Here is a 70,140-nt window from a genome sequence, read left to right on the forward strand (position 1 = left end):
CTCAACTGCGTTGTCGACTTGTACACAACAACGTAAGCCCAGCCACCACGATTATATGCAAATAGACCGAGAAGTCAAAAGCACCGTTTCATACACATACAGGTGGGTCCTATCACATATCCCATGGCCCGATCAAACACGAGGCCTCCTTTCAAGGGATCTTAGAGTTTTAAGAGATACATTATTATTAGTCATAGTTGACATTCACTACGAAGTTACAATTACCATTAAACTAGTTTGACCGTTGTAGCTTCTAGCCATGTCGCTGCTATATAAGGTAAGGCTAGGCAATCTCGCCAATGGTTGATATCCTTGTAATCTTTATATGTGACAAAAAAACTGGCAACACGAGTTGAGTGTTATCTCTCATATAGTGTGTTTTTTTGGATAAATACAATGTATCTAACATGGTGTTAACCAAATCTGTTAGAGTGTCTTTATTTTGTTCGATAACCCTGTTTGACTGAGTTGAATTGGGATGCGTTTCTCACAAATAATGTCATGTTACATACAGAAGAAACTGAAATCATTCAAAAGTACTCTCCCACCACGATAAGACTAGACTGGTTTTATTTTCTTTTCAAGTTAATTTCCAACTTGTAGATTTTAAAGTAGTATAGAGCCCCATCAGTTTAACAAATGCACATAGCAAGATAATGCGATCATATATCGACACCTTGAATTATTTATTTTCATCTTTAGTCACCACAGCATTCATCTCACATAGATCAAAATGTATGAGCTTTTACGGTGCCAAGTGTCTCTTGTCTGCAACCTAGTGAGGCTTCCGAGTTTGTTTTGTTTGCACACACACATGACACTTAGAGTCTTTGGCTAAGGTGACACTCTGGAATGAAATTACTCGTGGATAGCTGCTTGATATAATCGAAATTAATGTGATAAAGACGTGAATGTAAAACATCAAATATGTTAACACAAATAATGCGTATGGTTCATAACTTTATTAAAAAAATAGCCACAGAAAGGCAGAATAGACCTCCACACTCATAACCTTTTACAATGAAAAGTGCATAGTCTTATATGACCATTTCATTAGGCTTGGAGATGAACTTAAACCCTTCCTTTTATAGAGAAGGGAGCCATTAACGGGATTCTTTTTTATATAGGAACATGTGGCACGTTCTTTAGTTGCACGATCTTTTTGAACTGAACTTCAGAACTACCATGCCAATACGAGGAACAAAAGCATATACGTCGTTTCCCATCAAGTGGAACAATCTTTTGTGGCATGTGAAGAAGAAAAAAAAGGAAACATCAACACACACATGAATATTTTCACATGTATCAATCTACCAATCGATAGACGGACAATTTTTTTATAGTAAGTAAATTACCATACCTAGATGCCCTATTATCATTATTGTTTCTCATCGTCACGTTGAAAGATTTGGAGTTCTGTCGTTTCTTCATTCCCTTGTGATGGTGCACGAATTTGTCAGTACCCTCGGTAGGGTAACGAACATGGCCAGAAGTACAAAATCTGAGGTCGCACTGAGAGTTTACCCAGGTTCGGGTCTTCGGGTTGGAGTAATACCCTACATCCTGTTTCGTGATTGTATTCATGGTGGGATACCTCGTGCGAGAGAGTACAACAGGGATGATGTGTTGGCTACCGAGAGTCTAGTTATACGGAAGTAGATGAGAATTAGAGCTCCTTAGGCCCCACCTTGTATAGGTGATGGGGGCTAGGGTTTTACATGGTGGTAGATCTGATCTGGTCACCGTCATGTAGACATGGGGACAAAGATGGCCTCTATATGTTTATCTGATCCTCTGGGCTCCTTCCTGTCACCAGCTCCTTGGCGGGCCTTCTGGGCCCCTTGTTGGCAGGCTTGCTGCTAGGTTCCCTTCGATAAGCCACCCCCAGTGTATCACACCTTCACCTTGCGTCGTGGAAACTTGGATGCCCAATGTCCAATATCAGCACAAGTGAGACAACCATATTTGTCATTATCTTGGCTCTTGTTATTCTTACCCTCTTCTTGAAGATGGTATTCTAGACCACATTCTTTTCTTGAACTTTTGTAAGTTCTTCTGCACCACATTGGCACTAGAAGTTCCCCCGGCACCTTTGGAGTGTGAGTACTTTGCTCTCAAATTCTCTTCAACACTCAGATGTTTGATGACAACCCCAACTGAGTATTCACGTCTCTGGTGCTTTACAAAAGTAGCAAAGCTCCTCCAAGAAAGGGAGTTTCGCAATTATGCATCATGCGACAAACTTTTTCGGTAACTCACACTTAAAAAGTTCAAGCTCCTTAGTGATGCATTGTTTTCATGAGTCTGATCTAGAACAAAATGGTTATCAATCATTTTGTAGTCATAGAACTGACCCATGGAATACAACTCGCTTCCGGCATCGGTTGAGCCAAATTTAGCCTAGAGCGCATCCCACAAGTCCTTGTCAAGCCGGACACGTAGGTATGTGTCAACTAGCTTGTCTCTAATCATGCTTACAACGGCTCCCACAAAGATGGTGGTGGTCTCCCTGACCGCCTTATCTTGATCGGGAGCAATCATTCTGTTGGGAGTGCCACCAGCGACCCAGACACATTCCTCGTAGCCACAAGACAGTTTTAGTCGACCAACACTTAAAGTGAACATCCATAAACGGGTTCGGTTTCATTGTAGTAGCAAAGCCTTGAATTGAAATTTCCTATAAACATAATATTTTTGGATTGTTGGGTATATATATAAATTAGCAATTTTGGTCTCAACTCTCCATATGGAATATAGCGACTGCGAATACGACAACTCTCCTAGAGTTGCTCTTATATTTTGGTCTCAACTCTTCTTCAAAATCAGGTTGGTACTAAATTTCTTACCATGTTATAAAACCCCACAGAGACCTTTAAGATTTACCAGGAATTATTCCTTGTATGGGCATAGAGCCCTCTGCAATCCACACACATTTTACATCAATTTTACCGTGCTTTGCAAATTTGCACCGGGAATCGTGACCGAAAACCTTCCAAAACTAGAAAATAAGCTATATGATGGGAAATACATTTCAAGAGCAAGGAGAAAATCCAACAGAAACAAGAAGACTCGATCCACAGTCGGCAGATTGATTGGTGGACTAGTCGCGGCTCTTGAAGGGGATCGCCCGGATCACCACCACGTGGTAGATGGCCGCCAGCGCCGCGCCGATGAACGGGCCAACCCAGAAGATCCACTGCTCAATGCCAAAAACATCACTGATTAGTCTCTAGCTAGCTCCAAAACATGCATGATCATCATCAAGCTCTTTGATTCTTCCTAAGCATGCACGGTCGAGTAATTAACTGATGAATGATTGATATTAAATTGATTCTTACATGGTCGTCCCACGCCTGCTTCTTGTTGTAGATGATGGCGGCGCCCAGCGACCTCGCCGGGTTGATGCCGGTGCCCGTGATGGGGATCGTCGCCAGGTGCACCAGAAACACCGCGAATCCGATCGGAAGCGGGGCCAGGATCTGCAATTTCAATTCGTCAGTCGTTGACAAAACCAAACACGGTGGCCGCTGCCGGCCACCGGTGCACTGTATGCACGTATGTACTTACGGGGACGTGGGAGTCTCTGGCGCTGCGCTTGGCGTCGGTGGCGGAGAAGACGGTGTACACCAGCACGAACGTGCCGACGATCTCGGCCCCGAGGCCGTCCCCCTTGGTGTACCCGGGCGCGACGGAGTTGGCGCCGCCGCCGTTGCCCTGGTACAGCGTGGTCTGGAACCCCTTGACAACCCCAGCCCCGCATATCGCGCCCAGGCACTGCATCACCATGTAGAACACGGCCCTGGTGAGCGACAGCTTCCTTGCCAAAAACAGCCCGAAGGTGACCGCGGGGTTGATGTGGCCGCCGGAGATGCCGGCGGTGCAGTAGACGAGCACGAAGATCATGCCGCCGAAGCTCCAGGCGATGCCCTGGATGCCGACCGTGCCGCACTTGGACCCCGAAGGGTTGCCCACCACGCCCATCACGGTGAGCACCGAGATGTAGAGGAAGAGGAAGGTGGCCAGGAACTCGGCGATCCCGGCCCGGTAGAAGGACCAGGAGGTGAGCTCCTCCGCCTCGAAGAGCGGGGCCGGGGGCGGCTCCTTGTAGTCCTTCTCGTCCGCGCCGCCGCCCTGCGCCGCCGTGCCGATGGGCTGGCGCTCCGAGTAGCGGTTCGCGCCCAGGCGCACGTCCTCCTCCTTGCCCTCCATGGCCGGTGGTGCTTCACTGAGCTCTTGGCTTGGTTGAGAGGCGGAGGAGATGATGTGTGTGTGTGTGTGTGAGAGAGAGAGAGAGATGAGGAGAGGGAGTGTCTTTGGAGAGCTTCTTATAGAGGGTCAATCATGGCTGCTCTACTATGCATGGTGTGTGTGTGATGATAATGTTTTGTTTTCTTGGTTTAATTTTTGCTGCCACTTCTTGATTAGTGGATGATTAGTGCTAACTAGCTCTATTAGTGAACCAATCCATTTTTGTGTGAAAAATGTTTGTGGCTTGTTTACATGTGTTGTGTCACCTCACCTGTCATGTCAATGTTATGGTATTGAATGGTTTAGTCGGCGGTTGTTAATTAGCACATAGTAGTAGTTTAGATACATGATAAGATATGGCTAATAATGTGTGGGCTTAATTTATCTGAATTGGATTGTTGTATGATGAGGGCCGAAAGAGAGCAGTGCCCTTTTTGTTCCTGTTGTTGTTAGTTGGTAGACACGGACAGAGTGGTCAGTTCCGGAGCTCGTCCTGCTAGCTGTCTCCAGCATCTTCTACTCTATCCCTTCATCGGCCAATGAATCATAGCCCAGCTCTATAATAATACAGTGATGAGTCACTCCCTCGCAAGGCAGATAATTTGGTTCAAAGAATTCGATCTCCCTCTTCCATTTATACTAGTAACATCATGTAAAGAGGATTTGTGTGTGATGAACCTGCTTCTGATTTTGTCTAGAAAAGTATGGATAGAGGTGACATTTTAACGGGGTAACAGCACAGCACAGCACAGCACGGGCTGATTGTGAATGATGATGGAATCCATGAGCACTAGCTAGCAGACAAGTAGGACCAAACACACACGCCCTTCACGAGCGCCACTCAGCAAAATCGCAATATGTTTATGGCTTTGACAGCGAGAGGCGATGCGGGGAATGCGCGGGAGCAAACACAAGAACACGAGCTCCCGACGAAAATAGAAGAAGAAAAGAGGGCGAGAGCGAGGGCGAACGGGCGTCGGGGGACGGCGGCCGCAGCTTCATCGCTGGCCACACAGACAGCCGCCCCCAGCGCCACCCCCAACCTCCGCTCCAACTCCGGCCTCACCCGCACAAAAAGAACAATATTTCAATTTCATCTAGAAAGGTGCACCGCTCCAAGCCTCCAAGCGTGCATGGCCGGTGCCAGGTGGAAAAGGAGGAAAAAAGAGTCAGTTCCAGTATATTCCAGAGAAATCCAGAGACACTGTAGCGACTACACCTCAAACGGTCAAGTCTCTGTGCATCAGTGTCATCTCTGGATCAGTAATGCTGACACGCACAGTACTCGAATGATTTATAACAGAGTAGCAATCACACACTTATTACATCGAATGTCTCAAAAGAGAACTTAATACAATAAATATGGCTTAAGGCCATCTAAAAACGATAACAGCGGAAGACTTGGAAGATAGGCGAGTCCATCAACTCCAACGGCATCACTGAGTATACAACCACGACCTAAGGCACCTTACTCGTCGTCTGAAAAGTCTGCAATATGAAACGTTGCAGCCCGAAAACGGGTCAGCACATGGAATATGCTGGCAATGTAACACATAGAGAGTAATGAACAGAATAATGCTATACTACATGCATATTTGGCTGGTGGAAAGCTCTATGGTTACAGTTTTGCGAAAAGCCAATTTTTCCCTACTGCAAAGAAATAAATTTTATTCAACTATCATGGTGGTTGTTAAACATTGAAATGGGTGACACCATCTCAATCCCAATTAAGTTTCAACATTAATCCCAACAAAATTAATTAAAGTAACATGATGAGATTCACATGATAATCCAAGTACTAGATACTCAAGTTGTCCATAATCGGGGACACGGCTAACCATGATTAGTTTATACACTCTGCAGAGGTTTGCGCACTTTTTCCCACAAGACTCGATCTCCTCCGTTGGGATTCTCGCACTACATGATGTTTGAGAAACGGATGACCGAGACATAGTCTTTCAGAAGCGTTTGCACCTTACGATCGGGTAGACAGTGTTGGAAATATGCCCTATAGGCAATAATAAATGGTTATTATTATATTTCTTTGTTCATGGTAATTGTCTATTGTTCATGCTATAATTGTGTTATCCGGAAATCGTAATGCATGTGTGAATACATAGACCACAACGTGTCCCTAGTAAGCCTCTAGTTGACTAGCTCGTTGATCAACAGATAGTCATGGTTTCCTGACTATGGACATTGGATGTCATTGATAACGGGATCACATCATTAGGAGAATGATGTGATGGACAAGACCCAATCCTAAGCATAGCATAAAAGATCGTGTAGTTTCGTTTGCTAGAGCTTTTCCAATGTCAAGTATCTTTTCCTTAGACCATGAGATCGTGCAACTCCCGGATACCGTAGGAGTGCTTTGGGTGTGCCAAACGTCACAACGTAACTGGGTGACTATAAAGGTGCATTACGGGTATCTCCGAAAGTATCTGTTGGGTTGGCACGGATCGAGACTGGGATTTGTCACTCCGTGTGACGGAGAGGTATCTCTGGGCCCACTCGGTAATGCATCATCATAATGAGCTCAATGTGACTAAGGCGTTAGTCACGGGATCATGCATTGCGGTACGAGTAAAGAGACTTGCCGGTAACGAGATTGAACAAGGTATTGGGATACCGACGATCGAATCTCGGGCAAGTAACATACCGATTGACAAAGGGAATTGTATACGGGATTGAATGAATCCTCGATATCGTGGTTCATCCGATGAAATCATCGTGGAACATGTGGGAGCCAACATGGGTATCCAGATCCCGCTGTTGGTTATTGACCGGAGAGGCGTCTCGGTCATGTCTGCATGTCTCCCGAACCCGTAGGGTCTACACACTTAAGGTTCGGTGACGCTAGGGTTGTAGAGATATGTGTATGCGGAAACCCGAAAGTTGTTCGGAGTCCCGGATGAGATCCCGGACGTCACGAGGAGTTCCGGAATGGTCCGGAGGTGAAGAATTATATATTGGAAGTCAAGTTTCGGCCACCGGAAAAGTTTCGGGGGTTACCGGTATTGTACCGGGATCAGCGGAAGGGTCCCGGGGGTCCACCGGGTGGGGCCACCTATCCCGGAGGGCCCCGTGGGCTGAAGTGGGAAGGGAACCAGCCCCTAGTGGGCTGGGCGCCCCCCCATGGGCCTCCCCCCTGCGCCTAGGGTTTCCTTGGGGGGCAAGGCACCCCCTTGGCCGCCGCCCCCCCTCTAGATGGGGTTTTGTAACGCCCACGATGCGGCTATATCTCCCACGTGTCGAGGCACGACTTAGAGGCATAACCGCATAGTGGTTTTGTCGCAAGAAGGGTCATCTTCACACAATCCCATGTAATGAACAAGAATGGGATAAAGAGTTGGCTTACAATCGCCACTTCACACAATACATAAATATCATTCATACATCATCCAAAGTACAATCATATAGACCGACTACGGTCAAAAACCAGATGAAAATAAGACAACCCCAAATGCTAGATCCCCGATCGTCCCAACTGGGCTCCACTACTGATCATCAGGAAAAGACACATAGTAACGACCACGTTCCTCGTCGAACTCCCACTTGAGATCGACGCCATCGTCTGCACTGGCATCGTCGGCACCTGCAACTGTTTTGGAAGTATCTGTGAGTCACGGGGACTCAGCAATCTCACACCCGCGAGATCAAGACTATTTAAGCTTATAGGACGAAGAGGTGCAAAGAGGTGGAGCTGCAGCGGCAAAAGCATATATGGTGGCTAACTTGCGCAAATGAGAGCGAGAAGAGAAGCAAAGGAGCGGACGTCATCTAGCAATGACCAAGAAGAGGTCTTGAACACCTACTTACGTCAAACATAACACAGACCGTGTTCACTTCCCGGACTCCGCCGAGAAGAGACCATCACGGCTACACACGCACTTGGTGTATTTTAATTGGGTCAAGTGACAAGTTATCTACAACCGGATATTAACAAATTCCCATCTGCCTCATAACCGCGGGCACGGCTTTCGAAAGATAATACCCTGCAGGGGTGTTCCAACTTAGCCCATCATAAGCTCTCACGGTCAACGAAGGATAAACCTTCTCCCGGAAAGACCCGATCAGTCTCGGAATCCCGGTTTACAAGACATCTCGACAATGGTAAAACAAGACCAGCAAAGCCGCCCGAATGTGCCGACAAATCCCGATAGGAGCTGCACATATCTCGTTCTGAGGGCACACCGGATAAGTCAAGCTACGAGTAAAACCAGACCTCGAGTTTCCCCGAGGTGGCCCTGCAGGCTGCTCGGTTCGGACCAACACTCGAAGGAGCACTGGCCCGGGGGGGGGTTAAAATAAGATGACCCTCGGGCTCGCGAAAACCCGGGGGAAAAGGCTTAGGCGGCAAATAGTAAAACCAAAGTTGGGCCTTGCTGGAGGAGTTTTATTCAAGGCGAACTGTCAAGGGGGTCCCATAAATCACCCGACCGCGTAAGGAACGCAAACTCAAGGAACATAATCCCGGTATAACAGTAACTAGGGCGGCAAGAGTGGAACAAAACACCAGGCATAAGGCCGAGCCTTCCACCCTTTACCAAAATATATAGGTGCATTAATTAAATAAGAGATATTGTGATATCCCAACATATCCATGTTCCGACATGGAACAAACTTCAACTTCACCTGCAACTAGCAACGCTATAAGAGGAGCTGAGCAAAAGCGGTAACATAGCCAAACAACGGTTTGCTAGGAGAGGATGGTTAGAGGCTAACATGGCTAAAATAGGAGACATGATATAGCAAGTGATAGGTAGCGAGCATGGCAATAGAGCGAACAACTAGCATAGCAAAGATAGAAGTGATTTCGAGGGGTGGTCATCTTGCCTGCAAGATTCTCAGAGTTGTCGAAAGCTTGATCCTCGTAAGCGTACTCGACAGGTTCCTCGTTCACGAACTCGTCTCCCGGCTCTACCCAAGACAAGAACACAAATAAACGGAACCACAATCAACAACGAGAAATGCACAAGCAACATGATGCAAAACATGTATGATATGCAAGATATGATATGCGATGCATATGCGTGCTCCGGAAGGAAAATGATGAACATGGCAGTAACTTGGCAAACCAAGCATGCCACTGGAAAGATGAGATGATTTCGGTCGAAATCGATATAAAGATCACCGGAATCGGATGCACGGTTTGCAAATGGCAAGCAAAACAAGAATGACACTAAACTGCGATAAACAGCAAGATAGCACTTAAAATACAACAAGTAGCGAAGCTACAGCACCCCAACATAGCAATAAAGCACATGGAAATAATCTACAGGAGATGCTTGACAAAAGATGAACATTGAGCTACTGCTAGTTCACAACAAATCAAGCTCAAACAAGCATGGCAAAAGTGCAAAAGATTACAGGTTCACAGACTTGGTGAAAAACTGGACATGGCAGAAATCGGCATCAGGTAGCAATATTCGGAGCACGAAATCAACATGCTACAGGAACTTAATATAGCAAAACAAGGCATGGTAGTGTACTACTAAAAGCACATGACAAAAGTCCCTTACTGACCATAAGCTAAAAAGGACCAGAAGAAAATATGGCAAGCATGTAAACATATCAAGTTTCGTTATCAGGTTTCAGACTTAGCAGAAAACAGAGCATGGCAGAAATATTAATATGTAGGCCTCATTGTGAGCTTGATGCACTCCCTACAGAGCAATGCATGACAAACCAAGCATACCTACATCAAGATTGCATGTTTATGAAGCTATCCATGCCAAGAACAATTGCATAGCATGTATGAATCAACTACAATAAGCTTGGCAAAAATGCATATCATGTTAAGAATCTGCCAGAAATATTTTATAGCAAAAGTAGAGCAAGATTGAGTCATGCTATGGCACTCTAAAATTGCAAACAATTGCAGGAATGGATCAATTACAACTATATCTACAAAACATCCTTAAAGAACATCTTCAAAATATGCATGGATCTCTCTGTAGCATCAAGTTTACATGGCAACAAAATTACAGCAGACTAGGACTTAGAGAAAACACTAAGTCCCTGAAATCAGAATTATTACGGGGCCTACTTTGCATGCTTGTGCTAGTCACCACAAAGATCACAAAAATACATAGACTACACCACTGAAAAGATGGCATGACATACTTCAAAATATATGTAGAGCTCATACTCAAAAGATACACAGAATAAATGATACAAAAATGACAAATCTCCAAGTTCTGATAAGAACCAGAGATTAACAGCAACTAGCCCTCTTCCAACGAATATTTGGGCATCAAGATGACCTCTAATGAAAATGGTGCAATTGAACAAAATGAAGAGCATCACGAGGCGAACAATTTGACATATTATACGCGCGAATCGGAGTTACATGCACAAAGTTATCGCATCTCGAACATAGGCACTTGCTGATGGAATTTTTCAGACTTAGAAAAAACCGGAGCGAGAAGTCAACGGGCTGGAGTACCAGATCGGATCGAGGTTCGTCGCTCGGGATCGACCGGAGGCGAGGCAGGGGCCGGCGAGGCGAGGGGCGAGGGGGCCGGAGGCGGTCGCCGGCGGCGGGGACAGCCTTGGGCGCCTCCCTCTCCCCCTGCTACACCTCTCCCTCTCGCAGAAGCTCGGCGAAGCCCTGCCGAGACCCGCTACATCCACCACCACGCCGTCGTGCTGCTGGATCTCCATCAACCTCTCCTTCCCCTTGCTGGATCAAGAAGGAGGAGACGTCGCTGCACCGTACGTGTGTTGAACGCAGAGGTGCCGTCCGTTCGGCACTCGGTCATCGGTGATTTGAATCACGGCGAGTACGACTCCGTCATCCACGTTCATTGGAACGCTTTCGCTCGCGATCTACAAGGGTATGTAGATGCACTCCTATCTCCTCGTTGCTAGTATACTCCATAGATGCATCTTGGTGAGCGTAGGAAAATTTTAAAATTATGGTACGATTCCCAACAGACAGTACCACCTAAAACCCCTACATCTGCTAGTCTACCACTGTAAGAGTTCACACAACTTAATCAACTATGCTAGAGCCCATAATAGCTTGTGGCTGCACATGGAAGTTTGTAGCATTAATAATCTTATGATCCCTTTGAGCCTGGGTGGCGGTCCATAAAATAAACACGCAATCGCTGGAATACCCAGGTGCCTCAATCCACTCAGATGTGTGTTTAAGTAGCCACCTTAAATTGAACCCAATCCACGTCTACTAGCATAACATAGCAATATAAGCAAACGTAGAAGTAACTCCCAAGGATTTGGTAATAAACAAGGCAATAGGTTCTACCTCATCAGCTACTTCCCAACCCACAATTTAATCAGATCCTAATCATGCAATTGTTTGAGGATTGATCTAATGCAATAAAACTGGTATGAAAAGAGGTATGATCAAAGTGTTACTTGCCTTGCTTATGATCCGTGAAACCTAGGGATTCGAAGTAGCAAGCGGCGCACTCTGGGTACTCTATCGCAAACAAACAGGCATACAATAAGTACTCGTCTAATGCACAGGTAAAACTCAAATAAGAGATCTAACCAGAAAATTCAACTTAAGAACTCCGGTTTGCAAAAAGAATCAAATCAAACGAAGCAACGAAAATCAAACGGCGAAAGAAACAAGCTTCGTTTACTAATCTGGACCTAAGTCAAATTTTACAGTAGCAAAAACTTGTTTGAGTTGGTTAAACAGAAAGAGGGTTTCGAGATCAGAAAAGTTAAATCAAAACGAAAAACAGATCAGAAATCGCGATCAGAAATAATCACGAAAAATCCGAGAAAAAGAAAAACTGACGAACAATTTAACAAACGGACGTTCGTTAACTGTAACTAAACGATGAACGCGTTCGTTAAAACGAACGAATGAGCGATCGCTCGCTAAATAAGAAAACCGAAAAAAAACAAAACCGATCTAAAAAAACCTAGGGTTTTCTAAAAAACCAAATCGGTTTTCTTCAGAAAACCGGGCGGCGGGCGGCTACCTCGGCTCGGGGCTCCGGCGGGGCGACGGGAGGCGGCGGGGCTGCGGGCGTCGGCGGCGGCGGCTTTCCTGGCAGCGGCGGCGACCTTGGGCGGCGGGGCTGCGGGTTCGGTGGCGGGGTGAGGGGCGGCGGCGGCGGCTATTTAAGGAGGGGGGGCGGCGCGGCTTGGGGAAGGGGGCGCCTCGGGAGGCGTGCTCCTCCCGGACTTGGGCGGCGGTCTCCGATCCAGAGACGGCGGCGGGAGGCGGTGGCGCGGGCGGGCGGGCCTGGTTCGGCTGGGCTTCGGCCAAGACGGGCGCGCGAGAGTATTAAAAAAAAACAATTCCGCCAAAACTGAGAAAATTTCTAGAAAAGAAAATAAAATTCTAAAAATGCCAAAATAAATTGTTCACCGTCTAAATAAAATATTTAGAACAAGATGAACATTTTCTTGGCCCTAAAATGCAATTTTGAAAAACGTGCAATTTTCCTAAATTCAAATAAAATAGCAAAACTCCAAATAAAATAAGATTTGATTTTCTATTAAATCCTCAATATTTCTTATTTTTGGGAAAGTCATTTTATTCCCTCTCTCTTATTTTTATAAATGAAATAATTGAAGGTAAACTAAATAAAATCAAATGATCCTGTTTTCAAAATTTGAGAAAACCTAAATATGAAAATAACAAAATCCCCAACTCTCTCCGTGGGTCCTTGAGTTGCGTAGAATTTCTAGGATCAAACCCAAAATGTAATAAAATATGATATGCAATGATGATCTAATGTATAACATTCCAAATTGAAAATTTAGGATGTTACAGACACACGGGAGCAATAAAGTTATTCTCTGGTCTAACAACAATGCTTCAGCATATACACACACGGTATATATGCTTCAAACTCTCACAAAAAGTGCTCTCTTCGTCCGGAATTACTTGTCATAAAAATGGATAAAAATAGGTGTATGAAGAACTGAAATACGTATAGACAGTAGGCACATGCATTTCTCTGACGTGTATTTCCAGACAAAGGAAGTAGGCTTCAAATGCAGGCTGATGGAATGGAAGAGACCCTATTATTGCTGCTGCTGCTGCTTCTCCTTCTTATTCTTACCTTTGCCGCCGTCGTTGTCCACAGACGATGCGTCACCCTTGGAATGGATGCTCGCAGTAAACTATTTTTCCTTCCTTTTTATTTTTCTTGCCTTTGAGAAAACAATGGCTGGCGACGACGGTATGTGTGCCCATCACCCGGTGCATCACCTGCGCCGGCAAAACCAGTGGCCGCCTGCCACCTGTCCACCACCCGTCCCCAGAGATAAGCAGTATTACTTGTATTTTTCTGCCATCATGATATTCAGGTCAGCTCATATGTATGGACAAAGTACAGGCACAAAGTTACAGGATCAGGCCCGGATTGGATTCCTGATCAACGGAATGGGGTTGTTGATGCACACGGACAGAGCTCCAATCATAATAAGCTCGACGAGGAGCTCTATATCATAGTACAACCAGGGGAACCGGAGCATATGATACTTGTGGGAAAGATCGATAGGATGAAAGATCCAGAACTGCTACTCCAACGTAAGATCGATAGGATGAAACTGTGGGCAGCAAACAGCAGTTACCTGTTCAAACCAGCGGTATAAGTTGACTCCTCCAACAAGGCACTAAATTTGATGATTTGGTCCTTCTGGGCAAATAGCTCCCATGCGACGTCGTTGGTGTGAATTGTCTCTCATGCGACGTCGTTGGTTGTAATAGCTCTCATGCGACATCTGCGTTGGAAAAAATAGCTCCCATGCGACACTGCTGCCTAATCCAAAGACACATGTTTAAAACTCGAATCAGGTGAGCGGGACCCACAGCGTGGGACCCACTAACTTATCCAACTCAGCATTGGTCAGGTGAGCGGGACCCACAGCATGGGACCCACTAACTTATCCAGGTCAGCATTGGTACAAGAGGACACCGAGCCGTGCCCCGGGCCGTGCAGCACCCGAGCCCATCCACCCCCCCCCCCCCCGCCCGCCCACCCCCCCCCCCCCCCCCCCCATCGTTGTTGTTCTTCTTCTCCGGCGACGACGCGCAGCAACGCCGTTCCGGGCCACGACCTAGCGATGTCGAGCTCCGCTTCAGCCTCCCGCCGCTCATGGCCGCGCTATGGCGCAGTGCCCATGACAAGGTGCCCTGCATGCCCATGTATCGCACCCCTGAAGCGGCTAGTCACAACCACCGATAAAAATGGCAACCTTGGGCGGGAATTCGTGAAATGCGAGAGCAAACCAGAGCAGGGAAAGGTGAGATTTTACTTCTCAATATGCCAATTTTGGTTTTTGTCTCCCAATTTCATATTTGCCCATTTTTCATCGGATTTGGGATTTAGGGTTCATCTTTCCGATTTCAGGAATTGAAGCAATGCACCCATTTTGAGTGGCTAGATGAGTACATAGAGCGGATTCAACTGGAGGGTGCATCAGGGGAGCTCAATTTACCGTTGGAGGCGGAGAAGTTGGGCAAGTTTGGATCGGGCGCGTCTGGATCTGGGGCCCCTGGATCCGCCCATTCCATTGGTGCTACTGTGGGGGATGCAGGAGTGACGGCAGAGCTGAAGAAGCTGAACAAGCAGATGAAGAAACTCATCGAGTTGCAGAAGCAGGGCAATTTGATGGGGCGGCTGATGGCCGGACTTTTTTATGTCTGTGTAATTGCTCTCGCATTTGTTTATGTGATGATAATTAGTCGTAAGTGAATAGATTGGGTATCATTTGTAATCGTAATGATATGGATATTTGAATAAAAGTGTTGCGCTGTACGAATTCGGCATGTCTTCTCCACTCTGTTTCGGCCCCTTTTTTCAGTTCTTCAGTTCGTCGTCAGTTTCAGTTTCAGTGGTAGAGGGAGAAAAGAAAAAAAAAGGTCCGTCCACAGTTGCCCGAAAAGGCCAGGCCCATATAGAAGTTAGGCAGGGCCGAATAGAACATATCCAGGCCCATTGATAAAAGAAGTGTAGCTAGTGCAAAAAAAGTGCACACGGTCATTGACATCGATATATCTTTTCGGCTTTAGGTTATTTCACAAATTTTAAATTTTCTGCAGTCACCTTTTTTGAGATAATTCATCTGATAATTATTTGAGCTATTTTTATGCATAAGCTATCGTGTCCGATGGTAGGGTCCCGTGTTGTTTCGGCTAAAACAAAAGGTTGGTTCTAGTTAGCAGTCTAACTTGCAGTCTTTGTGAACCAAAAAAGTTGCAACTGTTTGGTTCTAGTTTATTTCAACCAAGCATCATTTTTAATTTTTTTTTTGATTTGTGCTATGGTGTTTTCAAAGTTTTTACTCGTGTGTTTCAACCGAAAAAGGTTGTGCCCCTCTCAAAAAAAGAAGACATCTAGTGTGCCCCTAGTAGCATCTCCTTACAACATAGAGGGGCATCCCCTTACAACATATAGTGCATAAAACATAAAAGGATGATAATTAATTAGACACGTGCTAACAACAACTTATATGATTGGATCATGTTTTAGTGCATTTTTTAGTTCACATGGCCACATAAATAAAATCCAATGGAGAAACTTTAGGCCCGAAAAAACATTAATAGATAGCACAATAGAGGGGCATCGGGTACCATAGTAGCATAGATAGATAGAACATATCGAGGGGCATCACCTTACAACATATAGTTCATAAAACATGAAAGGAAAATAATTAAAACTAGATAGATAGAAGACACGGGCACACACGCCCGAACCAACACAAACACAAGCTAGTTAGATAGAAAGACTGGCACTCGAACAACTCCTTGGCCCCTCCTCCTTGGGCTCCCCTCCTCCTTAGCCGGCGCCCCTCACTCGTCGTTCTCCGGCATCTGGTAGGGGAGGGTGTGCATGCCGTTGGGGTGAGGGAAGATGTGGTGGAAGTTGGTGAAGATGTTGTAGGTCGTGAACGCGATAAACTCGCATCCACACCAGAACACCTCGCCGAGGAGGTGGTGAGCGTCGTAGGGGTTGGTGAAGGTGACGTAGAGGCCGATGACGAAGCTGTTGGCGTTGCCATCGTACTGGTCGTGGAGGTGGAACATGGGCGGAGTGCTCGGAGGGAGGTGGCGGTAGCCGGCTTGGAGGAAGAAGCGAGTCAGCTCTCTAGGGCCCCTCCACCTTGAGATGGCCCACACCCTCAGGCTATTCTCGACAATGACTCCGGCCGGGTACTCCCTCTCCGGCACGGTGCGCGGACGACGGTAGGTAGGGCCGTTGAACTGCATGGTGGCTCGAGTGGTGGATTTGGCTCGAAAAGAAGAAGCGGAGGAGGCTTGAGAGATGAGTGTGAGAGGGATGAGGAAATGGTGCCCTTTTATAGCCGCGTTGCAGCCGTGGTCAATGTGTACACGGTGCCTTCTCGATCGTTTTCTCTTCTCCGTTCGTACTGGCATAAGTAATTGCGGGCATTAATTCAAAAACGGCGGGCAGAGCATCCAAAGAGGCACGGGCGGCACTGGCGAGATGCATCGTTTCGTGCACTTGCATCGGCGTTGCATCGGCGGTGACGCCGCGTGGGAAACAAGCCCGTTCATCCACGCGTGACACTGAAAAAGGAGCTGCACCACCGACGCGTTCGTCTCAGGTTCAAACATGCATTTGTTAAAATGGCTTAGATGCGACGTACCTATACGCTGCGCCCCTGCCGCTGCTTTACTGCGTCGATGCATGCATGCAAGCCCGCATGCAAATGGCTAGGCTGTGTCACAGCGTTCACGAGCACAGAATAGCTAGGCTGCGACGTTGCATGGCATGCATGGGACAGGGATGGCCCACATGTCATTGACCCTCTCGCATGCAGCCCATCCCCCCTCTCGACGGCCGTGCTTCACGAGCACAGAATAGCTAGGCTGCGACGTTGCATGGCATGCATGGGACAGGGATGGCCCACATGTCATTGACCCTCTCGCATGCAGCCCATCCCCCCCTCTCGACGGCCGTGCGCACACACGCCAGGCTCTGCCGGGCCCGATCCGCTCGGCCCAACGGTCACTGACATGCTCCCCCGCTCAACCTTATCTGTTCGAACAGAGAGAAAAAACGGTGGCCAATCAGATTGGAGAATCAGGGCTCCCACGGATCGCCCCCGCGGAATCCTTCTAGAAGGCCTATCCGATGGCCGCAGTTTGGCGTTAGGGTTAGATCGACGGTGGACGTTTGGCGCTAGGGTTACGGGGTTTTGGAGGCAGTCAACGGGGTTTTGAAAGGTTTGACCGAACATTCAAATGTGTATAACTAATTCAAAAAAATCTAAAAAATGAAAAACCTGCGCATATAGTCTTGTTATGTTACATAGTTATGATATAAAATGATAAACTTGATTTAATGATCTTTGCATGAAAAAACCTTCACAAATTGGACTATCTCGACAGAGGTTGCATAGAGTTCAAAGGAGTGAGAAGAGGGTTTGAGGTTTTGAAAATGCAAAAAATCAAAAACCTCACCTTAGCTTCATTTTGGAGTGACTAAGGAAGATCTGAAGTTATTTTTGCATTTTAATTTTTTAAACTTGTTTTATTGCTGACTTTGTATTAAAGGGTGTTTTTTCAAAAATAAATTAATAATATGAATACTTATTCAAAAAAAGGTGAGACTTCGTATTGATCCTATATAGGTATAATATAAGCTAAGAAAATCTTTTTTGTGATTTTGAGAAGGTCGAAAAAAACTTGCTTAGAAATGGGGTCGTTTTCCCTTACTTTGGAGCCTGTTTGGACAACATTTTCAGTAACTATGAGTTGGACTTCACAAAAAGGGTTGGATTTATGAACTAAAGTGCATAGTAGTACATAAAATAATGCAACATCACAGAACAAACAAATGAACTCCAAAAATATTGGAGATAGGTTCAAATTTGAATGTCGGTTCAAATTTGAATTTTATTTCAAGTCAAATCAACATCATAGAACATAAGTTTTCACATGAAAGAACATAAGTTTTCACATCAAATGACAACAAACATAAGTTTTCACATCAAATTTGAATGATTGCGACTCTATTTCTTTTGCTTCTTTCTACCATTCGATTTCTTCTCCTTTTTTCCACCGTTTGGTTCCACGGCGCATAGTTTGTTGATGCTGATGCTTTTGTTGCCAACTCCACTAGGCCCCCTCAACTTTTGCCCCTCACCATGTCCCACTTCTTCAGTTTGCACTTCTGCAGCTTGAGTAGATGGCACACATTGTTCAACTACTTCAGTTTGCAACTCAACACTTGGCAGCACAACCTCCAAACATGGCAACACAGCTGTCAAAGCAGATTCGCATGGCAGCACAACAGTTGCTTCATTTGCAACAGTTTCAGATTGCCCTAGCGCTTGCAAAACAGATTCAGTATGCATCACATCGTCCAAAACAGAAACACTTAGCTCATGTTCAGCAGTAACAGTTTCAATTTGCTCCATATCTTTGTCACCAAACATTATCTGCTTAGTGCTCTTCCTTCTAAAGCCATTGAGTATTGCTTTTTTCACTGGCCAGCACTGTTCAACAACAAGAGGTGGGGCTTTTTCTGCACGCTTCCTCCTAAAAAGTAAAGCATTTCACTTGGTTAGATACTAGAACAAGTAGCAAAATCAAAAACTTGCAAAAACAGTAACATAAACATACTTTGGCCTCTGAGGAGTGTAGATGCATTTGGATGAACCAACTCTGTGCCCAAGTACCTCACACAACTTGCACCTATTTTTGTTACCTTTTTGAGCCCTTTTGGGCTTATCATTCTTTTCCTTTTCCTTTTCCCCCTTCTTACTACAACCACCTTTCTCAAACCAAGCTTTGAATCTGCTCTGTTTTGGCCTCCCAGCCTTTCTTCTAGTGACAGGGGGACACAAGGTAAATTCTATTTCCACCTCAGGCCACTGAGATTGGTCAGTCAGTGCAGGAATTGGACTTGCATATGCAGCTTTGAATTTTTGTACTGAATAATACTCATGCAAATATGGGTGCATATTTAACCTGGGTTTAGATGCCAAAAAAAGTATGGAATGCTCACATGGTTTTCCAGTGTGTTGCCACTCTTGGCAAGTGCACTCATGCAACTCAGTATTTACCACATGCCTCTTGCCACTCTTTGTATCTCTAACTTCAACACCCCACAAGGAAGATTTCTCAACAGATAGATGTGAAAGATTTCTACTCCTGTTGACCACCTGTTGTACCACTGCTGGAAGCTTGTCCCCTTCCAAAATATTAGCAATTTTTCCTCTCAACTCCCACAAACGCATGATCATGATCCTTATTTGGTCCACCATGTCATGCACAGGCAAGTCTTTCAAATCCTTCACTTTGTTGTTAAAACTTTCTGCCAAGTTGTTATTGATATGATCACATTTTATGGCAGTATTAAAACCTGATTTATACCACAACAGAGAATGGTGTGTGTTCAACCATGAAGCAAATTCATTATCACTACATGATGCCAATATCTTACCAAGATGATAGGAATGTGTCTATCTGGTGTAGGATCTTGCTGCTGGCCACATGCGCCCAAATTCATCTCCTCTGAATTTTTTTATCAGATTCATCCACATATGTCCAAAGCACTCCCTCTGCTCAGCATGGGGGAAAACATTTTTTACTGCATTTTCCAACCCTTTACATGCATCTGTGTGGATGGCCAAAGGAGAAACTGGCCCTATGCATCTTTTCAGTTGCATCATGAACCATATCCATGATGCCTCTGTCTCTGATTGAAACATTCCTATTGCAATTGGGAACATCCAGTTGTGTCCATCTAGAGCATTGCATGCAGCCAACTGACCATTCCACTTTCCAGTCAAAAAGATGAGTCTATGCTCAAATATGGACGACAACCTGCTTTGAATCCATCTATGCAAGGCTTCAAACACATAAAAAACTTGCTGAAAAAAATCTTGCCATCCTCTGTTACCTCTGTATCTATCTCCACCACACTTCCAGGTGACCTCTTCTCCACCTCTGCTTTAAAACTATACAACATCCTAAATGTATTTGCCCAGTCACCATACAATGATTTCATGGCCCTTTGTTTTGCTTTCCACACTGTGGTATATTGCAGCTGGATGGGGTACAGCTTCTCCAAGTCAACTTTAAGCCTCTTTGCAGTAGTGTTTGGAGTCTTGGCTAAAATAGGAGTAATCTTCTCTGTAACCCAAAGCTGTGATGTCATCTTTGAAACTCTCTGTGAAGTGGTCATACATGTATGCTGGTGTGGTATTTGATTTACCCTTACTGTACTTCCATCAGGTTGTAGCCTGGCAGACAAGTACCATTTGCAAGGATTGCCACCACCATCATAACCTTTGCACCGAGCATAAAATTTCTTTCGATCAGTCCACATAGTCTTGGCATCAAATTCTTTTTTCACTGCATAGGTCCTGAAAGACATCCTAAACTCCTTCATGCTTGGCCACAACTTTCCCACCTCAATAACTGGGTTCTCTTTGTCATACAAACAAACCAACTCATTATCATCTGCATCATCCACATCATCTGCAGCCTCTCTCATCAGCTCTTCTTCATCCTCATTTGCATTTCTAGGGCATGTGTTACCATCAGCAGGCAAAGAACTGTCAGCCTTCTCCTTATCTTTGTCATCAACTTGAATGCCAAACATTTCGGCCATATCAATGTCAGATATTGGTGTAATGACCAAATCTGTTTTTTCATTCAACTCTACTACATTCCAGTCAACAACAATCTTCCTAGCACCATGGGTTCCCTCCTCTCCATCTGCATCAATCCCTGTATCTTCAGCTACTACAGTCGGTTCAGTCAACAATGCCAACATCTTTTTTTGTGAAACCCACTCATTATCTTCCACCTGTGCAGCCATCTTTGATGGAACATAACCAACTCTGGAATGAGTTTGCAGATCAATTAGCTCAGCATAAAATGTTACTTGTTTGCTTGCCCACCCTTCTTGCTGATCAGTTTCAGCAACCATGGATTCTCCATCTTCAATTCTCACATATTCACCATTATAGTTATCGAAACGTTGCAGAGATACCTCTTGTTCTGGACCCCAAACAATACTCTCCCCAATTCTCCCCACCAAATTGCCCACGGCCTTCTCCTTCATGCTCTCCAATTCCTGGGGATCAACATCTGCAAATTCGACATCCAACCTCAAGGTGGTATCTCTATCAATGTCTTGGACACTGCCATCACTGAGCTTGGCTTTACAGGGGAAAAATTCCACTATAATTGCGAATGTGGTGGCAGAACCTGAACCTCCCCTGTTTTGTCAATGGCAGGCAGCGGCAGCAGTGTAAGCGACAGTCACTACCAAATCGAGTTCGATAACAACTAAAATAGAAAAGAGGGCGACATTACCGATTTGAAGCACTGTCTCCTCGCTCCATCTGATTCAGCCCCCGCGCTCCTATCCAATCGAGATTCTAAAACGCCAAGAAACAGGGGCAGCATGAGGCCACAGATTTATCCAAAATTCTGGGGAATGGGACTAGAGTTTGGAAAATACTCACTCGCAATAGCCGCTGCCGTGAAAGGAGCTCCACCACCGGGCGGGCCGCGGAGAAGAAACAGCCCCCGGATCCAATCAAGATTCTAAATCGCCAAGAAACGGGCACAGAGGGGCAGCATCAGGCCACAGATCCCCCAAAATTCTGGGAAGTGGGACTAGGGTTTCGGGCTCACTCGCAATAGCTCTGCCGCTACCGAGAAATGCGCTCCACCACCGCGGAGAAGAAACCGCTGCCGGAGAAGATGCTTACGGCGGCGGCGCTCGCTCAGTCCAGCACGGGCACGGTCACACAGTCACCGGTCGAGTCGTGGACGGTTGACTCTTGACTACGTGGCTCTAGGTGGACCCCACCAGTCAGAGCACATAACCCCCGGTGTCCTAACCGAACCTCAGCCTAACTAACAGCCAACTAGCCGCATAAACGGGTTGTCTTGCTTGAGCTATTTCTGCGCTGGGAGACGTCGCATGAGAGCTATTACAATCAACGACGTCGCATGAGAGACAATTCACACCAACAACGTCGCATTGAGCTATTTGCCCGGTCCTTCTACCCCTCTGGCATGCTCTACTTTTGTTTTTGCACACAAGTTGAAGCGCACATAATAGTCTACAGTTTTCAGCAACCTCAGGAAACCGGATCAAGAGTAAGCATAGGTTGTTCATGTAATTCAGTTATAGATAGAGTAGACCAACAATTTTTCAGTGCAGGAAAAGGTCATTCAGGTTAACACGAATGTTGTCAAAGGATAGATCGCTCCAACTTGGTGCTCCCACGTCTTAAAGCAAAGGAGATACATACAGAAACCAAAAACAAAATTTAAGATTTCATCAATGACATATTTTCATTGCGTCATGTGTGTCCACTGCCTTGGTTATACTCCCTCCGTCCCAAAATTCTTGTCTTAGATTTGTCTAAATACGGATGTATCAAGTCACGTTTTAGTATTAGATACATCCGTATTTAGGCAAATCTAAGACAAGAATTTTGGGACGGAGGGAGTAAAACGTTCAGCTGTGATCCGTTATCTAGTTACATAATCTGCATTAAGCAGTGTTATTAGGCTTGTGCGGACTTTTGGAAATAAATACGTATAGCCAGGGGCGGAGCCAGGATTTAGGCATAGGGGGGGCTGGATGGCGATGAAGCCAGAAAATATTTTGTGCCTCACATATTACCTAATAGTTTTATATTGAAGTATCATTCGCATTTAGGTTTGCCTAGACACAAAAATAAATAAATCTTGCAGCTGGAGCATGGCTAACAATGGTCAACAATTCCGCATACGCGCCAAGAAGACAAAGTTGATAATCAAACTATTGTGAAATAAGATATGAAATGCCAATGCTAGAAAACATTGTCATATGAAAATTTGAGATATATGAACTAGCTAGAATAATCTTGTATTATCAAATGGTTGGCTTTTAGTTTGCCTTTATATAGGTTTGAACGGCATATCATCACTGATTTTGTTAGGAAATTTTCTTGTTTAGTTAGCAAAAATTGATCAACATAGCCAGAATACATACCTAGAGAATTAAATCCAGCCCCTCCTTATTCCCTATACAGGCATACAGCTAGGTCGAAGCAGATCGGCTGGTCGTCGTTCGCACGCACGTGACAACCATCACTATTTACAAATGCTCCGCGAAGCATTCACGGATCCGAGCTTTCTAGCGACTGCAGGTGCCTATACCCTAGCGCAGCGATGCAGAAATTACACAACCAAAATAACTAAAATCCCATGTAGAAGTTCAACATGATTCAAGATGAGAATTGAGAGAGATTAGTAGATGGTGTCATGTGTTTACCTTGTCTAGTTCGTTGGCTGGAGCCAGAAAAATTATGAGTGAAGCAGCCTGTGTCGTTGTCATCGTATGAATCAAATCTTATTAGAGGCAGGCCGGCGGCGAAGGCATACAGGACGGCAACGGCGCATCGCTAATCCACGCTCACCCTAATCACGGAGATAATGCGTAGCGCCAGGAGACTTGGCGGAGGCCAATCGTCTAATCTGCTTTTTTTTAGACGAATAGTCTAATCTGCTTGGCATGGACTTAGAAAACAACTAACTAATGGGCTTGTATGTGGGCCTTTTTCCTTCTCCAGAATTCACGTAAAAGATGGGGGGGGGGGGGGGGGGGGGGGGGGGGGGGGGCAAGCACGTTGTACCTACAAATCCTATCGCTAATTAACGGCTGCATACAAATGTTCCCTCGATCGTTAGGGGGGGCCAGGCCCTGCTCGCCCCCCCTTGGCTCCGCCACTGCGTATAGCTCCAACGAATGACCACGGTTTGTTGTTTTTTTTTTGACCAATCACAAACAAAAATATCAGAAGTATCTCTTGTTTCAAGATTGACATTTTCTCATTAGTAAAACAAAATTCCCCCAAACTAGTATGAATCAGAATAAGAAAAGCCAATCATCAGTATATATATTTGTTTGTCAAACTATACAAATCACTCCAAACTTACAAAACGATGGATGGGAAGTGATTATCTGCTAGTTTCAATGCCCTGAAAATACCCAACACAAAACTTTCGACACCTAATATTGGCTTACCATTTCTTAACCAAGGTTATTGCTAAGATGTAAATCACTGTAGAAAAGAGACTACGACTATATGAATTCCCTCATCAAGTTATATGGGAAGTTCGGTCATTCTCGTGAAGTGAAATGAAATATGAGTAGTTTTTATAAGAGTGATCTGGGCACCGGAAGGTTCACTCTTCAATGCGACAGAACTGGTTAGTCTCATGTAACAAAAGTTCAAGGAAATAGAGAAAGATAAAGGAATTGTTGTGATACATTTAATACTTGTCTCCAATAGCATCATGAAGATAACTGAAGCAGCAGGCCTCGGAATCATATTTTGTGAAGTTTTTCCCATCACCATACTCGCATAAAGCGTTGAGATATGGTTAACTGCAGTTCTCAATTTGCATACGCGAGAGAACAACTCCATCACTAGATAGAAACGGCATTTTTTGGATAAAGGACATTTCATTGAATAGATATATCGAGGTGATACAATCGCATCGAAAGAAAGCCCGACCTCTGCATAAATAGATGCACACAGCCAAAAAGTCGAGAGTACCCTAAAATTAAAAATAATTCGGTACAATGCGAAGCAAATAAATCATGTCGAGCCTAAGGAGCGGCAGATCCTATCCGTAGATCACACCGCCATCAATGGGGTAGAAAACCCCCGGCCGAACGCTCCAGCCGTGTAGACGCCATCATAAAAAGGTCCCTGTCCTCCGGCCTCTGCAGGATAGACCAAGTACGGAGCCATCGTGTACAAACATGAATAAACCTGCATAGGAGATGAGACACATTTATTATTAAAGATCACATCATTCCTGGCAAGCCACAGTGCCCAGCATAAGGCCGCCGCTCCCACAAGAATATGTGCAGAAAATTGTTTATCAATACTCCGCAACCAGTTGCCGAACATGTTCCGTGCACTACGTGGTGGGTATAAATTAGAAGCTACTTGAACTATGGCCCAAACTGCCCGAGCAAACTTGCACTCAAAAAATAAGTGTCTAATAGACTCGTCATTTTGGCAAAAGACACATGTCTTAGAACCATGCCAGTTTCGTCGTGCCAGATTATCTCTAGTTAGGATAACTCCACTATTTAGAAACCAGAGGAAAATCTTCACTCTTAGAGGAATTTTGAGCTTCCACAATTTCCTGTTATCAACTGGAACATCACAATGAACCATTGCATCGTACATGGATTTGAGTGAAAATTTGCCATTCTGATGCAAGTTCCATCGAAAGACGTCCGGCTCACCTGACAGTTGAATGTCCTCCAGGCGAGTGAGTAATTCATTCCATGCTGCCAGGCAAGGGCCAAGAAGATCCCTACGGAAAGAAATATCAGGGTTTTCTTGTCCTAAAACTTGTTTGATCGTGACAAATTTATGTCTGACAATCCTGTACAAGCTCGGATATTGCACCATTAGTGGGTCGTTCCCTAGCCAGGTGTCTTCCCAGAATCGAACCTGCGAACCGTCCCTAACCGAGAAGGTCCCAAATTGGAAAAAGAATTCATTGGCCTTCATCACGCCACTCCAAAAATGCGAATCCCCAGGTTTCCAATGAACTTGAGAAATGGCATTGGATCCCACATACTTGTTGCGAATGATTTTCTGCCATACTCCATTCTCAGTGAGTAGTTTGTAAACCCACTTGCTGAGAAGAGCAATGCTTTTAATCTCAAGGTCTTGAATTCCCAGCCCCGCTGACTTTTAGGTCTGCATAATACGCTCCACCTATCGATATTTCTTGGATTCATTATCGCACTGCCAAAAAAAATCTAAATCTAAAGTAGTCTAGTCGCTAGAGAACCCCTTTCGGTAGGTGGAAGAATGACAACATATATAGAACCATGTTGCTTAGGACAGAACTGATGTGATGCCCGGATAATTAAGCTACAGGAATCCCTTGCTAGTGATGCCAGGTCATCACATTACCGTTGCTAATCCTCGCTTGATCCAAATCGCAATCCAAATTCAAGTTCAAACTAAAGTCCAAAATTCAAATTTCTCAAACATGCAAAATAAAATGTTCAAAGTGTGGCAAATATTCCATAACCAATTATGGTGCTGATCCAACACTTTTTGTAAAGTATTTAAATGCCCTTTTGTGAATATAATAGTGGCTAAAAATAATTATTAAATGCCTTTCCTAATTTATAAAATGTTAAACTTTTTTTTATGTGTGAAACTTTTGTGGTTGTTGGTTATTTTGTAACTCAGTTTATAGAGCCAGTCGTATGTTTTAGTAAAACTGTTTTTGCCTACTAAAATAATAGAAACAGAGTGTAATAAAAAGAAAAACCAAAACGTAACAAAAAAAATACAAAGAACTGACCTCCTCCCCGGGCCTTGGCCCACTAAGCCATCAGGCCGGCCCACCATCACCGAACCCTCCTCTCTCCCCTGTACACGCGACCGGGTCGATACAGGGGCTTGGTCGCCGCCGCACCCTCTCGCCGGCAGCGCCGGGAGGGGATAAGGGCGCCACGTCCCGACCCCTCGATCCCATCCCCCCACTCGCTCACCACTTCCCTCGCTCTCTCCGCCTCTCGCCTAGGCGCTCGTTCCCCTTCTCCAGATCCGTCGACGAGCGCGGCCATCGTCGCCCGGCTCACTCTGCTGTGGCCACCGGCCACCTCTCGCCTCGCCATGGCGTCCACGAAGACCTTCGTCCTCCGCTGCGTCCACTACGGAGACGAAAACGAGCCGGAGCCCCCTCCTTCGCCGGATCCGCGTTGCCCTCGTCCGCTTCGGTCGCCGGCCATCTCCGTCAACTCCGACCGCCCTGCAGCTACTAAGCCGTCACCGGGCCCTCTTGCGCCTCCCCGGTGAGCTTCGCCTGCCTTCCCCTTTTCTTCTCACCTTGCCGCGCGTGTAGCCGCCGTCCTTGCCATGGCCGAACCCACCACCGCTGACGAGCTCACCGCCATAGTCATCGTTACCGTAGCTCGCTCCCGAGTTCGTAACCGAGCTCCTGGGGATCGTGCGGGTCCAACGCCGCTGCCCGCATCGACTACCATGCCCCACATCACTAGCCACCAACGGTCGCCGCCACCTGACGTCGTCGGGCTCGCCGCGACCCCTCCTGCTCCGCGCGCGGCTCGAGCCGCGCCCACGCGCGCTGCTGTCGCCGCTCGCGCCCGGTTCGTGCGCCCCCGCATCCCCCACCCGCTGCTGCCCCGCGCGCTTGCTCGCGCTCCCCTGCCGCCCCCGCGACGCCTTTCCTCTGCGCTGCCCCGCGCCGGCGCTGCCCGCCACGGCCACGCAGCCCCGTTAGCACTGCCCCACGCCCTCTCGCCCCGCTGCTCTGCTGCCTGCAGCCACGCTACTCACCACCGCTGTCGCACGCGGGCGCCCGCAGCCGCTGCCTGCTGCTATGCTGCACTAGCTATTGCTAGCTTTTCTAATTTTACGTTGACTAACCCTCTGGACAGCCGCTAAACAGCAACAAAACGATAGTTGACAGTAGCCAAATTATTATGTGGAGGTAGTACACTTGACAATGCTCAAATATTTTCATTGGACCAAATCCATTTGATGCGTGGATTAATTCCTACGAAAATCACAAAGTTCAACGTTCTGTTAATTGAAAAACTGAAAATAGCTTTATTTTCATAGCTACTTTAGAGTTGTTGATGATCAAGCAAATGAACTCTAATCTTTACTCCTAATGTCTCAGTTGGTAGTCTCGCCTCACTCCGGTTAATTATTTCCCATCGTTTTTTTATTCCATAACATATTTAAACCGTTTTTTACCCACGATCTATTTAAACCGATTTTATCTGTCAATAAAATCAATTTCCGGTATATTTGGTAACTTTTATATGAAAAGGAATCAATCACGATCAATCTCTAATGAATCTCTAAAAATCAAATCCAATTAATTAACTTTACCATAAATCGCTTAATCACTAATTATTCTTTCCATACTTCGTCAAAATTATACCCCTTTTACAAACCGAGCCAGTCAGCCTTTCGCCCTGCATCGCACGACTCTTCTCTCCCCTCTTGCCACCTCTCATCTCGGGCCGCTTGCCGTTCGTCTCCCCGCGGGACGCAGCTGCACCACCGCGCTCAGCTGCTCCCTCACCTCCCCCGCCGTCCTTAGCCGTAGTACGCCGCCGCACCTCTCCTCTGCATCGTCCTTGTGGCGGATCCAGGTCACAGCGCTGACGACCTCATCGTCTCTGACGGCGGATCTGGTCGCCGGCGAGGAGGCCAAGCATCCTGCTCTGGCCACGGCCATCTTCTGCATCAACTAACATGGCACCGCGTGATCATGGGGCAGAGGGATTGAGAGGATGGATCTCGGTGACGGGAGATGGCATCCTCGTGTGAGGGAGGATAGTGTGTTACTCATGGAGTGCAAGCTGTTGTGTGGCTGCGTGGCGACGCTCGACTCTAGCGTTGAGATGGAGGGCACAAATGCCATGCCAACCTGAGGGGTTGGGGATACATACTTATAGGCTGCTAGCCAGCCAAGCATATGCTAAGATGCTAATCTAAGATGCTGCTAAGATACCAGTCTAAGATGCTAGTCTAAGATGCTATCCTAACTGACAGTCCTTCAGGGATTCTATCCTAACTGCCACAAGGACCATGTGCTGCAGCCAAAGAACCATGGTCTGTAGCCCCACAAAGACCTTAGTATATAGACTTATCCATCAGAGCAGTGCGATACCTTGGACGAGGAGGTCGGCCATGGCCATGGACTGGGCGCGGCATCCGTCGGCACCGCCACCGCCCCGGCCTAGGGTTTCGGAATCGGATCGCGGAGGCAGGAGAGGGGCCAGTGAGTCAGTAAGGCGCACCATTTCTGCGACGGAACGGAATAGTCCACGCCGAGAACGGAGCCGTACCTTTGACCAGCGCGTCCTCGGATGAAGCGGCGGCGCGCACCGGCGGCAGGGGAGGACGAAGAGGCGGGGCCGGGGCGGGCGGCGGCGTCGCGCGGGGCTCGGGGGCGGGGATCCGGACGCGGCGGCCGTCGGGCTGGGCCCCGGCATCGCGGCGTCGCAGAACCTCGGCGGTCGGTCGCGGCGGGCGGCGGGCGGCGCGACGGATCAGAGTGTTTTTTTGAGCGTGAGGGAGAAGAGAGGTTGGGCTTGGAAATCGGACGAGGCCCTCTCCTTTCTCCTCGCGGCGGGTCCGAGGGACGTGGGCCGGCCCTACCGGCTCGCGGGATGTCCGGCCCGGGCCTGGCTTGCAGGCCGCCGCTGGAGGGGAGGAGTACATATATATTGATGGAAATCCGTCCAGATATATACTCGCTCCGTTTTAATAAAAAATGCATAAAGTTATAGGCTTGCTCTAAGTCAAACTTATTTTAAGTTTGACCAAATCTACCAGAAAAATAGACACAACTGCTAAATTAGTTTCATTATTAGATTCATCATAAAATATATATAGTTATATAATACTCCCTCCGTCCCAAAATAAGCGATTATTTTGGGACAGAGGGGGTATACATTTGGTGATGTGGATGCTAGTAATATTTTGTATAAATGAGAAGAGACCAGATGGGGGCGAGAAGAGTAGATATACATCTTTCGGTAGGAGGCAATCACAATCACAATGAAAACATATATACTCCCTCCATTTCAGTTTACATAGGTCCCTCACGTCGTTAATTTTACAAATGTAATTTGAATTGCATATCACAAAATTTGTACCATTAGGAAAATATAGCATTCGAAGTTTTTAATGGCATGTTTTTATAATATAGAACTTTCATTATGTTGGTCAAATTGTCGATCTAGGGATACGCACGGGCCTTACAAACAAACCGGAAAGGAGGTACTACTCTCCAAGTACACAGGTAGATGCAGCCACAACAAGAGAAGCAAACCACAAGGCTCTATCTATATACAACTAATGGGATTGGTTCTAATGACAACAGGTCCATATTAGACACACCCACGGAACAGGGTCACACAACAGATCAGCGGAGCCGCACTTTCGCCTCCAGCCAAGGAACCATTACGCTACGATAAGGCGAGCCGCTATCTACAATCTACGATGAGATTACATGAGCAGCAGAGTCCGCAGAGTCCTTCGGAGGAGGATGCGAGTGCGTGCAGACTCTCGGAGGCTGTCCTTTCATCCATAGGTTCCTGAGCTCGCCCCGCTTTTTACCGAGTGATATGAAAGTTCCTGCAGTTGACATGGTGGTTTTGTTCAAGGCACGGGCTCAAGAATCCAAAGATACAAAATTTATTGGCGGACACAAAGGCATGGTTTCCTTACCAAGCGTGAAGGGCACGATGTAAAGAAGAGCCGGTTGGCCGTGACCATCCATGAGATTCAAGGCGACGTAGGTTATCAGAAGACCTAAAGGAGACAAATATACATTATTGTCAGAAGTTCAGGTGAAAAATGCCAACTTATTGCCAGCGGGTTTTACAGAACTGTATGTATCAACATATAGGGTATCAACGGTATTCATGTTATTTTCCGCAAAAAAAAAGGTATTCATGTTCGAAGCAATCAGAAAGGGGGCCTTACTTCATTTATTCAATGAAAAGGACATCCCTAGCAAGAAAAACATTGAAAAGTAACCATGAGTTGTGAATCGCCTTGAGATGCGTTTATTTGAAAGTTGTTTGTATTACATAATTAATTCCATATGAGATAGGACATGATAATTAAGCAAGTCCGCAAACTACAAAAATACAGAAACACATAGTTGATATGGAAGCGGGTGATGTCTTACCAGAACCGTACGCAACCATTGACCACAGAAAGTAACCAGATTGTAAGGTCTTCCTGGCAGCCCAATCATACCTAAAAATGGAGAGAGATCTCAACTACTTACACCATCATAATGTTGGCATACAGTAACAAAAGTAAATACCCAGCAGATAGGATGGAATAATATCCATGCTGACAGTTGTTCTACATGCTCTAATCATGAAACCCACCCTTCCAAAAAAAATTGAAAATTCACATATGACAAGCCAGGAGCCCAAATTTAGCACACTAACCTTAGCGCAAAAGCAACCAGCAGTCCTGGAAGGAGGATATCACCAAAGCCTATGATGCTGTATCCACCCCATGGATCAAACATGCGTGGGATCTTTAACAGCATGGGTACACCATCTTCATCAGTATTATCGCCACGTGCAACCTGCAGGCAGATCACAAGCATAACTAGCATATCTATCGAGCAGAAGAAAAAAACATAATATCGCAATAGTCATTTGTACGTACCACAATCATCACGCTCTCATGAAACAACATCTTGGATATGAAAACCCAGAAGATGTCATACAAGAAGGAACAGCCGAGAAGAACAGACCCCACCTGACCAATTATGAGCAAATAAATAATTGGCATCAAGGTCCTTCACTGCATCGAAAGCATAAACCAAGGAGCAGAAACAATTACCTTAAGATTTGGTATCCTCACAATCTGGATCACAGTAACAATCAGTGCGATACCCTGAAGGCACAAAGCATGATGTTAATCAACAGAAAATAATCCCAATGGAGGGTGCAAAAAACAAAACTGCACTTACAAGAACATCTTGCCCAATCCATGCATAGGGCATCCGGCGATAAACAGCCCATAAAACAGCAGAGACGATGCAAAATGGACAAACTGCCAATGTAAGGTATGAAACAGCTCCAAAAAATGGCACTTTTACAAATGATCTTGCGGCAGGTTTAAACCATCTGAAAGATACCACAGTTTTCAGGTCAGTAACACATCTACCCTTTTCTTTAAGCTATGGCTGTGAAACCACAGATTAAAGGAGAACCGAAACATATCTACACTGTGCATATACCCAGAAAATATGAATGTATCTTGTCGAGCAATAAATTTACCTTGACAATAAAGCCACCAAACATGTTTGCAAACCCTGGATAAAAAAGGAAAGCATAATGTGTCATCAGCTCAAGAAATTGGTGACGAAATATAGCAAAATAAGATATCAATCAACGAAATCAAGATCGGTTCACTCTGCAGCTGTACTAGATAAGTGTGATGTTGGTCATTCAACAGCAGCCACAAAGCTATTTGTTCATTTTTGGATAATATCTTTAGTGTTCAAATCAAAAGGTACAGATTAAAAAGGAAGAACTTCAATGCTCTGTAGGGAAAACGAATGACACCTTTGTTTAAAGAAGGTTTAACGTTTAAGGGCCTAATTTAACCATTCTCCAAATTGCATTGATTCATGATTTGTGCCATCTAGTTTTAATGTGGAATACTATATAAATACTATTCTGTTTTAGTAACTAAGCATACAGTACTACAAATCAAAATTTAAAGCAGTGACCTCGCCAAAAAAAAAATAAGCAGTGGCAAAGTTGAAATAAGTATAATATTAAAAAGGATTTCATCATACGCACCTCTACACCACCAATGCAAAATATAACCACCAGGAGCTCCACAAACCAGTGAGACATCAATTTGTAAAGCATTACCAAAAACAGTGATGCAACCACAATAAACAGCATTGCCGACGTCATGGTGATATCTACCATACCAGTAGAACCTTCGGCCTCAATGTTAACTGAACTTTCATGGCCATCCTATACGAATAATGTGCCTGTTAGTTTTTCTTTCCGAAAATCCAAAATAACTGATCGTATAAAGCATCGACTGAAACCTTTAGAAGTTTCTCTTGTTCAATAAGTGCTTCTCGAGCACTCCATGCTGACCAGTATGATGCACCAAGAATGGTACCAACAGCCATAAGCCATAGAAACACCTCAGCCGTATCAACTAGGGGTCGATCTGGAGAGTATAACTGCACTGACACTGAGAAAATTGAAAGAGCCTATTAGCTATAAATATAATATGGTAGAAGAGTCCCAGATACATAAATAAATAAATAAACCAAATATAGGGGTTAGACAACCTTGTGTTCACGGGACAATGTACAAGATTTGAGGGGATTAAAGACCTAATGATTTACCTTTACCAAGTGAGAGAAGACCCTGTAAAATGGTGCCTGCATCTTTTGGCAGAAGAACTGCAGGTATATTTATATCCAGATCCGTTTCATTTTGATCACAAACCATCTTGTATAGCTCTGCAAGCAAACATATGCCATTTGTTAACGCCTAACACACGTGTTGAAAGACAAGGCATGAGCCAAAAGTATGCTCTTCTAAATACGCAAACATGCACCGCCAAATGTGCACGTGCAACTATGAAAAACAATTGTCCAATAAATAATCAAAAGGCTAAAGTAAGGTTGTGATGGTCATTCTAGTGGTAAAAAATGGTATATACATTTTCAGGTAACTTGTTTTGTTGATCCGCACTCAAAGGTAGGGCATTTCCCATTGATATAGGAACTTTTGTACCTCATTTAACTGTATCCTAACATCTTATCTTCTACTCCCTCCGTCCCATAATATAAGAACGTTTTTCAAGCTAACATAGTTTGGAAAACGTTGTTATATTATGGGACAGAGGGAGTAACTGAATACCAGTTGAGAAAGATCATAAATGGAAACATTGCATGTTGAATTTTATTAGACAGGTCATATTGGGCATACCATGCCGATTATTCAGGATTATAATAGCAGAAGCACCAGCATCTTCAGCAACCTTAGCTTTTGTAGTGAACTTACAATCTCCTCTTTGCACTAGCAAAACTTCTCCAGCAACCTAAATAAAAGAATAATTAATCACTACACAACAATGTAGGATACTATAAAAAAATCGCAAACGGCTAAATCATGTTTTTCCAGAAAGGTGACCTTTTCTTTGAGAGGGGTACAACAATCAAAAGGGTCTGCTATTAGTAGTCCTGTCCGGTTCGCGTGCTTTTCCTTTGACTCTATTATGGGGCCAAACCGAGCACCAACACCAACAAACTCATCGGTCTCTCTGTTTTTGACCCAAGTTTGCACCTTTACCTGATAACAAGGAGAGGAAACAAAATTTGAGAGTGAGTACATTGTCCATTAAAAAGAAGTACTCCCTCCATAAAGAAATATAAGAGTGTTTAGATCACTAAAGTAGTAATCTAAACGCTCTTATATTTCTTTACAGAGGGAATAGATGCTAATGTGTAAAATCTCCATCGGGGAAAACAAAGAGCTGCGGCGTTGAGGACGAAGAGAAGCATCAGAGAGTCAGAGACAACCATACTTTTCCCCTGTTGATGTGGGCACGCCACCCTCACGTGTTGGCTCCTCTTGCGTGAACCGGTAGGTGGGTCAGCACTATGACACAGAGCCTAAACGACAAAGTCGATTGCACTAACCAAATTTCAATTTTCGCGCCCTTGAGATGTGGTCTTACATCCCTCCTATTGCTTACTTATAACACTAAAAGGCAAACAGCCACCTCCATCTAGGTAAGTGGTAACCCAAGAGCCCACGGGAGCCGTATTACAACAACAGCAAAGCCTTTAATCCCAAACTAATGAGGCTCTGAGTTGGTAACATAAGCCCAGGTGGAGCTCACGGGTCATAATATACAGCTTATAAACGCCGATTAGATTAAAAAAATCTAAGTACGAGTGGATTACACGCATGGCAGTGTATCAACAAGTAACTGGGTGGAAGTTGGAAATGACTATGGACATCTTTGAGGTCGTAGCATTGTCCTACATGATTCCTTCCAGGACATCAATACCTGCTTCAAGTTGGATCATCACTATCACCCATTGAGCATATATAGAAAATATCCTCTATAGGAAAACTCCAGCAGCTTTATAGGCTAGTCCAACCAGTTAATAATAAGATAAAACTAGATCCTAATCCCCGATAGCGACATGTATTAGCTAACAGATCACGCAATGTCAAAGCCATAACTGCCCACATTGACTAGCTTCTGACTTGTTAAACCGGCCATTTCTCGAACCTACACGGCGACAACTAAGCCTCACTCACATAGATCGTATGGTGCTCTCAGTCTCATCTTAAAGAATAAGTAAGTGTCAACAGCCCCTGATCGAATGCTAGCACCAGCACCAACATGGTACAGGCTAATAAATAAATTAGCGACGGAAGCTCCTCGGCTCACAGTACAAAAATACCCAGCTCCAAACAGAGCTGGCCAGCGTTCCTAACTGAGAGCGCCTACCGCGAGCGACCTAACTGAACCGCCGGTGTCGACCTGACTGAATTGCCGGTAACAAAAAGCTGCGCCGCCTAACTCCACAATCCGCGGATCGAACAAGCGCGCATGTTCTCAGGCTCCGACTCACGGATCGCCGGCCTCGAAACGGAACACTGGCTTACTCCGCCGCGCCCGGCCCAGACGGGAGCGCCGCCGGCCGCCCCGGCCACGGCTCGGAATCGGGAACCGGGGCCGGCCGCTCCACTCACTCGGGAGAAGCTGGGATGAGGAGGAGGGGGAGGGGCGTACGAGCATGAAGTCGTTGGAGCAGCCGGGGATCTTGGGCGCGTCGTCGTCCTGGTGGACGATGTCGCCGCCGGCGGCCACCCCCGCGAGCGCCGCCGCCACCAGCAGCAGCGCCGCCGCCGTCGCCCGCGCCCCGGCGCCCATCGCCGCGCTTACGGTGGGGCCTGGGTTGCCGGGAGGGAGGGGGCGGGCGGAGGGATCGGCCGCGAGCAGCTCGGTCGATGGCTGGAATGGCCGGCCGGACGGGGAGAAAGAGGGAGAGAGCACGAGGAGGGAGGGAGGGAGGAGATAGATCTGTCTGCGAGTGAGCGTCGGGCGGAGGCTGCAACTGGGGCCGGCGCCGCACGGGAGGAGATGTGTGGGCGGTGGGGCCCGCATGGCAGTAACTAAGCCGGCTTCTTTCACGTGCTCTTTCTTTCTTGGGCTTGGGTTAGTTAAGTGGAAGTGGAGCAAGCAATCTTGTTCTTGTCAGTTCCATTCCGGACTCTCATCACTTGCTCCATTCAGCACCGCTTTTGCTGATGAAACCTTCCCCCACCACTGATGTTTTTAGAAAACTTGTTTGAAATACACGTCATTTTGTAAATTTTGAGGTGGTTGTTTACATGGTTATGGCAGTGAGGTCACCGGTTTGGGAAGGGGCCGACGATTACGATGAGAGGTGTCACCGCAGGTCTTGGTGTCGACGTAGATCCGATGAAAACGGTTGAGGGGGTGGGGACCGTTGTGGACGAAGATGGGTGTGACGGTGTAAATGACCGACTTATAAGTTGGAGAAGAAGTTTCAAAAAATCGCTGGTACGTGAGATCCCGACTGGCAAATTAACAAACTGGATCTATAAAGCTTGTTTTTTTATGATGGATGCGATGATGCGGAGTGACATGGTACAATTTAATTTGTAGGATTTAGCTGAAATCAGTAACTGAGTTATTGCACCTATTTTTGTGTCATCATTGCCGATGAGCAGTGATAATTAGCATGTGTGTGTTAACTCATTATACTTGACTTAATTTGTATGTTGTATTGAAGTTCGGTAATTTTACTCGACTCAATTTGGTCACAACTTCATGTAAGCCCATCTGCATACACAACATATCTTCCAACCAAACATCATCCTCGGCATGTCATCTCATTGAAGAAGACTGCCACGAAAACATAAAACAATTGGAACACAACTAGATGTTGAAGTGAAGGCTCCTTGCGCTCCATCTAGAAAGAATGTGTCTTCCCAAAGAATGTGTCTTCCCTGTCGGCTTCTAGCAACCATGATTTAATGAACCATGCAAAGACTATGAGCATGTGTTTATTAGCTATGTTCTGTGCAAGAATTGAGAAGTTGTTTCGTTTGGGCGTTTTCTCCAACTTGGATCCAGAACTACAAGTGGCGAGAATTGAAAGAAGAGTAAACACCATATTTATGTATGTTCGAGTAAAATCACTACCGTTAACTCAGCCCTCTCCTCCATGTCTACTTATATGGTGTGTGTGTGTGTGTGTGTTCTTCATATTCGGCTTAAAATTCTTCAGCATATCGATATGGAGTGGGAAAAGTGATCAAGGTGAAACTTAAATTTCTCTCGTGTCTTCGGACAGAGGGTTGTATCTAAAGGATAAAGAAGTGTTGAGAGTAATTAACCTCGAAACTCAAAATCAAGCTATGATCCTAACCTATTTGGACAGGTAACCATGTGCAGTGGCGAATCTTGAAAGAAAATGAAGGAGGGCACAAAGTTAATGGTGTGTAGAAAAAGTTAAAAACTCTCAATTATTTAGTCCAAAAAGGTCAAAATTTTGATACAAATACTAGTATTTTTTTCTTTTCCAATTTTTGAAAGGGGGGCTTGAGCCTGTCGAAGCCCTCCCGGTAGATTCACCATTGACCATGTGGGTGTTTCTTGGGGTAGGCATATTATTACCTGGATTCTATTCCTCGCGCCTCTCAGACTTGTGGCTCTTTCTGGTGGAGATCCAGAATGAAGCCATCTCACATCTTCGGAGGTGTTTCAGTGGTTGATTCGTCTCAAGCGTATTTATAATTTTTTATACGTCTCAAAAAATTTAATTTTTAGAAAAAATAATTAAATAAAACTTTGCATTGATATAATGTTCACTTTTTAAAAAAATTGTTCACAATATTTTTAAACTACCGCATTAAAAACAGCGCTACAGTAGTTTTCTTTTTCTATTTTTTTAGGGGAATTTACTTTTTCTAGTTTTCTTAACACGGTACAGACGCAAAGCGCTCATATACACACGCATACACTCACCCCTATGAACGCACACCCTACCCCTATGAGCTCCTCCGAAACACTGAGTCGGCATATCATCTTGAAATTTACGAAGTCACCGTAGGTACATCGTCGTCGACGAGAATGTCTCCTCCCACTGAATGCATCTTGAATTTACTTTTTCTAGTTTTTTTAGACACACTTTTCCTAGTACGTATATAGCACGCATCGCTAGAGTACGCGCGCTGCGGCCCGCAAATGGGCCGGCCCAGTTGGGTCGCCTCCCCGCATTTTCTCGCCAAAGCAGAACCCTGAGCGACCCTAAAAAAAAAGCAGAACGCTGAGTTCGGCGAGATGGAGGTGGAGGAGGCCGGGTGGATCGGCGGCGTGGATGAGATGGAGGCGGGGACCGCGGGAAAGGGCGTCCTCCCCGAGCACATCGCCGAGATGGAGACTGCCGACGCCGGCGGCGGAGCGACAACAGCGGAGGAGAAGGAATACTGGGAGTACGAGCAGGCCCTTACCTTCCGCGATCAGTGGACTTCCATCTGGGCCGCCAAATTCGGTTCCTTCGACGACATCAGTAAGTACGTAGATTCCTAACCCTGAAAACAAAAAAGCAAATAGATTCCTTCGGCAGCAGGAATTTCCCCTAGATTAGATTAGATTAGATTAGATGTAGCAAGCACAAGTTGATCACAAAATATGTGTGTGTGTGTGTGTCTACGTGCAGCTGCTATTCAGCCCATGCGTTACACGGATGCAAAGGCTCCAGGGGGCTACGCGCAGCCCCTTGATTCCCTGCAGATCTACTCCATCGACGTCGCGGAGATCAGAGGCGGCCTGCGTTGGCCGGTCGACGTCTACGGTATGATCGCCGCGCGCGACGTCGTCGACAGAAACCGCAACGTCATCTTCGACCGCTCCAGGGTTGACTGCCAAACCCTCACCAAAGAGGTTTTGTTTTACCTGCCATGCATTCGTCATTTAAATTGTTGCCTGAAGTTGATTGCTATGCTCTGCACATCTAGAAGTCTCATGTTTCAAATGTGTGTTTTTCTCAAAGCCTCTTGTTGTTTGTCATTCTATTCTAGGAGCTTGAGTTTGGTATAATCTCGATGCGTTTCAACTTCTAAAAGACCGATGTCTCAGTCGATGTTATATTCCATTGATCTTGCATTGAGATTCGTACAAAAATTTCTCTTCACTTTTTCCTCTCTTTTTTCCCATATACTATATCACTTGACTGAGACTTGGTTAAGTCTCAATCGACTGAGACCTAGACACACCCACCGATAAATACTTGAGATAGTAGTGCCTTATAATCCCTATATGCATCAGTCATGCACGCACACTTGATGAATTGGTTCCTTAAACTGAATGACAGCTCAAAAATTTATAAGTCGATCCATTTTAATGTGCACCTGGAGTTTACCCATTTTAAGTCGTTGCCCAGTGTAATGAACTTAATTATCAGACCATTGTTTTCAGGCTATCAATTCAATCTTTTCGAAGTTGTTTGCTCCCAATCTTGCACTGCTCTGTGCACTGGCAAGTGCATTTGTTGTTCGTACCAATTAAGTGTGTGCCATGGTATAACATGCTTGCTGACTTAACTCATTTTGTGAACACTTGATAATTTGTGTGTAACTTCTGCGTTTGCTACCTCAGAGACTTCCAGTTCAACTTATTTACGATAAGGTTCCACTTGATTACTGAATCATATAGTATATATTTTGCTTTCTGCTAATCAGTGTGCAATTTGTCTCCTTTTCTTGGCCACCGATATAATCTGTTCTATTCCAATCTTATTAGGGCTGAACGAAACACTGTCGATTTGCTTACGTAATGGTGTTGGATGCAGGATTCATGCTTGGTACTGACTGGCCCTACCCGCCCTATCATTATGTTGGGTGCCGCGACCTTTGAGATTGCGCTAAAAGTGAAGGAGGGCTGCACGGAGTCTAGCTAGGGATAAAGTTTTAAGCTTCTAGGCTGTTCCTCATGAGAATTTTAACTATTTGGAGGCTTCATGCCCGACAGATAGGAAATACATCAGCAAGCTTAGCACGCTAGAGTTTACAATGAGTCACATTGCTCACTCCGTGGAGGCGAGGCGACAATCAACATGCAAGTGGTTGATGGGGCGTCATGGCCAGACGGTGTCCGCGGTGAATTTTCCGCGTGCACCACCAGTATGTCCGACAGGAAAGTAATTTTACTCGATTCTGGAAGCGAGATGAAAGTGCCGGTTGATGCGGATGGCGTGGTTCAGCTATCGAGGTGCGTCGCTTCCGTTGAATTCACCGGAGAGCTCAAGGTTTGTGTGGATGCATGGCGGCAAGGCGAGACGAAGCCCAAGAAAGCTTGGACGGTTTTCAAGCCCAAGAAAGCTGGTAGGAACCATGGCACCTTCAATCTTGGCGGCGTGTGTAAGATGAAAGTCACCGTTGCCTGGTCGCTTCTTTCCTACTATCCGGTTAACCGCCCCAATAGTCCTTACGGTTCACTGGCTTTACTCAGGGAGGCAGAAGGACGTACTGTTTAGTAGTGTTAGAGTTACGATATACTTCTGGTGCGCCTTGTTCAGGCGTTGCGTGTACACATGAAGTTTAGATTGTACTAGTAATCATGTATTGTATGTTCATTTTGAATCCCATGGCCAACTTTGTGTGGATGCAAAGCAGCGCTATGGATTGAGTTGCTTTGGTGGTGTCCATCGTTTGCATGGACAAGTGTGGTGCCAAAATGGTCGATTATTCTCCTGACTTTGCTTGCTTGCCTACTTGCCGTAAATTAAGTACGATCTTCATAAGATCATTAAGCCCATGGTATAACTTGGCAGCTGATCGATCGCACAAGGCGAAATTAATCTGGTTTAAATTTCAAAGGATCTCTGCTGAGGGTGAAACACATAACAAGCAGAGGGTGGCATCCTCAGCTTATCAAGCGGGGTGAAACACTCACAAGCAAAGGGTGTGGCATCCTCAGTGGCAGACTGCGTCCAGTAAATCAAAGCCAACAGGCCTCTCTGCTTTGGTGCCACAAATCAGAAGAAACCTGTCTCACTAGATATCGGCCTCCGTACCGTCCGTTCTGCGCTGGTACAGAGGAACGCCCTTCTAAGCTTTTCAATCCGCTTGGTGATGGCGGACAACACATGTTTGACAAGGGTGGCAGATCGAAGAAAGCAATTTTGCAAACCATTCCACAGTATTCTAGACAATATCCTGCTAAAATTCCCTTTGAGAGGTTGCTGGAAATGAAGAAAAACCTATATCTGTTTTCTTTCACTGTTGAAGGTTTTGAGCAGCCGAGCGGTGATGATCCTAAATGATGATTTTGGTCACGTGGACATTGTTGTTCAGAATGATGATGACCCAGGCAATGGGTCTGTGGATAAAGATTTGTTAGAGCATCTCTAACAGTCGCACAAAAATTTCACGCCAAAAAATAGTTTTAGCGCGCCACCGTAGCACTTTTAACGCGCCGGACCGAACATTGGTTTAGCAGATGCCAAAAAACGCGCGCCCAAAAAACCACGCAGTGTAAACTGTGAAGCGCGCGCAATCCGGTGCCTCAAATTTGCAGCTTTTGATAGCGTTTTTCAGCACACGCCCAACCCTTTTTTGCGCTCGCACTATTTTACAGCTTCTGTTGGAGCTGTCCAGCGCCAAAAAAACCCGAATTTTAGCACGCGGAGCAGTTTTTTGGCGCCTGTTGGAGATGCTCTTAGAGGAGGATGCAGAGCCGATTGATGAACTAGATGTAGCCGATTGATGTCTCAGCTTATCCGATGATCCTGAGGTGGGACTTACTGAAAAAGATGTTGATGACCAATCTGATGATATGCAGGCTCCCATCCAGGGGAATGTTGCTCCTAACCCTATCTGTGATACTCCTATGTCTGTCCAGAACATTTATTGCCCTGAGATCCTTAAATATATTGAAGATTCTGCATCTGAAACCAATGAGAGTGAGGTGTTGCCAGAAGATGATATGGATGCTTTTGAGGAACCTGTTATAGATGCAATGAAGTAGATGGCTATTGAGAAAACTAATCAACCTGTTGTTGAGATGATGCATATTCCAATAACGACTGGGCAGAATTTGAACAAAAGGAAACCCTTAGCTGTCCAGGGTAGATGGGATCATGTCGTTGTGCAGAAACCATGGGAGACCGAATATCATGGACAAAACGGCTGCTTACAAAATGAAGAAGAATTTGGATCTACGAAAATATCATGTATATTGAAATTTGATTGTTAGCTGGATGTGCCATTGAGTATGGTTACAAGAATGTATTAGATAGGCGGAGATGGTGGGCGGAGGAAGAAGAAAAAGGGTGATGAGTTGGTAAATAAGTTGACAATACTAAAATACATGGTTGACACAATTGTTTATGCCCTGGTTGCAACACACGGGCAATAACCTATTTTATTAGAATGCCTCTCCAGCTCATCTTGCATCTTGTAAAGTTTTTATTCCTATTTCTTTGTCCATATTGTGATTATGGCCTATTGGCTCTCCGTTCTTTTCCTATGGGGAAAAAGTTGACACTTTAATCCCATATGCTCGAACAATTTTCATACTGTGATGATTTGAGATGAACAACAATTGTACTATACTCGGCATTTTTTTGCCGTTTACTCTAACTCAGTTCAGTCCATTTATGCTTGTTATTACATAGAACTGTACTTGAGCGTGAATAGAAAATGCACTTTAGGATGAAAATCCACCTTCAATCTATAAGATTTTATTCTTACACATACTCTAGGAAAAAAAACTGGAATGAAAATGTCTCAGTAGTTGTTTGCGCATTACAAAGGTTAAACTATTTACTCACTCCCTTGGAGGTTATATGCCTTGTAGTTTACACAGCCGATCCCTTTTATTAAGTTGTTGGTATCCTTATCACAGTGCCTTGCTCCACTTGAAAAGCTCACACCTCCATGCTCGAAGAATAGAAATGCTGGTACATTGTTTGAAAATATTTTGTGTTCCGCTGTTGTGGTAGAGCCCAGGATGAATGGTGGGTCCAATTTAGAACTAGGAGGTACTAGAACTAAGATAGGAAGGTGGTTGCTCAGCGTCATCGATCACTGGCTCACTAAGAACATGAGTTAGTGGATTTTTTTATAAGAGTGAGGGTTTAGAGTGAGCGGGGTGGGGGTGGGGATTGGTCTGTTCAGTTATGGTTATATGAGCGGAATAATTTCCCTACTTTGGAAAATATGGCAAATTGCATTTCATTAGAGATGGCTTTGAAGCAAATTGCATGAGCAAGCAATTCATATATTGTTTTTGATCAAGTCATACAATTTTCTGGTTAGGATAGAAGGGTAAATGCATTGGTTGATTGCTTCGAGAGTTAATAATGGACATGGTAGCATATCAGTTGCAAGCCCAATAATGGACATCATATTTTGTTTCGTGATAATGCACGACATTCAACTGTATGTTACAATGTGGCAATTGCTCGGGAGACATTGGATCTGTCTTCTTGGCTTGTGGGCGGGGGCGGCACACGCCTCGTCCTCCTTGATGATGGTGGCGGATCAGCATGAACACGGGGGGGGGGGGGGAGGGGATCAGAGCAGAGAGTGGTGTGGTTGGTGGGGAGGGGGCCCCTCGACGGTCTATGGGAAAGTACGGTGTGAAGGAAAGAAGTGCCATGACGAAGGTGGTGTGGGCGTCATACAATTTTAAAGGATAGGGCTCTAGCGAGAAATGTCCCGTTACGGCGGGAAATCGAGTGGGAAGGGGATGGTTCGGCAGGAAAAGGAAAAGTGCGTCGTGGGGTTGTGTTTTTGTGTGGGGACCATGTGTTTGAGATAACATGGAGAATTGTTCGGATAACTAGAACCCTCTATACGGGCACGAATTGGGGGTCCAGACGGTTGGATTTTGGTGAGCCCACTGGACGCTTATTTGGTGTTCGAACATGCCTAGATGTATGAGGAAAAAATGAGCTTCGACCTTGGACATGACCTTAATCATTTGTTTATTTTATTTATATGCATCATAGCCCGTAGCAACGCACGAGAATTCTACTAGTTCCAATAACGTCTGGGCAGAATTTGAACAAAAGGAAACCCTTAACTATCCAGGGTAGATGGGATCATGTCGTTGTGCAGAAACCAAATACTAGAAACCATGGGAGACCGAATATCATGGACAAAAAACGGCTGCTTACAAAATGAAGAAGAATTTGGAGGTCCCCGCAACTTTCATAAGTCCTTTACTGTTATGTTGGGTGTTGCGACCTTTGAGATTGCGCTAAAAGTGAAGGAAGGCAGCACGGAGTCTAGGGATAAAGTTTTAAGCATCTTGGATGTTCCTCATGACAATGTTAACTATTTGGAGCTTTCCTGCGCAACAGATAAGAAATACATCAGCAAGCTCAGCACACTGGAGTTTACAATGAGTCAGATTGCTCGCTCTGTGGAGGCGACAATCAGCGTGCAAATGGTTGATGGGTCATCATGGCCAGACGGTCTCCGCGGTGAATTTTCCGTGTGCACCACCAGTATGTCCGACAGGAAAGTAATTTTACTCGATTTGGGAAGCGATATGGAAGTGCCGGTTGATGCGAATGGCGTGGCCCAGCTATCGAGGTACTATATATATAGTGTCTCATCACGATGTATGGTGTGCACAATAGTCTCATCACGATGCAGTTGGACGGTGCGGTTAACGCGTGTACCTACATGGGAGCTTAGTCACAACTTTCCCATGGTTTCCATGCAGAGGCATCATCTATTATGGAGTCTGTGTGCAGTCATGATTCCTCCTCACGACGAGAGGTGTTGGCCAGCCTCCCCATGGATCTGCTCGATACTGAGCATGAGGTGGTCCACCTCTTGTCGGATCTCGCCTATGGAAGACAGGCTGCATAGATCCCAATGGGGCCAGCGGAGGAGCGGCACCTTCCTTTCTCAAAATGGTAGCAGCCGGAGCTTCGCCTTTGCGAAAGCGCGCATGTTCAGCACATGTTTTCTGGGGCGAAGGTGACCATGCTCCTCATGAAGGAAATATGCCCTAGAGGCAATAATAAAGTTATTATTTATTTCCTTATATCATGATAAATGTTTATTATTCATGCTAGAATTGTATTAACCGGAAACATAATACATGTGTGAATACATAGACAAACAGAGTGTCACTAGTATGCCTCTACTTGACTAGCTCGTTAATTAAAGATGGTTATGTTTCCTAGCCATTGACATGAGTTGTCATTTGATTTATGAGATCACATCATTAGGAGAATGATGTGATTGACTTGACCCATTCCGTTAGCTTAACACTCGATCGTTTAGTATGTTGCTATTGCTTTCTTCATGACTTATACATGTTCCTGTGACTATGAGATTATGCAACTCCCGTTTACCGGAGGAACACTTTGTGTGCTACCAAACGTCACAACGTAACTGGGTGATTATAAAGGTGCTCTACAGGTGTCTCCGAAGGTACTTGTTGGGTTGGCGTATTTCGAGATTAGGATTTGTCACTCCGATTGTCGGAGAGGTATCTCTGGGCCCACTCGGTAATGCACATCACTTAAGCCTTGCAAGCATTGCAACTAATGAGTTAGTTGCGGGATGATGTATTACGGAATGAGTAAAGAGACTTGCCGGTAACGAGATTGAACTAGGTATTGAGATACCGACGATCGAATCTCGGGCAAGTAACATACCAATGACAAAGGGAACAACGTATGTTGTTATGCGGTCTGACCGATAAAGATCTTCGTAGAATATATGGGAGCCAATATGAGCATCCAGGTTCCGCTATTGGTTATTGACCGGAGATATGTCTCGGTCATGTCTACATAGTTCTCGAACCCGTAGGGTCCGCACGCTTAAAGTTTCGATGACGGTTATATTATGAGTTTATGAGTTTTGATGTACCGAAGTTTGTTCGGAGTCCCGGATGTGATCACGGACATGACGAGGAGTCTCGAAATGGTCGAGACATGAAGATTGATATATTGGAAGCTATATTTGAATATCGGAAGTGTTCTGGGTGAAATCGGGATTTTACCGGAGTACCGAGGGGTTACCGGAACCCCCCGGGGGCTTAATGGGCCATAGTGGGCCTTTGTGGAGAAGAGGAGAGGCGGCCAGGGCAGGGCCGTGCGCCCCTCCCCCCTAGTCCGAATAGGACAAGGAGAGGGGGGCGGCGCCCCCCCTTTCCTTCCTCTCTCCCTCCTCTTTCCCCCTCCACTCCTAATCCAACAAGGAAAAGGGAGGGAGTCCTACTCCCACCCCCCTCCTGGCCGGCCGCACCTTCCCCCTTGCTCCTTTATATACGAGGGCAGGGGGGCACCCTAGAGACACAACAATTGATCGTTTGATCTTTTAGCCGTGTGCGGTGCCCCCCTCCACCATAATCCACCTCGATAATATCGTAGCGGTGCTTAGGCGAAGCCCTGCATCGGTAGAACATCATCATCGTCACCATGCCGTCGTGCTGACGAAACTCTCCCTCAACACTCGGCTGGATCGGAGTTCGAGGGACGTCATCGGGCTGAACGTGTGCTGAACTCGGAGGTGCCGTGCGTTCGGTACTTGATCGGTCGGATCATGAAGACGTACGACTACATCAACCGCGTTGTGCTAACGCTTCCGCTTTCCGTCTATGAGGGTATGTGGACAACACTCTCCCCTCTCGTTGCTATGCATCACCATGATCCAGTGTGTGCGTAGGAATTTTTTTTAAATTACTACGTTCCCCAACAGTGGCATCCGAGCCTCGTTTTATGCGTTGATGTTATATGCACGAGTAGAACACAAGTGAGTTGTGGGCGATACAAGTCATACTGCTTACCAGCATGTCACACTTTGGTTCGGCGGTATTGTTGGATGAAGCGGCCCGGACCGACATTACGCGTACGCTTACGCGAGACTGGTTCTACCGACGTGCTTTGCACACAGGTGGCTGGCGGGTGTCAGTTTCTCCAACTTTAGTTGAACCGAGTGTGGCTACGCCCGGTCCTTGCGAAGGTTAAAACAGCACCAACTTGACAAACTATCGTTGTGGTTTTGATGCGTAGGTAAGAACGGTTCTTGCTAAGCCCGTAACAGCCACGTAAAATTTGCAACAACAAAGTATCTAACTTGTTTTTGCAGGGCATGTTGTGATGTGATATGGTCAAGACATGATGCTAAATTTTATTGTATGAGATGATCATGTTTTGTAACCGAGTTATCGGCAACTGGCAGGAGCCATATGGTTGTCGCTTTATTGTATGCAATGCAATCGCCCTGTAATGCTTTACTTTATCACTAAGCGGTAGCGATAGTCGTAGAAGCATAAGATTGGCGAGACGACAACGATGCTACGATGGAGATCAAGGTGTCGCGCCGGTGACGATGGTGATCATGACGGTGCTTCGGAGATGGAGATCACAAGCACAAGATGATGATGGCCATATCATATCACTTATATTGATTGGATGTGATGTTTATCTTTTATGCATCTTATCTTGCTTTGATTGACGGTAGCATTATAAGATGATCTCTCACTAAAATTCAAGATAAAAGTGTTCTCCCTGAGTATGCACCGTTGCCAAAGTTCGCCGTGCCCAGACACCACGTGATGATCGGGTGTGATAAGCTTTACGTCCATCTACAACGGGTGCAAGCCAGTTTTGCACACGCAGAATACTCAGGTTAAACTTGACGAGCCTAGCATATGCAGATATGGCCTCGGAACACTGAGACCGAAAGGTCGAGCGTGAATCATATAGTAGATATGATCAACATAGTGATGTTCACCATTGAAAACTACTCCATTTCACGTGATGATCGGTTATGGTTTAGTTGATTTGGATCACGTGATCACTTAGATGATTAGAGAGATGTCTATCTAAGTGGGAGTTCTTAAGTAATATGATTAATTGAACTTTAATTTATCATAAACTTAGTCCTGATAGTATTTTGCAAATAATGTTGTAGATCAATAGCTCGCGTTGTTGCTTCCCTATGTTTTATATGTGTTCCTAGAGAAAACTAAGTTGAAAGATGATAGTAGCAATGATGCGGACTGGGTCCGTGATCTGAGGTTTATCCTCATTGCTGCACAGAAGAATTATGTCCTTGATGCACTGCTAGGTGACAGACCTATTGCAGGAGCAGATGCAGACGTTATGAACGTTTGGCAAGCTCAATATGATGACTACTTGATAGTTTAAGTGCACCATGCTTAACTGCTTAGAATCGGGACTTCAAAGACGTTTTGAACATCATGGACCATATGAGATGTTCCAGGAGTTGAAGTTAATATTTCAAGCAAATATCCAAGTTGAGAGATATGAAGTCTCCAACAAGTTCTATAGCTAAAAGATGGAGGAGAATAGCTCAAGCAGTGAGCATGTGCTCAGATTGTCTGGGTACTACAATCGCTTGAATCAAGTGGGAGTTAATCTTCTAGATAAGATAGTGATTGACAGAATTCTCTAGTCACCATCACCAAGTTAGTAGAACTTCGTGATGAACTATAATATGCAAGGGATAACGGAAACGATTCCCAAGCTCTTCGTGATGCTAAAATCGACGAAGGTAGAAATCGAGAAAAGCATCAAGTGTTGATGGTTGACAAGACCACTAGTTTCAAGAAAAGGGCAAAGGGAAGAAGGGGAACTTCAAGAAGAACGGCAAGCAAATTGCTGCTCAAGTGAAGAAGCCCAAGTCTGGACCTAAGCCTGAGACTAAGTGCTTCTACTGCAAAGGGACTGGTCACTGGAAGCGGAACTACCCCAAGTAATTGGCGTATAAGAAAGGATGGCAAAGTAAACAAAGGTATATTTGATATACATGTTATTGATGTGTACTTTACTAGTGTTTATAGCAACCCCTCGGCATTTGATACTGGTTCAGTTGCTTAGAGTAGTAACTCGAAACGAGAGTTGCAAAATAAATAGAGACTAGTTAAGGGTGAAGTGACGATGTGAGTTGGAAGTGGTTCCAAGATTGATATGATCATCATCTCACACTCCCTATACTTTTGGGATTAGTGTTGAACCTAAATAAGTGTTATTTGGTGTTTGCGTTGAGCATGAATATGATTTGATCATGTTTATTGCAATACGGTTATTCATTTAAGTTAGAGAACAATTGTTGTTCTGTTTACATGAATAAAACCTTCAATGGTCATACACCCAATGAAAATAGTTTGTTGGATCTCGATCATAGTTATACACATATTCATAATATTGAAGCCAAAAGATGCAAAGTTAATAATGATAGTGCAACTTATTTGTGGCACTGCCGTTTAGGTCATATTGGTGTAAAGCGCATCGCATGAAGAAACTCCATACTAATGGACTTTTGGAATCACTTGATTATGAATCACTTGGTACTTGCGAACCATGCCTCATGGGCAAGATGACTAAAGCGCCGTTCTCCGGAACTATGGAGCGAGCAACTGATTTATTGGAGATCATACATACTGATGTATGTGGTCTAATGAATGTTGAAGCTCGCGGCGGGTATCGTTATTTTCTCACCTTCACAGATGATTTAAGCAGATATGGGTATATCTACTTAATGAAACATAAGTCTGAAACTTTTGTTAAGTTCAAAGAATTTCAGAGTGAAGTTGAAAATAATCATAACAAGAAAATAAAGTTTCTACGATCTGATCGTGGAGAAAAATATTTGAGTTACAAGTTTGGTCTTCAATTAAAACAATGTGGAATAGTTTCACAAATTCGTGCCACCTGGAACACCACAGCATAATGGTGTGTCCGAACGTCATAACCGTACTTTATTAGATATGGTGCAATCTATGATGTCTCTTACCGATCTACCACTATCGTTTTGGGGTTATGCATTAGAGACAGCTGCATTCACGTTAAAAAGGGCACCATCTAAATCCGTTGATACGACACCGTATGAACTGTGGTTTGGCAAGAAACCAAAGTTGTCGTTTCTTAAAGTTTGGGGTTGCGATGCTTATAAGAAAAAGTTTCATCTTGATAAGCTCAAATCCAAATCGGAGAAATATGTCTTCATAGGATACCCAAAGGAGACAGTTGGGTACACCTTCTATCACAGATCCGAAGGCAAGACATTCATTGCTGAGAATGGATCCTTTCTAGAGAAGGAGTTTCTCTCGAAAGAAGTGAGTGGGAGAAAATTGAACTTGATGAGGTAACTGTACCTGCTCCCTTATTGGAAAGTAGTTCATCGCAGAAATTTGTTCCTGTGACTACTACACCAATTAGTGAGGAAGCTAATGATGATGATCATGTAACTTCAGATCAAGTTACTACCGAACCTCGTAGGTCAACCAGAGTGAAATCCGCACCAGAGTGGTACGGTAATCCTGTTCTGGAGGTCATGTTACTTGACCATGACGAACCTACGAACTATGAGGAAGCGATGATGAGCCCAGATTCCGCGAAATGGCTTGAGGCCATGAAATCTGAGATGGGATCCATGTATGAGAACAAAGTATGGACTTTGATTGACTTGCCCAATGATCGGCGAGCCATTGAGATAAAATGGATCTTTAAGAAGAAGACGGACGCTGATAGTAGTGTTACTATCTACAAAGCTAGAATTGTCGCAAAAGGTTTTCGACAAGTTCAAGGTGTTGACTACGATGAGATTTTCTCACTCGTGGCGATGCTTAAGTCTGTCCGAATCATGTTAGCAAATTGCCACATTTTAAGAAATCTGGCAAATGGATGTCAAAACTACATTCCTTAATGGATTTCTTAAAAAAGAGTTGTATATGATGCAACCAGAAGGTTTTGTCGATCCTAAAGGTGCTAACAAAATGTGCAAGCTCCAGCAATCCATCTATGGACTGGTGCAAACATCTCGGAGTTGGAATATACGCTTTGATGAGTTTATCAAAGCATATAATTTTATACAGACTTGCGGTGAAGCCTGTATTTACAAGAAAGTGAGTGGGAGCACTACAACCTTTCTGATAAATATATGTGAATGACATATTATCGATCGCAAATGATGTAGAATTTTCTGTAAAGCATAAAGGAGTGTTTGAAAGGAGTTTTCAAAGAAAGACCTCGGTGAAGCTGCTTACATATTGAGCATCAAGATCTATAAAGATATATCAAGACGCTTGATAAATGTTTTCAATGAGTACATACCTTGACAAGGTTTTGAAGTAGTTCAAAATGGAACAGTCAAAGAAAGAGTTCTTACCTGTGTTGCAAGGTGTGAAATTGAGTAAGACTCAAAACCCGACCACGGCAGAAGATAGAGAGAGAATGAAAGTCATTCCCTATGCCTCAGCTATAGGTTCTATAAACTATGCCATGCTATGTACCAGACCTATTGTATACCCTGCCCTGAGTTTGGCAAGGGAGTACAATAGTGGTCTAGGAGTAGATCACTGGACATTGGTCAAAATTATCCTTAGTGGAATAAGGATATGTTTCTCGATTATGGAGGTGACAAAAAGGTTCGTCGTAAAGGGTTACGTCGATGCAAATTTTGACACTGATCCAGATGACTCTAAGTCTCAATCTGGATACATATTGAAAGTGGGAGCAATTAGCTAGAGTAGCTCCGTGCAGAGCATTGTGGACATAGAAATTTGCAAAATACATACAGATCTGAATGTGGCAGACCCGTTGACTAAACTTCTCTCACAAGCAAAACATGATCACACCTTAGTACTCTTTGGGTATTAATCACATAGCGATGTGAACTAGATTATTGACTCTAGTAAACCCTTTGGGTGTTGGTCACATGACGATGTGAACTATGGGTGTTAATCACATGGTGATGTGAACTATCGGTATTAAATCACATGATGATGTGAACTAGATTATTGACTCTAGTGCAAGTGGGAGACTGAAGGAAATATGCCCTAGAGGCAATAATAAAGTTATTATTTATTTCCTTATATCATGATAAATGTTTATTATTCATGCTAGAATTGTATTAACCGGAAACATAATACATGTGTGAATACATAGACAAACAGAGTGTCACTAGTATGCCTCTACTTGACTAGCTCGTTAATTAAAGATGGTTATGTTTCCTAGCCATTGACATGAGTTGTCATTTGATTAACGGGATCACATCATTAGGAGAATGATGTGATTGACTTGACCCATTCCGTTAGCTTAGCACTTGATCGTTTAGTATGTTGCTATTGCTTTCTTCATGACTTATACATGTTCCTATGACTATGAGATTATGCAACTCCCGTTTACCGGAGGAACACTTTATGTGCTACCAAACGTCACAACGTAACTGGGTGATTATAAATGTGCTCTACAGGTGTCTCCGAAGGTACTTGTTAGGTTGGCGTATTTCGAGATTAGGATTTGTCACTCCGATTGTCGGAGAGGTATCTCTGGGCCCACTCGGTAATGCACATCACTTAAGCCTTGCAAGCATTGCAACTAATGAGTTAGTTGCGGGATGATGTATTACGGAACGAGTAAAGAGACTTGCCGGTAATGAGATTGAACTAGGTATTGAGATACCGACGATCGAATCTCGGGAAAGTAACATACCGATGACAAAGGGAACAACGTATGTTGTTATGCGGTCTGATCGATAAAGATCTTCGTAGAATATGTGGGAGCCAATATGAGCATCCAGGTTCTGCTATTGGTTATTGACCGGAGATATGTCTCAGTCATGTCTACATAGTTCTCGAACCCGTAGGGTCCGCACGCTTAAAGTTTCGATGACGGTTATATTATGAGTTTATGAGTTTTGATGTACCGAAGGTTGTTCGGAGTCCCGGATGTGATCACGGACATGACGAGGAGTCTCGAAATGGTCGAGACATGAAGATTGATATATTGGAAGCCTATATTTGGATATCGGAAGTGTTCCGGGTGAAATCGGGATTTTACCGGAGTACCGAGGGGTTACCGGAACCCCCGGGGGCTTAATGGGCCATAGTGGGCCTTTGTGGAGAAGAGGAGAGGCGGCCAGGGCAGGGCCGCGTGCCCCTCCCCCCTAGTCCGAATAGGACAAGGAGAGGGGGGCGGCGCCCCCCCTTTCCTTCCTCTCTCCCTCCTCTTTCCCCCTCCACTCCTAATCCAACAAGGAAAAGGGAGGGAGTCCTACTCCCGGTGGGAGTAGGACTCCTCCTGGCGCGCCCCCTTCTGGCCGGCCGCACCTCCCCCCTTGCTCCTTTATATACGGGGGCAGGGGGGCACCCTAGAGACACAACAATTGATCGTTTGATCTTTTCGCCGTGTGCGGTGCCCCCCTCCACCATAATCCACCTCGATAATATCGTAGCGGTGCTTAGGCGAAGCCCTGCATTGGTAGAACATCATCATCGTCACCACGCCGTCGTGCTGACGAAACTCTCCCTCAACACTCGGCTGGATCGGAGTTCGAGGGACGTCATCGGGCTGAACGTGTGCTGAACTCGGAGGTGCAGTGCGTTCGGTACTTGATCGGTCGGATCATGAAGACGTACGACTACATCAACCGCGTTGTGCTAACGCTTCCGCTTTCGGTCTACGAGGGTACGTGGACAACACTCTCCCCTCTCGTTGCTATGCATCACCATGATCCAGTATGTGCGTAGGAAAAAATTTAAATTACTACGTTCCCCAACACCTCAATGCGTCCGTCTTGCCACCTGGGGTTGTACATGCTAACAAGGGCGCACCAATAGCTCCTCCTCATAAAAAAATGATGATAAACAAATAAATAGGTCTCTTTGGGTTTTTTTGACAGCAAGAGATTTATTCTTCTAAACCTCCTGTTGTCTCTCACTGCATATATATTTCTAAAACATTTATACACTCACATGTCACGGTGATTCAGTGTGATGATTACTGTTTGTAGGAGCACTTGTTTGGGAACCTCATAAAACTTTATAGTTCATGATAGCAACAAAATTGGCAATAAGCATGAATTGCACAGAGCATTTCCATGTCGGAATGTAAAACCGTTAAATACCGAAACACTATGGTATTATTTTGAAATTTTTTACCATTTTTTATTTCCACTCAAAATTAGTTGGACCCCCAAAACGATTCCTCGGTTTCGGAATTCCAATTTTTGTTTTAACCACTACAAACTATCCAGATTTCAAACATACAACCATTTTTAGTCGTTAGGTTCGTTGGAGGATGATTCATCACCAAGTTCAGAGGAGGATGATTCATCATCAAGTTGAGAGGACGAGTCTTCGTCGGATTCAAATCCATCATCTGAGTAACCCCACTCGTTGGCCATCATATGGTATAGTTCAGAATAATGAATGGGCCTGCAGTAATCTGTGAACACTTGGGCGAGGGTGAATGGACGGAAGCAACCTTCTAGGGCATCCCATTCAACCATGATGCGCCTATCAGCAACATGAAAAATCGTCACTTTTGAAGGCTCAAAGTTCCCTCGAGTTAGCATTGGCTCTATAAAGTGAATGCATCCACCAAGGATGCCCTGAAACTTGTCAGCGTTGACGGAGAGGCCCTTTGCATGGCTGACGAATAGAGCACGCTTGCCGATGGTACTGACTGGCTCAAGCACCTTCTTCTCGATATCCACTCTACGAACAACTGGTTGATCGAGAGTAAAGTATAACGGTTTGGCCACAAGAAGCAGATCTTCCCCAGACTTCATAAGATAATATCTGCCGCCCTCTGTTAGTCCTTGGTGGCTTGTGTCTCCAATACTAGGGAAGATGGTTTCCATCGAGATTGTCAGTGCTGAGCACTTGTGCCTTTGTTCCCCAACAACGACATCAGCAACTGTGAGCGAGTGGATTGATCCGCACAGATCAGTGACATACACATTTTCTGCGAAGGACACCATGCATGTAGGTTTGTAAGGATAATTGGTCCAAAATTGCTCGAAGTACTTGTTGTTTTGATCTGCCCACAAGATGTCGCAATTCTTGGTGGAGACGAAGACCATCAATGGTTTTGTTGTCATGGCAACCGCCCTTACCCCTACATCAGGTATGCTCGCCTTCAAATGCACGATTGAGCCCGTGAACGGGTTGAGAACACAGGCCTGGTGGGGCTTCGTTGATTCCCCAAGTAGGATGAGGCCGCCGCATGTGGCGCCGACGAAGAAAAAACCGCGGAGTAGCGGCATGCTCTTATGGAGGAATCGACCAGTGTCGATGTTCACCAGTGTGATAAGGTCATCGCATAGATCGAGCAATGCCCATTTACTAGGCTTGAAGTAGTGAGGGTCGGTGTAGTCCCCCTTCTCGGGGTAGTCCTTTGTGGCGGAGCGCCAGTCATGGCAGACAGCGCGTAAGGCCATGTAGTTGTCGATGTCGTTGTTGGACAGCAAGCATTCGCCGATGTTGCAGACGTTGTCATATGGAAGTGACGTCCAGTCAGGCATCGTAGCCTCTGCCGCCGCATGAGTCAGGCGCCCCCTTTTTTGGGTGTGCTGCGTGCAAGTCATGGTGGTTGCTTCTCTGGCTACTATGCTCTGGGCTCTTGCTTCTACTTCTGCATGGAAGGAGTACTTCACAATGGAGTTGTTAGCTATTATAGATGTAAATGGTACTTATTTGGTTATACCATGCAGTTTAGCGGTGTTGTATTTTTGTGGAAATAAACACGGTGCCATACAGCTGAAGGAGTACTTCATAATGGAGTCGGTGGCTATATATATATAGATGTAAATTGTTCTTCTTTGGTTATACCATGCCGTTTACTAGTGTTGTATTTTTGTGGAAATAAACGTGGTACAACTATAAATGAGAGGGCGAGGACATACATTGCACCTTGTTCTCATGTCTACGTGCTTGCATTCATTTCTCTCCAAAAGAATGGCTATTTTAGAACAAATTTATCACGGTAGTGAATGAGGTTTGACCAATAGGTATTCCCAGTCATCCAATGTTTGCCTTAGTATTTCAGAGGTGATCATAGGAGTAAGGTGTGCGTGCATACATTCATAGAGATGAGTATGTGTTCGTATATGTGGGCATATGCAATTGTACCATGTTAAATAAAACACTGAAACAAGACCTTGTCCTTTCTTTTTGGTGTTCTTATTATTTCCTTTTTTTTCTTTCTGCTTGGTTTTAGTGTATTTGCTGTTGTTTTCTTACATTTCCATTTATTTCATTTGTGTTATTTTCTCCTTTTTTGAAAGTTCATGATATTTCGTAAACAATGGGTGAACATTCTGTATATGTCATGAACATTTTTTAAAAGTGCACAAACAATTTTTATATTTCATGAGCTTTTTTAAAATGTAATGAGCATTTTTGAATTTACAAACCTTTTTTATAAAAGTATGATACTTTTTCTAAAAGTGTATGAAGTGCAAGAACCTTTTTGTAATGCTATGAGCATTTATTGAAAATGCACCCACATTTTTAAAATTTTCTAAATGCATGAAACCTTTTAAATATTTCATCAATAACTGTGATCACTTTAACTAAAACTACGTGAACATTTTTGAATGGTATGACCTTTTTATATGTCATGCTTTTTTCCTTAAACTAGTTGAACATTTTTATAGGACATGACAACATTTTTTTAAATACACATGAGCATTTTTATTTCTGTGAATATTTCAAAAATAAAAACACGCGTATTTCATTCAAAGGATTAAAAACTAGCATATCATTCTGCTCACCAGGGAGCGAACAATTGCCAGAAAAGAAAAAAAGAGGAAATATCGGCTTGGTGGGATGGCCCACACATGAAGGACTAAAGGCGGCCGCTACAAGTAACTTGTTGAAAGCAAGATATAGATGTGTCTTGTACATAGTAGCCTAAACCTAGAAATCTCCCACAACTAGTGTCCTCGTTGCCTCCGTCCCCCTAGTTCCTCAGACACCCCCTCCCCCCCACACACACACAGACCCACCTGAGTTTAGTCCCTCCTCCCTGATCCCCCAAGAAATAAAAACACCGTGCCAATTTAAAACGGAAACAAGAGTGAACCATACAATGTGTTTTCTCAATGAATTCAACAGATACTTGAATCCAAACAAATGTTCATTACTCCCTCTATTCCTAAATGTAGTGCGCATAAAATTTCCTAGAAGTCAAACATTGTTTAGTTTGACCAAGTTTAGTGGGAAAAGTATCAACAAAAATAATACCAAACGAAAATAATATAGATATATGCTTAATGATGTATCTAATGATATTTACTTAATAATGTAGATGTAGATATTTGTCCTCTATAAATGTAGTCAAAGTAGGGGGAGTTTGACTTTTGAACTTTCCTATGCGCACTACATTTAGGAATAGAGGGGGTACATATGAATTGAAAATTACTACCTCCAAACGAAACAATAAAGAAAAATCGGTGAGGTCGGACCATATAACATGGTAATTGGAGTATTGGAGTTGATAGCTGGACGAAATCGACATTTGAGCTTCAAGTAAGGCCAGGTTTGGCTCGGCCATCTCGCTACGAGCATAGTGAAAACGGGCAAAAAAGCTTCCACGTACCAGATTGTAACGGTTAACCGGCGGAGATGCGGGGCTAGCCAAACAGTCGAAAGAGCCTTAATGTTGCTTCTTTTTTTTTTAGCTATAAACCAAGTAAGATTCTTGGTATCATCATCCTTGTCCTGCAAGACTCGCTATTGGGGAAGGCGCCTTTGATGCGGGTTTACGTATCGGAGGGAATACGCCTTCGCTGGGCGTTGACGCACATGCGTCGCTTGTGAGTGTTTACCTGAAGAACGGACGTGACAGATACGCAAAGCGGCAAAGGTAGGCAGCGACGACGAGTCCACCACCGCTCCACTCCCCGCCCCGGCACTCGCTAATCACTTCGCCGGGTTTAAAACCGCACCAGATCCGACGAGCCAGCCGAGTCGATCCGCCGGCCACCGACGCGCGCCGCGGCACCGAAGCTTCCTCCCTTCCTTCCTTACGCCTGACCCGCGATCTCGATTGGGGAATGGGGGTGGAGGAGGAGGAGGGCGCCATCAACGGCGGCGAGGAAGGGCCCGGCCTCGCGGCGGCGCCGCACGACCGCTGGGTCCTGCTCCGCCCCGCCCAGGGCTCCGCCCGCCCCTCCGCCCGGTACAAGGTGCGCGCGCAATTTCGCTCCGGTTTGGCCGTCGCGGTTCCCGTCTCTGATATCAGTGATCTGACCTGTTGTCCCGTCCCGATCCGCCCACCTGCTGGAGCCGTAGCCGTAAGTGCGCATGTAGAGGTGTTGTGTTGGGATCCAAGAATGGGATGCGAAATGTGATAGCCAGCCACTGTATTCAACTGAATCCGCGGGGCCGGTGGAGGCAGTGGTTTCCGGGGAGTTTTGGTCGCAGAGAGAGACGTCGTTTCCCACCCATTCATTCTGCCCTGCTGTCGCCGCTAGCTGATTGAGATCGAGGAGTTTTTCGGGATAGGAAGTGTAACTCTGCTGAAGTTGCTGCTGCTGTTGTTACTGCACTGTGATCTAGGAGTATTTTTTAACACCGCGAAAACATGCTTATCAAATCTTCAGACAAAATGCACGCCAAGGATCGTATGGCTGATGTGATGTGCGGCTCCAGTGTTCCGTCGTGCTGTGCTATTGCCTTACACTGCGTTTTGTTTATCCTGTGATGACTACTGAAGTGCTGAATACATGACAGCATGCCGCGGAGGTGGTTCAAGACAAGCTGTATGTGGTCGGGGGAAGCCGGAATGGCCGTTCTCTGTCAGATGTTCAGGTTTGGGCGTTTGGCACTCACGCATGTTAACCCATCATGTTCCCTGCTCCTCTAACACCTGAAATATATCCTAACAGCAGCAATTTTGGCAGGTTTTTGATTTCAGGACATCCAAGTGGTCAGCGTTGCTGTTAAGTCCTAGTCGAGATTCAAACCAGCTGAATCTTGAAAATAATGCCGGAAACCAGCCGTTCCCAGCATTAGCAAGCCATAGTATGGTAATGATATCATCTTGCATTTCTGTGGAGAATTAACTAAACTTTTCCTAAGCCTCGTTAGACCTTTTGAGCGAAAGAGTGTCATTTGTTATGCTGACTAGTGCTTTCATTCAGGTCAAGTGGAGGAATATGCTTCTGGTTGTAGCTGGGAACTCCAGAGCATCAACATCGAATAAGGTTTCAGGTGCTTCTTTGGATTTCCCTCTTTCTTGGTTCATACTAAAACGCTGAGCAGCAAAAGATTTGGCCATGGGTTTGATTAACAATATGTAGTAATAATTCAACTATCACTTTATGGTTATGCACCACCACCAAAAAACATGACATACTTGTTTATGCCCCTAAATGTTGTAAGTTTCACTATCATAGAGTTGTTCTACTGTCATACATGAACTGACGTGTGCACATATTTCTTTTTTTTCACTTTAAGGTGGATTATTTTTTGATCTATGTCAGTCCATATGTATCTGGCGAAATTTCAGATTTAAAAATAAGCAGTACTACAGGGATGGTTCTCAGTTACTGTTTTTGGTATTATAAACCGTGGCATTTTTTTTTTCATTTCCTTGTGCTGTTTACATACTGATTAATCACGTGTTAAACTTGTCGTGAATCAACATGCTTCATCTCAACTTCATAAGTTACATTTTTCCCAAATCCCCAAAATTGCCTCTTTCCAGTTTCCATTGCCTTTGGCATGGCAGCTCTGTGTAGCAAAGGCCCACGACCATGAGTAGTCACCCAGTGTATCCAAGGGGGTATTGGCATGTTCCCCATAATGACATGGCCCTGTGTTTGTGATTATTACCTCTATTTTTCTCAATGAAAGGCAGCGCCCCTGCCGGTTGCTTGACAAAGAATGTTGCCTCTTTCTAACACCTAATATATTTTAACATAATGATATGTGCTTAACATTGCCTCTTCATGTTTTGGAGTTATCTTCCAGATGACTTTACAAGTACTAGAACTGATTGCTGTATTTCTGCCTGCAGTTTGGTTTATCGATCTGGAAACAAATAGCTGGTCTGCTGTTGATACATATGGAAAAGTTCCAGTAAGAGTCTTTCTCTCCTGTGGTTATACATTAATTTACTGGAGAACATGTTCTGAATCCTCCCTCCATCAGATGGCTCGAGGTGGGCAATCTGTAACACTAGTCGGTTCTCGATTAATAATGTTTGGTGGAGAGGATAATAAGAGGAGGCTTCTGAGTGATCTTCATGTACTTGACTTGGAGACAATGATTTGGGAAGAAGTTAAAACAGAGTAAGAGTTTACTTATTAGTTAGCTAAATATCGCTTAAGGTATTTCTAACCACTTGCTGAATGCTGAATTCATCGTTCTGTTTGTTATTGTGAAACAGAAAAGGTGGCCCAGCTCCTAGGTATGATCATTCGGCTGCTGTTTATGCTGAACATTATCTTTTAATCTTTGGCGGTTCCTCTCACTCCACATGCTTCAACGATCTGTACTTACTTGACTTGCAAAGTGTAAGCACTGAATGCTCTTATGTATTTTGCTATACAAGTACACTTCTGCATCAACTCACATTCTGTAAATCTGCAAAGCCAAAGTTTATTCGATAAAGTAGCTGATATTTAGTTGTTCTTTGTAAACCCATTAAAGATCGTCAAAGTTCTCCACATTAATTGTTCTAGGTTGTAGCAGGAGTTGCAAGTTCAAAAATTTATCAAGTTAATAGTAACTGCAGGGTTAAACTGTTCCAATCAAATGACTAGGATCCAACTCCATTTTACTATCGCTAACTACACATCAATGCATCATAAAATGACATGCAGATATGCTTATCATATTATGTTGTACTGTACACATAAGGGATACTTTAGAGGGCTTTTCCTCTTGAGCCTAATTTAACACGACTTTAGGACTCAACTGATAAGTTTGCGTAAATAATGTTTAATTGTAACAGCTGGAGTGGTCTCAACCTGACACTCAAGGTGCACATATAACTCCTAGGAGTGGCCATGCTGGTATGATGATTGACGAAAATTGGTACATAGTTGGTGGTGGAGATAATGCCAGTGGTAATGCCTGGATGCATGATACAGTATTTATATGTTTTTATTAAATTCATTTTGTGCTGTTCTTTCAGCTCCGGTATCTAAGGAAATGCACATGTTGTAGGTTCCACTGATACAATCGTAATGAACGCTTCCAAGTTTGTCTGGTCTGTTGTCACTACTGTGTCAGTTCGAGATCGACTTGCTTGTGAGGTAAGCAGTATTTGCACATTGGTGCTGACATGTTCAGTCATAAAGATTGGTCATACAAATTCATGTTCTAGGAAGTGCATAACTATGAATATTTAGAGCTTTAGCTTTTCATCATGTGATGAATCATGACTTCTTAACATACTTTTCAGGGTCTCACTCTTTGTTCAACCACAGTTGATGGCGAAAAGTTTCTAATTGCCTTTGGTGGTTACAATGGGAAGTACAACAATGAGGTATTTGCTTTGAGCAAATAACGACTATGCATAGTATTTTGTTCAAAATGATCCACCTGTATGATTTTCTCTTTTGATGGCTGTTGTCATGCCATTGTCTCTATGTGGTCCCTCTAGTTGGGGTTTTTGGGTTTAGGGTGAAGTTACATATTCTTCATTTTCCCTTTTCAGTACTCTATGTTTCCGTTAGCAATTTTTAGTGCACTTTGTTTCAGTTAAGCATGTTCTTTAACTCCTAATGAAAATAATGACACTACTGCAGATCTTTGTGATGAAACCCAAACCAAGAAACTTTGTGCAACCTCGGCTTTTCCAATCTCCAGCAGCCGCTGCTGCTGCAGCTTCTGTGAAAGCTGCCTATGCTGTTATAACTGCTACTGATGAGAAAACTAAAGATATTGTTGCTACTGATGATTTGGATGTGAAGAGAGCTGAACCTGGAAGTTCTTCCAAACAAATGGTTGCCGAAATTGACGCACTTAATGGGGAGAAAGGAGAACTAGAGTCTCGACTGGCAGAAGTTCGCACTGAAAACTCAAAGCTAAAGGATAAACTAGATATGGTGAAGTTGTCCTACAATGAATTAACAAAGGTAAACTGTCATTCCATTTTTTTCTTTGAGAGTGCAAACTGTTTTTCCATACTGCAGAAGGAAATTCTTATTCACCATATAAATTTCCACTGTTTTTTTTCTTATGAAGGAACTTAGATCAGTTGAGAATCAGCTAGCTGCCGAGGGCTCAAGATGCCAGAAACTGGAGGTTCTGAACTTGCCCACTATAATTATTTCTGAGCTTGAACACACGTATTTCCAACTGTCCTTTTATGCTGCTGATTGCTTACCTCTTCTTTTCTCTGGTCAATTCAGTCCCAAATTGCTGCTGCGCATAAAAGGTTGGAGTCTGCCAGTTCTCTGGAGAATGAACTGGAAGCCTTGCAGCAACAAATATCTCAGGCTGAACAAACCATGACGACTTCTCAGAGACGGAAATCTGGGGGCGTATGGAAGTGGGTGGGAGGAAGTGCAGAGGTCTCCGACAATGAATAGTAAGTCTTGCGTGCAACATGCTTGAATGGAAAAATATCCAATGTACTTATGTGTTACCGTGCTAAGCTATTCTCAAAGCTTCATGGTTATCATTTTGCGCAACAATATTGAAGAGGTTGATGTGGTCCCTGTTTTCAAGGATACAATGCATGGTTCTAGATCATATATAATGTAAGCAAATAGTTAGTGCGTAATGTAGAATGATGTGTGAAATGAACATTAAAGGGTGATTGCCTACATGTTTTTTGGCATCTATGCTGCTTTATGAAAAGAGAACCAGGAAACAAACTTTTCTTAACAAAGTGTTACCGCACATATATGCAACTCATGTATGATGAAATCTTGTGCCCTAGTTTAGATTTTTGACGTTTATCTCTATATATATTTTTCTTCCCGAAACAGTTTCTTGTATGCTTACAGAACCAAGAACAGCAAAATCCTGGAGGTAGAGAAATGTAAATGTATGCCAAAGCTGCATTCCATTTCATTTATTTGACATGCGTTATACTGATTTCCCTACTGTTGAGGCCACCTCTGCTCAACTTGCTCAATGTTTCATAGTTGAACTTACAAGAGTGTATGTAACTCTTTAAGCATTATATGTCAGGTCCACCAAGACAACCTTGATTTCGCTAAACTAGAGTCCATAAAAACTATCGGTTCTCCTTTTACAGATCCCCTTTCAATTTTTCATATGGCTCGATATGTGATAGTACAACTTCTGGGAGCACTTGTAACTCTTTAAGCATTCTATGCCAGGTCCTTCAAGACAGGCAACCACCCAGCAGCAAAACGGAGGCGAAGCTGCTACAGTTTTGAGACGGCTTGTTTGTCGCAGGCTACCGGGCTCCTCCTCAAGAACTTGCCCGCGACTGATTTTGCGAAGACTTCACTGAGAACAGTCTTTTGGATCTTCTGAAGAGGCGACACCTGGGTAGAAATTTTCCGTAGGCGGCCCGTTTAGACATTGCACAGCAAAAACATGGTAGTAATCATACATATGACAAGTATACTTAAGATTGTACCGGTCTGGAAATATAATTGGTTTGGGATGTTAGGTCTTGTTTTTTGGTTTTTACCTTTCTGGAGTTGGTATACAAATATGTTCATTGGTTCAGGCGACTGGGTGGAAAATACATTGTTTACAGCGTAAATTTACAGACTCGATCAGGTGTTTCTGGTCCAGGTGTGAGCATGTTATGTGCCAGTGCAATCATTTTTTGTTGTTGTTGGTAAATTTGGTTTGTTCAGTGCATAAATGGATTCTTACCAGAGAGGTAGCCTCGCTTGGCGATGGCATTTGATCTGGTATTTTGCCCTTCAGCCTGAAGATATTTCAACATGTAAAGATGGTTGAGTGATGTAATCTCTGTGGGTTCTGTGGCAGTGTATATAGTCAGGGGCTCAGGGCAATCTTACTGTGTGGCTGCAGCATCAGGTTGCACGAGCAGCAGAGGCCCCAGAGGTGCAGGAGCCACCTGCACCTGCTCCGGTGACTCCGCCGTCGCCGCTCCCATCTCCGGCGCGCCTGACATCTCTGCCAGATCGACCCACGATAGCCTGCGCCGAAACGCCTGCCGTGAGTCATCTGCGAGCGGCGTCACCGCTGTCACCCTCCGCAGCGTGGCGAGCTTCCCTTGTGGCAGTGCGGGAGCAAAGAGTGCCGCGGCCGCCTCGGGGGTCGCGACGACGTCGGTGGCGCTGTGGGCGGCCACCGCGGCGCGCAGGTCGGAGGACGGCAGCAGGAGCACCGTGGTCGCTCCGGCCGCGGGGAGCCCGAGGGCGAGGAGCGCCAGCCCGCCGTGGACGCTGGTTCCCCACGCCGGGAGTGTGGCAAGGCAGACCCGGTCTTCGTCGGGTGAGACCGCGCCGGCCACGGTGGCGATCAGGTCGGCGTGCGTCATGGCCACCTTGCTGGTCGTCGACGAGCAGTGGACCACGAGGGCCGGGTCCCAGTGGTCTGGCCGGTCCGCGGCAATGGCGTCGAGCGCGGCCGGGTCGCCGCCTTCCATGAGCTCCTCCGCCGACACCGTCCGTGGGTCCGGCGACCTCGCCATGAGCAGCAGCGGCAGCCCGCCGCCCGTCCCCGGCGCGCCGACGACGATCGCGGCGCCGGACTCCCGCGCCACGGCGTCTACCTTGGCGCCCGGGGCAGCGACGACGGCCACGCAGCCGGCCGCGAGGACGCCGAGGAGGATGGGCGGGAGCAGCAGCGGGTCGTCGTCGGGCGAGGGGAGCGCCACGAGGATGGCGTCGCCGCGGCGGATCCCGAGCCCGAGACGCAGCGCGGAGGCGAGCGAGAGCGCGGCGCCGCGCAGGCCCGCGAAGGAGAGCGCGCGGCCCGTGGCCGCGTCCACGTACGCCGCGCGCGCCCCGGCCGCCGCATCGTCCGGGTGCGGCAGGCGCGAGAGCACGAACGCCGCCGCGTCGCCGCCGGCCGCGCCACACTCGAGCGTCTCGGCCTCCATGTCGCTCGGTGCTATGCCTGTTGGGTGTAACGCGGGAGCGATTTCTGGAGTTTTAAAAGCGTGGTCGGCTCGGTTTTGGCGCGCGGGCGGCATCGTGGAGTCCGCGGGGAGGCTTGTCCGGTGGCGTCGTCCGGCCGGGGACGGCAGCCACGATGCCGCCGCCCGCGCTCTGGTGCGTGCATGGGTGGTGCACAGTATCTTCAGGAGATATACCATTCTTTGGATCCACTACTGACTACTCTCGTGTCCCTTGCGTCCGTCTTCTATCGATACGGTGGTGCGTTCCTGGTACAAGAGGAACGTCACGTTGACCCGACACCCCGGTCCCATCACAAATTGCAACAAATTCACCCCTCGACCCACCGATTTCATTTGTTCTCTCCTCTTTCTTTCTCTGCGCCGGATGCCTCGTAGCTCCACCGTCGTTCCGAGCCTCAGCGCCACCTGCACCGGCACTTAGTCCCCCCATCCGTGCTCGCCGCTGCGGACATCATTGCTGACAACTTTCGGGCTGCACCTTGCCCTTGACGTGTTTCACACATTGTCCGACCATGTTTTTTGAGATTTATTTGTAGGAAAACCTATGGATTCGGATGCTTCGTCGGACGAGGCGTATGGACCAATGTAGCTTAATAAAATGATTGATAATGAGTTCTTCGATTCGTGGGATTCGAACGAAGAAGTGGATATGATCATGCTCATGAGCACACAAGAGAAAATGAACCGACAGGTGGAGCATACTCTCAACTTCAAGGGCTCAACCAAAGGGAGAAGAGTTATTAACCGGGATAGGGACCGTGGAGCACGACTGTTGTACAAGGACTACTTTGCTCCAGACCCAACTTTCCCGGATGATCCATGGTTTCGTCGTTGTTTTCGTATGCGCAAACCATTGTTTTGCGCGTTGTGGGGGGAGTAGAGGCACACGATGATTACTTCAAGCTCACCAGGGATTGTTGCGACCAACTTTCTTTCTCTCCTAGGAAGAAATGCACGGCTGCTCTGAGGGTGCTTACACTTGGTACTGACGCCGATGCCGTTGGTGAGATTTTTCCGCGTCATGGTGCAAGTATTTGGACAGATTATCTGAGAGAACCAAATGTGCAAGACACATAAAAGTTGTTGGCTATGAGAGAGGCAAGATGTTTTTCAGGAATGCTCGGATCAATTGATTGCATGCATTGGCAATGAAAGAACCACCCCAAAGATTTGCGTGGAATGTACCAAGGTCACACCAAGAGGCCACCATCATACTGGAAGCAGTGGCATCACATGACTTATGAGTTTTGCATGCTTTCTTTGGAATGTCGGGATCTCACAACAACATCAATATTCTTCAATGATCTCCCGTGTCCGGGAGACTTTGTAATGGGGAATCGCCGCCATGCAACTACACTGTCAACAGTCGCATCTACAACATGGGATACTATCTTGCCATGGGCATCTATCCTTAGTTGGCGGCGTTTGTGAAGACCATATCCGAATCACAAGGTAACAAACAAAGCCACTTTAGAAAAATGCAGGAAGCGGCTAGGAAGGATGTGGAGAGGGCATTTGAAGTGGTTCAAGCTCGTTGGAGAATTATTCGTGGAGCTGCATCGATGTGGGAATCAAAATTTTTGTGGCAGCTGATGACATATTGTGTTATTTTGCACAATATGATTGTCTAGGATGAGGCCAAACCAATGATTTTGAAGCACCTGGAGAAAAAGTCCAAATCCTAGAAGATTAAGATGCAAATCAGCTTATGAACTTTCTACTGATGCATCCGAATCTTTGGGATCATCAGGTGCATGCGTAGCTACTCAATGACCTTGTGAAGTATCTGTGGACCCATAAGAAAAACCAAATAGCTCATGTTTGAGTTGTGCAATTGGCATTGGCGTCTATGATGGATGTGCATGAATTTGCATGGATTTGGGTGTCCAGATTTGAGGTATGTGGCTGCCGGGTAGGACATATGAGGGGCGGCCCGGCTGCATCCGCGGGCATGCCTGGGCGTGTCCGCGATCTATAGGGGGTGGATTTGCCAAGTCCGTTGTAGATGCTCTTAGATAAACAGTAAAATTGAAAAAAAGAAGAAAAAAAACTGAATTTTGTTGGTATGCAAGATGCTCGAGTGTGGTAGGTGTGTGCAAATTTTAGTGGTGAAAGGATATTCGAGGATCTCGTTGGATAAAATGACTTTCAATTTCTTTTTGAAAAACATGCACTTTGGAGACTCTAATACAAGTTATAGTGTAGATGAAATAAATTACACGCCCTTTGTTCCTAAATGTAAGATATTTTGACATTTTAATTACGTTTAGAAACAAAGGTAATAACAAATAGAAATGCTCATCATTTGGAGAATGGGGGAGGTGGCTTTGTCATATGCATTCACTATTGTTAGCTAGTCAAAATATCAGTGGTGTGACACAACACACAACTAGTAATAGAGTACCAGTGGCGCATCAAACAGAGGGCATGCCATTGGTAATAGGGTACTAGTGGAATTTGCGATGGGTAGCACGCCTCTAGCATGTCGAACTTTCTAAGTAGGGTGTGTTGGTGATCGTAGCAGAAATTTAAAATTTTCTATGCATCATCAAGATCCATCTATGGAGTTTACTAGCAACGAGAGAGAAGGAGTGCATCTACATACCCTTGTAGATCGCGAGCGGAAGCGTTCAAGTGAACGAGGTTGATGGAGTCGTACTCGTCGTGATCCAAATCACCGATGACCGAGCGCCGAACGGACGGCACCTCCACGTTCAACACACGTACGGAGCAGCGACGTCTCCTCCTTCTTGATCCAGCAAGGGGGAATGAGAGGTTGATGGAGATCCAGCAGCACGACGGCGTGGTGGTGGAAGTAGCGGGGATCCGGCAGGGCTTCGCCAAGCGCAAGCGGGAGGGAGAGGTGTCACGGGAGGGAGAGGGAGGCGCCAGGGGCTAGGGTACTGCTGCCCTCCCTCCCCCCCACTATATATAGGGGTCCTGGGGGGGCGCCGGCCCCCTGGAGATCCCATCTAAGGGGGGCGGCGGCCAAGGGGGTGGCTTGCCCCCCAAGGCAAGTGGGGCGCCCCCCACCCCCAGGGTTTCCAACCCTAGGCGCAGGGGGAGGCCCAAGGGGGGGCGCCCCAGCCCACTAGGGGCTGGTTCCCTTCCCAGTTCAACCAACGGGGCCCTCCGGGATAGGTGGCCCCACCCGGTGGACCCCCGGGACCCTTCCGGTGGTCCCGGTACAATACCGGTAACCCCCGAAACTTTCCCGGTGGCCGAAACTGGACTTCCTATATATAATTCTTCACCTCCGGACCATTCCGGAACTCCTCGTGACGTCCGGGATCTCATCCGGGACTCCGAACAACTTTCAGGTTTCCGCATACTAATATCTCTACAACCCTAGCATCACCGAACCTTAAGTGTGTAGACCCTACGGGTTCGGGAGACATGCAAACATGACCGAGACGACTCTCCGGTCAATAACCAACAGCGGGATCTGGATACCCATGTTGGCTCCCACATGTTCCACGATGATTTCATCGGATGAACCACGATGTCGAGGATTCAATCAATCCCGTATACAATTCCCTTTATCAATCGGTAAGTTACTTGCCCGAGATTCGATCGTCGGTATCCCAATACCTTGTTCAATCTCGTTACCGGCAAGTCTGTTTACTCGTACCGTAATGCATGATCCCGTGGCTAACTCCTTAGTCACATTGAGCTCATTATGATGATGCATTACCGAGTGGGCCCAGAGATACCTCTTCATCATACGGAGTGACAAATCCCAGTCTCGATCCGTGCCAACCCAACAGACACTTTCGGAGATACCCGTAGTGCACCTTTATAGTCACCCAGTTACGTTGTGACGTTTGGTACACCCAAAGCACTCCTACGACATCCGGGAGTTGCACGATCTCATGGTCTAAGGAAAAGATACTTGACATTGGAAAAGCTCTAGCAAACGAACTACACGATCTTTGCGCTATGCTTAGGTTTGGGTCTTGTCCATCACATCATTCTCCTAATGATGTGATCCCGTTATCAATGACATCCAATGTCCATAGTCAAGAAACCATGACTATCTGTTGATCAACGAGCTAGTCAACTAGAGGCTCACTAGGGACATGTTGTGGTCTATGTATTCACACATGTATTACGATTTTCGGATAACACAATTATAGCATGAACAATAGACAATTATCATGAATAAGGAAATATAATAATAACCATTTTATTATTGCCTCTAGGGCATATTTCCAACAGTCTCCCACTTGCTCTAGAGTCAATAATCTAGTTACATTGTGATGAATCGAACACCCATACAGTTCTGTTGTTGATCATGTTTTGCTCTAGGGAGAGGTTTAGTCAACGGATCTGCTACATTCAGGTCCGTATGTACTTTACAAATATCTATGTCTCCATTTTGAACACTTTCACGAATGGAGTTGAAGCGACGCTTGATATGCCTGGTCTTCCTGTGAAACCTGGGCTCCTTGGCAAGGGCAATAGCTCCAGTGTTGTCACAGAAGAGAGTCATCGGGCCCGACGCATTGGGAATCACCCCTAGGTCGGTAATGAACTCCTTTATCCAGATTGCTTCTTGTGCTGCCTCTGAGGCCGCCATGTACTCCGCTTCACATGTAGATCCCGCCACCACGCTTTGCTTGCAACTGCACCAGCTTACTGCCCCTCCATTCAAAATATACACGTATCTGGTTTGTGACTTAGAGTCATCCAGATCTGTGTCGAAGCTAGCATCGACGTAACCCTTTACGACGAGCTCTTCGTCACCTCCATATACGAGAAACATATCCTTAGTCCTTTTCAGGTACTTCAGGATATTCTTGACCGCTGTCCAGTGTTCCATGCCGGGATTACTTTGGTACCTTCCTACCAAACTTACGGTAAGGTTTACATCAGGTCTGGTACACAGCATGGCATACATAATAGACCCTATGGCCGAGGCATAGGGGATGACACTCATCTTTTCTCTATCTTCTGCCGTGGTCGGGCATTGAGCCGTGCTCAATTGCACACCTTGCAATACAGGCAAGAACCCCTTCTTGGACTGATCCATATTGAACTTCTTCAATATCTTGTCAAGGTACGTACTCTGTGAAAGACCAATGAGGCATCTTGATCTATCTCTATAGATCTTGATGCCTAATATATAAGCAGCTTCTCCAAGGTCCTTCATTGAAAAACACTTATTCAAATAGGCCTTTATACTTTCCAAGAATTCTATATCATTTCCCATCAATAGTATGTCATCCACATATAATATGAGAAATGCTACAGAGCTCCCACTCACTTTCTTGTAAACACAGACTTCTCCATAAGTCTGTGTAAACCCAAACGCTTTGATCATCTCATCAAAGCGAATGTTCCAACTCCGAGATGCTTGCACCAGCCCATAGATTGAGCGCTGGAGCTTGCATACTTTGTCAGCATTCTTAGGATCGACAAAACCTTTCGGCTGCATCATATACAATTCTTCCTTAAGGAAGCCGTCAAGGAATGCCGTTTTGACG

General features: G+C 45.4%; 6 protein-coding genes and 1 long non-coding RNA gene across 9 annotated transcripts; 2 read left to right on the forward strand and 5 right to left on the reverse strand.

The window, feature by feature from the left end:
• Positions 1 to 2,878: 2,878 nt before the first annotated feature.
• LOC109743585 (aquaporin PIP1-5) lies at positions 2,879 to 4,857 on the reverse strand. The gene is made up of 3 exons (XM_020302684.4): positions 3,568 to 4,857; positions 3,339 to 3,479; positions 2,879 to 3,196 (listed from the first exon to the last, which is right to left on the reverse strand). Exons 1-3 carry the CDS (start codon positions 4,207 to 4,209, stop codon positions 3,101 to 3,103), a joined length of 879 nt encoding a protein of 292 aa, XP_020158273.1. The 5' UTR covers positions 4,210 to 4,857; the 3' UTR covers positions 2,879 to 3,100.
• Positions 4,858 to 24,899: 20,042 nt separating this feature from the next.
• Positions 24,900 to 29,243, reverse strand: LOC120967242 (uncharacterized). Its single transcript, XR_012188275.1, has 3 exons — positions 29,103 to 29,243; positions 28,925 to 28,993; positions 24,900 to 25,011 (listed from the first exon to the last, which is right to left on the reverse strand). It is a non-coding gene; the product is annotated as an uncharacterized lncRNA (long non-coding RNA).
• Positions 29,244 to 29,954: 711 nt separating this feature from the next.
• On the reverse strand, positions 29,955 to 35,967 carry LOC109743597 (signal peptide peptidase-like 4). The gene is made up of 14 exons (XM_020302693.3): positions 35,578 to 35,967; positions 33,960 to 34,118; positions 33,756 to 33,867; positions 33,167 to 33,283; positions 32,858 to 33,009; positions 32,598 to 32,780; positions 32,070 to 32,104; positions 31,760 to 31,916; positions 31,630 to 31,683; positions 31,453 to 31,545; positions 31,227 to 31,369; positions 30,956 to 31,026; positions 30,490 to 30,573; positions 29,955 to 30,396 (listed from the first exon to the last, which is right to left on the reverse strand). Exons 1-14 carry the CDS (start codon positions 35,950 to 35,952, stop codon positions 30,257 to 30,259), a joined length of 1,875 nt encoding a protein of 624 aa, XP_020158282.3. The 5' UTR covers positions 35,953 to 35,967; the 3' UTR covers positions 29,955 to 30,256.
• Positions 35,968 to 37,691: 1,724 nt separating this feature from the next.
• On the forward strand, positions 37,692 to 40,764 carry LOC141025451 (uncharacterized). 2 transcript variants are annotated; one of them, XM_073500732.1, is made up of 3 exons: positions 37,692 to 38,386; positions 38,537 to 38,760; positions 39,668 to 40,764. In XM_073500732.1, the coding sequence occupies exons 1-3, from the start codon at positions 38,158 to 38,160 to the stop codon at positions 39,773 to 39,775; spliced, it is 561 nt and encodes a 186-aa protein (XP_073356833.1). In that variant the 5' UTR covers positions 37,692 to 38,157; the 3' UTR covers positions 39,776 to 40,764. The 2 variants fall into 2 exon arrangements, with proteins under 2 accessions (XP_073356833.1, XP_073356832.1); XM_073500731.1 differs by lacking the exon at positions 39,668 to 40,764 and having other exon boundaries at positions 38,537 to 39,466.
• Positions 40,765 to 53,870: 13,106 nt separating this feature from the next.
• On the reverse strand, positions 53,871 to 55,121 carry LOC109743712 (uncharacterized). Its single transcript, XM_020302799.1, has one exon. The coding sequence runs from the start codon at positions 55,119 to 55,121 to the stop codon at positions 53,871 to 53,873; it is 1,251 nt and encodes a 416-aa protein (XP_020158388.1).
• Positions 55,122 to 57,451: 2,330 nt separating this feature from the next.
• Positions 57,452 to 63,384, forward strand: LOC109743607 (acyl-CoA-binding domain-containing protein 4). Of its 2 annotated transcripts, XM_073502649.1 has the most exons (14): positions 57,452 to 57,788; positions 58,336 to 58,413; positions 58,506 to 58,631; positions 58,746 to 58,815; positions 59,624 to 59,685; positions 59,758 to 59,897; positions 59,996 to 60,122; positions 60,563 to 60,677; positions 60,778 to 60,866; positions 61,016 to 61,099; positions 61,362 to 61,691; positions 61,801 to 61,860; positions 61,968 to 62,146; positions 62,907 to 63,384. In XM_073502649.1, coding segments are annotated over exons 1-14 (1,593 nt in total). In that variant the 5' UTR covers positions 57,452 to 57,656; the 3' UTR covers positions 62,908 to 63,384. The 2 variants fall into 2 exon arrangements, with proteins under 2 accessions (XP_073358750.1, XP_020158289.1); XM_020302700.4 differs by lacking the exon at positions 62,907 to 63,384 and having other exon boundaries at positions 61,968 to 62,147.
• LOC141026330 (4-coumarate--CoA ligase-like 3) lies at positions 63,361 to 64,839 on the reverse strand. Its single transcript, XM_073502650.1, has 2 exons — positions 63,567 to 64,839; positions 63,361 to 63,472 (listed from the first exon to the last, which is right to left on the reverse strand). Exons 1-2 carry the CDS (start codon positions 64,829 to 64,831, stop codon positions 63,361 to 63,363), a joined length of 1,377 nt encoding a protein of 458 aa, XP_073358751.1. The 5' UTR covers positions 64,832 to 64,839.
• Positions 64,840 to 70,140: the final 5,301 nt, after the last annotated feature.

This window comes from Aegilops tauschii, chromosome 6, assembly GCF_002575655.3.
Source record: "Aegilops tauschii subsp. strangulata cultivar AL8/78 chromosome 6, Aet v6.0, whole genome shotgun sequence".
In the NCBI taxonomy this organism is placed as follows: Eukaryota; Viridiplantae; Streptophyta; class Magnoliopsida; order Poales; family Poaceae; genus Aegilops; species Aegilops tauschii.

What these genes read in the sequence shown, in the direction of transcription:
- LOC109743585 (XM_020302684.4), bottom strand. Translation starts at nt 4,209, where the DNA reads ATGGAGGGCAAGGAGGAGGACGTGCGCCTGGGCGCGAACCGCTACTCG. An exon ending in CCAGAGACTCCCACGTCCCC is followed by an intron (nt 3,480 to 3,567) that starts GTAAGTACATAC and finishes TTGAAATTGCAG; the next exon opens with ATCCTGGCCCCGCTTCCGAT. An exon ending in AGCAGGCGTGGGACGACCAT is followed by an intron (nt 3,197 to 3,338) that starts GTAAGAATCAAT and finishes GGCATTGAGCAG; the next exon opens with TGGATCTTCTGGGTTGGCCC.
- LOC109743597 (XM_020302693.3), bottom strand. Translation starts at nt 35,952, where the DNA reads ATGCGGGCCCCACCGCCCACACATCTCCTCCCGTGCGGCGCCGGCCCC. An exon ending in GCTCCAACGACTTCATGCTC is followed by an intron (nt 34,119 to 35,577) that starts GTACGCCCCTCC and finishes CCTTGTTATCAG; the next exon opens with GTAAAGGTGCAAACTTGGGT. An exon ending in AACAAGAGAAACTTCTAAAG is followed by an intron (nt 32,781 to 32,857) that starts GTTTCAGTCGAT and finishes TTATTCGTATAG; the next exon opens with GATGGCCATGAAAGTTCAGT.
- LOC141025451 (XM_073500731.1), top strand. Translation starts at nt 38,158, where the DNA reads ATGGAGGTGGAGGAGGCCGGGTGGATCGGCGGCGTGGATGAGATGGAG. An exon ending in CGGTTCCTTCGACGACATCA is followed by an intron (nt 38,387 to 38,536) that starts GTAAGTACGTAG and finishes GTCTACGTGCAG; the next exon opens with CTGCTATTCAGCCCATGCGT.
- LOC109743712 (XM_020302799.1), bottom strand. Translation starts at nt 55,121, where the DNA reads ATGCCTGACTGGACGTCACTTCCATATGACAACGTCTGCAACATCGGC.
- LOC109743607 (XM_073502649.1), top strand. Translation starts at nt 57,657, where the DNA reads ATGGGGGTGGAGGAGGAGGAGGGCGCCATCAACGGCGGCGAGGAAGGG. An exon ending in GCCCCTCCGCCCGGTACAAG is followed by an intron (nt 57,789 to 58,335) that starts GTGCGCGCGCAA and finishes AATACATGACAG; the next exon opens with CATGCCGCGGAGGTGGTTCA. An exon ending in TGGTGGAGATAATGCCAGTG is followed by an intron (nt 60,678 to 60,777) that starts GTAATGCCTGGA and finishes CACATGTTGTAG; the next exon opens with GTTCCACTGATACAATCGTA.
- LOC141026330 (XM_073502650.1), bottom strand. Translation starts at nt 64,831, where the DNA reads ATGGTATATCTCCTGAAGATACTGTGCACCACCCATGCACGCACCAGA. An exon ending in CCTGATGCTGCAGCCACACA is followed by an intron (nt 63,473 to 63,566) that starts GTAAGATTGCCC and finishes AAATATCTTCAG; the next exon opens with GCTGAAGGGCAAAATACCAG.